We start from the raw sequence: 72,089 nt of genomic DNA, 5'->3' as shown, positions 1-72,089 counted from the left end.
AACATTACACATGAAATTCAAACTCTATACACTTTTTTTCAAACACATTGACAAAGTTTACCATGTATTATTAAGCCACAAAGGAAATTTCAACAAATTCTCAAAAGTGGAAATCATGGCAACCACCAAGGATAATGCAAAAAAAAACAAAACAGAAATTAATAACCTTAACAAAAAATGTTAGCACAGCCCTCCCACTGAAAAAATTATTAAATAACTGGAATTGTTAATCACATTCAAAATTATTCTTAGGTCAAGGGGGAAACAAAATGAAAATTACAAACTGTACAGAAGTATTGAAGAGTGTGAGAATGAGAACATGAAGCTACACCCACAGTGTTACATCAAAGCAGTATTTTAAAAAAGAGAGACCGAAAATTGTTGAACTAAGCTTTCAACTAGATTTTAACTCTCAGAAAATTAGGGCAGAAATAATTGAGGTTAAAAAAGAGATTAATGAGATTAGAAAATAAGAAAAGTTTAGCAATAAAACCAAAAGGTGATTTTTGGAAAGATCAACCATTTAAAAAACTTTGGGATGTATAAGTTCAAAAAAGAGATAAAATATAAATTAACAATGTTGTGAACAAAAGTAGAAATACAGGTAATGACTTTAAACTTTTATAAAAAATACTATATTACTTATCTAGATGAAAATAGACACTTTTAAGAAAACTAAAATTTTCAAAATTGGCTCCACAAAAAATAGAAAATATAGATTTAGAATAAATTGAAACGTCAGCTGAAGAACTATCTTAAAAATTGTACAAGATCCAGATGGATTTACAGATAAATTTCATAAACTTTCAAGAAACAGATAATTCCAATTTATACCAATTATTTCAAAACATACGGTAAGTGAAAGAAGCCAATCGGAAAAGGCTACAGACTGTGTGATTCCAACTAAATGACATTCTCGAAAAGGCAAAACTATGGAGACAGTAAAAATCAGTGGTTTCCAGGGGTTAAGGCATGGGGTAGGAATAAAGAGGCAGAACACAGAAGATTTTAAGGACAATAAAAATACTTTGTGTGATACCGTAATGATGGATACATGTCATTATACATTTGTCCAAACCCATGGAATATACAACACCGAGAAGGAACCCTAAGGTACACTATGGACTTTGGGTAATTATGATGTGTCAGTGTAGGTTCATCAATGATAACAAAGGTACAGTTCTGGTGGGGATGTTGATAACAGGGGAATCTATGCATACGTGGGCATGGGAGTATATAGGAAATCTCTGTACCTTCCTCTCAATTTTCCTATGAACCTTAAACTGATCTAAAAAAGTAATGTCAATAAAATTTAATTAATTTAAAAGTACATAATATGCTTCCTAGCTCATTCCTCAAAGATCACATAACACTAATATCAAAACCAGTAAAAGAGGGGCTTCCCTGGTGGCGCAGTGGTTGGGAGTCCGCCTGCCGATGCAGGGGACACGGGTTTGTGCCCCAGTACGGGAGGATCCCACATACCACGGAGCGGCTGGGCCCGTGAGCCATGGCTGCTGGGCCTGCGCGTCCGGAGCCTGTGCTCTGTCTGCAACGGGAGAGGCCACAGCAGTGAGAGGCCCGCGTACCGCAAAAAAGAAAAAAAAAAAAAAAAAAGAAAACAGTAAAAGATAGTATCAGAAAAGGCAACTACGGGTCATTTTCACTGACAAACATATAAATTTGTAGCTTAGCTTACTCAATACTGAAGTATATTAAAATAATAATGTATTATAAAATATATATAATAATTTTACATAAACTATATCTCACTATGCTCCGGGAACCTGAATGACTATAGAGTCATTTAGTGAGGGTCCACTTAAGATACAGAATAGAAACCGCAACAGTCATTTTTAGAGATATTTAATATAAAGAACTGTTAACCAGCCAGATATTGAAGAACTGAAAAGACAAAAAGGAATACTAAAATATGATGGGATAGGAAGCTGTAGGAATCACCTACCACCCTTAGGGCAAAGAGAACAGACACAAGGTTAGAATTATTATAATTTAGAAGCTGAGCTACTTCTCAGAGCTGGGGCCCAGATCTCTCAGGATGGGTGCTTGCCAGCTGGTGCTGGTATTGAAGTACAGTAAAACTAGTTCTAGGAACGTTGTCAGAACTACAAACTGGACCCAACTGTTGCTATTGAAACACGCTATCATTGCTGGGATGGAAAATAAATGCTGAGATGTCACTGAAAGGAGCAGGAAGCAAACAGGAGAAACTGTGTTCCTTCTCCCTCCTTCAGCCTTCTAGTCTGCCTCTAGCATCTCCTAATTAGGAGAGCTTAACAGGTAGTCGGCTAGCACAAGAGAAATGTGGTTTACAGAGTCCTGGGCCTGGCATCACAGACAGAGGACACAAGTGTGGGACTGAAAGTAAGGCAATAGTTTAATGCCAGCCTATGTACATCTGTACATACACTGAAGGTCCCACTGTATTTCCCATAGCCTGGATTTCCCCTTTATGTCCAAATCAAAGAGGTTTTATTTGTTTTATTGCTCTTTATCATTATACACTAAAACATTAAGGAATAAGAACAATAGCCTAATTGAGATAACTTTGATAGTTATAGTCTATATAAATATTTTTATAAAACTCAGAATTTGAACTGTAGTTTTCTTCACTTATACTGCATACCTTGATTTGATTACATTTATTTTAATTTCACCCTTCAATGGTTCAGTTATTCAAATAATTCATGCAAGGGTTTCTTACAAAACTCATTTTTAATAAGGTCTTTTTGTGTGTTTAAACCAGGCAAGTGGTTTAGTTCAAACTGTATTTACATTAACATACTCTTGAGGGGCTTTTTGAGAATTGTGTGACTTTTTTACCTAGTTGGTGTGTTTTTCCTTTTTCTCCTGTTTAGCTAGTTCCTTGGAATGTGGAGAAGTAACGTCCCTGGATAGAGAGGAAAGCAAAGAGTGACTGGAGATTCTGATTCACAGTGGAGTTAAGTCTGCTTATCCAGTGGCCTCTGAGCTTTCCTTCTGCACCTACAGGAACCTGCTTCTAACACTTGGCCAGACAAGGTAACTCTCTATCATTCAGTCACTCTCCGTTGTGCAATGCTCAATCTCATCCCACTTTCATCCTCCCCATTACTATTCCTCACTTTGCCTCCCTCTTTCTGTGCCCACTGAGATGGTGGCTATAAACTACAATTATCACTGTAGCATTAAAAAAAAAAAAGAATGCTGAACCAAAATATTTGTAGTCTTTCTTCAACTCTCATCTCCTTTGAATTATCTCCTTCCTCTGCTGCCATTTACAGCAAAGTTTATCTACAGAACTGTCTCCATAAACTTTTCAATCTTTCTCCTCATATTTATTGTTTGTCTTAGAATTTATATTATTATGAAATAGTTTGTATTTGAAAAGAATGCATGTTTCACTGAGGAAAACATACAAATGGCCAATAAACCCATGCAAAGATGCTCAACATCCTTAGCAAGCAGAGAAATGCAAATCAAAACCACGGTGAGATACCACTTCACATCTACGAGGATGGCCATAATCAAAACAACAGATAACAACAAGTGTCCGTGAGGATGTGGAGAGATCGAAATCCTGCTGGTGGGAATAGAAAACGCTGTAGCCACTTTTAAAAAATAGTCTAGCAGTTCCTCAGAATAAACGTAGAGTTACCAAATATTCTAGTAATTCTAGTCCTAGTTATAGACAAAACAGAAATGAAAGTATATGTCCACACAGTGATGTACAAAACTTGTACATCAATGTATATAGCAGCCAAATTAACAGCCAAAAAATGGAAACAATCAGACCTTTATCAAGTGATGAATGGAAGAAGGTGGCAGAGTAGAAGGACACGCTCTCACTCCCTCTTGCGAGAGCACCAGAATCACAACTAACTGCTGAACAATCATTGACAGGAAGACACTGGAACTCACCAAAAAAGATACCCCACATCCAAAGACAAAGGAAAAGCTGCAATAAGATGGCAGGAGGGGCACAATCACAATAAAATCATATCCCATAACTGCTGGGTGGGTGACTCACAAACTGGAGAACACTTATACCACAGAAGTCCACCCAGTGGAGTGAAGGTTCTGAGCCCCACGTCAGGCTTCCCAACATGGGGGTCCAATAACGGGAGGAGGAATTCCCAGAGAATCAGATTTTGAAGCCTAGTGGGATTTCATTGCAGGACTTCGGCAGGACTGGAGGAAACAGAGACTCCACTCTTGGAGGGCACACACAAAGTAGTGTGCGCATCAGGACCCAGGGGAAGGAGCAGTGACCCCATAGGAGACTGAACCAGACCTACCTGCTAGTGTTGGAGGTTCTCCTGCAGAGGCAGGGGGTGGCTCTGTCTCACCGTCAGGACAAGGACACTGGCAACAGAATTTCTGGGAAGTACTCCTTGGCGTGAGCCCTCCCAGAGTCTGACATTAGCCCCACCAAAGAGCCTGTATACTCCAGTGCTGGGTTGCCTCAGGCCAAACAACCAACAGGGAGAGAACTCAGCCTCACCCATCAGCAGACAAGCAGATTAAAGTTTTACTGAGCTTTGCCCACCAGAGCAACACCCAGCTCTACCCACCACCAGTCCTTCCCATCAGGAAGCTTTCAGACAGCAGAAGCAAGAAGAACTACAATCCTGCAGCCTGTGGAATGAAAACCACATTCACAGAAAGATATACAAAATGAAAAGGCAGAGGGCTATGTACCAGATGAAGGAACAAGATAAAACCCCAGAAAAACAATTAAATGAAGTGGAGATAGGCAACTTTTCAGAAAAAGAATTCAGAATAATGACAGTGAAGGTGATCCAGGACCTTGGAAAAAGAATGGAGGCAAAGATCAAGAAGATGCAAGGAGCTTCCCTGGTGGCGCAGTGGTTGAGAGTCCGCCTGCCGATGCAGGGGACATGGGTTCGTGCCCCGGTCTGGGAAGATCCCACGTGCCGTGGAGCGGCTGGGCCCGTGAGCCATGGCTGCTGTGCTCCGCAACGGGAGAGGCCACAACAGTGAGAGGCCAGTGCAACACACACACAAAAAAAACAAAGATGCAAGAAATCTTTAACAAAGATCTAGAAGAATTAAAGAACAAACAAACAGAGATGAGCAATACAATAACTGAAATGAAAAATACACTAGAAGGAATCAATAGCAGAATAACTGAGACAGAAGAATGGATAAGTGACCTGGAAAACAGAATAGGGGAATTCACTACCACGAAACAGAATAAAGAAAAAAGAATGAAAAGAAATGAAGGCAGCCTAAGAGACCTCTGGGACAACAGTAAACGCAACAACATTCGCATTATAGTGGTCCCAGAGGAGAAGAGAGAGAGAAAGGACCCGAGAAAATATTTGAAGAGATTATAGTCGAAAACTTCCCTAACATAGGAAAGGAAACAGCCACCCAAGTCCAGGAAGTGAAGGGAGTCCCAGGCAGGATAAACCCAAGGAGAAACATGCCAAGACACACAGTAATCAAATTGACAAAAATTAAAGAGAAAGAAAAATGATTAAAAGCAACAAGGGAAAAATGACAAATAACATACAAGAGAACTCCCATAAAGTTAATAGCTGATTTCTCAGCAGAAACTCTATTAGCCAGAAGGGAGTAGCATGATATATTTAAGGTGATGAAAGGCAAGAACCTACAACCAAGATTATTCTACCCAGCAAGGATCTCATTCAGATTCAACGGAGAAATCAAAAGCTTTTCAGACAAGCAGAAGCTAAGAATTCAGCACCACCAAACCAGCTCTACAACAAATGTTAAAGGAACTTCTCTAAGTGGGAAACACAAGAGAAGAAAAGGACCCTCAAAAACAAACCCAAAACAATTAAGAAAATGGTAATAGGAACATACATATCGATAATTACCTTAAATGTGAATGGATTAAATGCTCTACTCAAAAGACACAGGCTCGCTGAATGGACACTAAAACAAAACCCGTATATATGCTGTCTACAAGACACCCACTTCAGACCTAGGGACACACACAGACTGAAAGTGAGGGGATGGAAAAAGATATTCCATGCAAATGGAAATCAAAAGAAAGCTGGAGAAGCAATACTCATATCAGATAAAATAGACTTTAAAATAATGAATGTTACAAGAGACAAGGAAGGGCACTACATAATGATCAAAGGATCAATCCAAGAAGAAGATATAACAATTATAAATATATATGCACCCAACATAGGAGCACCGCAATACATAAGGCAAATGCTAACAGCCATAAAAGGGGAAATCGACAGTAACACAATAATAGTGGGGGACTTTAACACCTCACTTACACCAATGGACAGATCATCCAGACAGAAAATTAATAAGGAAACACAAGCTTTAAATGACACAACAGACCAGATAGATGTAACTGATATTTATAGGACATTCCACCTGAAAACAGCAGATTATACTTTCTTCTCAAGTGCACACGGAACATTCTCCAGGATAGATCACATCTTGGGTCACAAATCAAGCCTCAGTAAATTTAAGAAAACTGAAATCATATCAAGCATCTTTTCCAACCACAATGCTATGAGATTAGAAATCAATTACAGGGAAAAAACATAAAAAACACTAACACATGGAGGCTAAACAAAACGTTACTAAATAACCAAGAAAGGTTATTGAAGAAATCAATAAAATACCTAGAGACAAATGACAATGAAAACACAATGATCCAAAACCTATGGGATGCAGCAAAAACAGTTCTAAGAGGGAAGTTTATAGCAATACAATCCTACCTCAAGAAACAAGAAAAATCTCAAGTAAACAATCTAATCTTATACCTAAAGGAACTAGAGAAAGAAGAACAAAGAAAACCCGAAGTCAGTAGAAGGAAAGAAATCATGAAGATCAGAGCAGAAATAAATGAAATAGAAACAAAGAAAACAATAGCAAAGATCAATAAAACTGAAAGCTGGTTCTTGGAGAAGATAACCAAAATTGATAAACCTTCAGCCAGACTGATTAAGAAAAAGAGGGAGAGGACTCAAATCAATAACATTAGAAATGAAACAGAAGAAGTTATAATGGACACTGCAGAAATACAAAGCATCATAAGAGACTACCACAAGCAACTCTATGCCAATAAAATGGAAAACCTGGAAGAAATGGGCAAATTCTTAGAAAACTATAACCTTCCAAGACTGAACCAGGAAGAAATAGAAAACATGAACAAACCAATCACAAGTAATGAAATTGAAACTGTGATTAAAAATCTTCCAACAAACAGAAGTCCAGGACCAGATGGCTTCACAGGTGAATTCTATCAAACATTTAGAGAAGAGCTAACACCCATCCTTCTCAAACTCTTACAAAAAATTGCAGAGGAAGGAATACTCCCAAACTCATTCTATGAGGCCACCATCACCCTGATACCAAAACCAGACAAAGGTGCTACAAAGAAAGAAAATTACAGACCAACATCACTGATGAATATACCTGCAAATATCCTCAACAAAATAGTAGCAAACAGAATCCAACAACACATTAAAAGGATCATACACCATGATCAAGTGGGATTTATCCCAGGGGTGCAAGGATTCTTCAGTATATGCAAATCAATCAATATGATACACCATATTAACAAACTTAAGAATAAAAACCATATGATCATCTCAACAGATGCAGAAAAGCTTTCAACAAAATTCAGCACCCATTTATGATAAAAACTCTCCAGAAAGTAGGCATGGAGTGAACTTACCTCAACATAATAAAGCCCATATATGACAAATCCACAGCAAACATCATTCTCAATGGTGAAAAACTGAAAGCATTTCCTCTAAGATCAGGAACACGACAAGGATGTCCACTCTCACCGCTATTATTCAACACAGTTTTGGAAGTCCTAGCCACAGCAATCAGAGAAGAAAAAGAAATAAAAGGAATAAAAATTGGAAAAGAAGTAAAACTGTCACTGTTTGCAGATGACATGATTCTATATGTAGAGAATCCTAAAGATGCCACCAGAAAACTACTGGAGTTAATCAATGAATGTGGTAAAGTTGCAGGATACAAAATTAATGCACAGAAATCTGCATTCCTATACACTAATAATGAAAGATCAGAAAGAGAAATTAAGGAAACAATCGCATTCACCATTGCAAGAAAAAGAATAAAATACCGAGGAATAAACCTACCTAAGGAGGTAAAAGACCCGTACTCAGAAAACTATAAAACACTGATGAAAGAAATCAAAGATGACACAAAACGTTGAAGAGATATACCATGTTCTTGGATTGGAAGAATCAATATTGTGAAAATGACTATACTACCCAAAGCAATCTACAGATTCAGTGCAATCCCTATTACATTACCAATGGCATTTTTTACAGAACTAGAATGAAAATCTTAAAATTTATATGGAGACACAAAAGACCCCGAATAGCCAAAGCAATCTTGAGGGAAGAAAACGGAGCTGGACTGACTTCAGACTATACTACAAAGCTACAGTAATCAAGACAATATGGTACTGGCACAAAAACAGAAATATAGATCAATGGAACAAGGTAGAAAGCCCAGAGATAAACTCATGCACCTATGGTCAACTAATCTGTGACAAAGGAGACAAGGATATACAATGGAGAAAAGACAGTCTCTTCAATAAGTGGTGCTGGGAAAACTGGATAGCTACATGTAAAAGAATGAAAATAGAATGCTCCCTATCACCATACACAAAAATACACTCAAAATGGATTAAAGACGTAAATGTAAGAAAGACCAGACACTATAAAACTCTTAGAGAAAACATATGAAGAACACTCTTTGACATAAATCACAGCAAGATCTTTTTTGACCCACCCCCTAGAGTAATGGAAATAAACAAATAAATAAACAAATGGGACCTAATGAAACTTAAAAGCTTTTACATAGCAAAGGAACTCATAAACAAGACAAAAAGACAACCCTCAGAATGGGAGAAAATATTTGCAAATTAATCAACAAAGGATTAATCTCCAAAATATATAAACAGTTCATGCAGCTCAATATTAAAAAAACAAACAACTCAATCAAAAAAGGGCAGAAGCCCTAAATAGACATTTCTCCAAAGAAGACATACCGATGGCCAAAAGGCACATGAAAAGCTGTTCAACATCACTAACTATTAGAGAAATGCAAATCAAAACTACAATGAGGTATCACCTCACACCGGTCAGAATGGCCATCATCAAAAAATCTGCAAACAACAAATGCTGGAGAGGGTGTGGAGAAAAGGGAACCCTCTTGCACTATTGGTGGGAATGTAAATTGATACAGTCACTATGGAGAACAGTATGGAGGTTCCTTAAAAAACTAAAAATAGAATTACCATATGACCCAGCAATCCCACTACTGGGCACATACCCAGAGAAAACCATAATTCAAAAAGACACATGCACCCCAATGTTCACTGCAGCACTATTTACAATAGCCACATCATGGAAGCAACCTAAATGCCCATCGACAGACGAATGGATAAAGAAGATGTGGCACATATATACAATGGAATATTACTCAGCCATAAAAAAGGAACGAAATTGGCTCATTTGCAGAGATGTGGATGGACCTAGAGACTGTCATACAGAGTGAAGTAAGTCAGACAGAAAAAATCAAATATCGTATATTAACGCATATATATGGAATCTAGAAAAATGGTACAGATGAACTGGTTCGCAAGGCAGAAATAGAGACACAGATGTAGAGAACAAACGTATGGACACCGTGGGGGGAATGTGGGGGGGGGTGGTGGTGGGAAGAATTGGGAGATTGGGATTGACATGTATACACAAACATGTACAAAATAGGTAACTAATAAGAACCTACTGTATTAAGAAAATACATAAAATAAAATTCGAATAAAAAAAAGAATTAAGTACTGATACATATTACAACATGAATGAAACTTGAAAATATTATACTAAATGAAAAGAACCAGACACAAAGACCACATATTATATGGTTCTATTTATACGAAATGTCCCAAACAGGCAAACCTAGAGAGACAGAAAGTAAACTAGTGGTCGCATAGGGTTGGGGGCATTGGAAATAGGAATGGCTGCCAATGAGTATCAGGTTTCTTTTGGGGGTGCTAAAAATGCTCTAATATACATTGTGGTGATGGTTACACAATTGTGAATAAACTAAAAACCACTGAGTTGTACACTTTAAATGGATGGACTGCATGGTATGTGAATTATATCTCTATGAAGCAGTTTTTTAAAAAGGAATGGAAAAGAATGTATATATGGTCCAAAGATTACCTAGTTTAAGAATTCTACTATTTCTGCCACGTCCTCTGCCTGTCCCTTATTTGTCTTTTTCCACTGAAATGTAGCAGTTATTTATATAATCTATTTTGTTAATGAAAAGTGTTGCAAATTTCTTCTTCCAGGGTGCTGCTATTTTATACATTATTTAAGGTCTCTTTGGATGAACCTAAGGTCTCAATTTTATTGAGTCCAATTTACCAATCTTTTCATTTTGAGATTATGGTATATGTGATTTCTTAAGAAATTCTCTCCAGTCCTGTAAAGTATTCTTAGATATTCATTCTCTAAAAATTTTAAAGTTTTATTTTTCACATTTAAGTTCTAACTAAGCCTAGAATTGAATTTCATATATGGCATGAGATAGAGATTCAATTATCTATTTTGCATATATGTAATCAACATAAAAAAATAATTTCTCACTGATCTGCAATGCCACTCCTCCAAAATGGTTCATTTCCCTAAATGAATAGGTCAGTTTCTAAACTTTCTGTTCTGTTCCATTGATCTATATATACATCCATTTTTAATTATTATAATGTTATAAGCTCTGTGATTTTGTTTCTTCAGGTGTGTTTTGACTATTCTTGGCCCTTTATTCTTCCATAAACATTTTAGAACCAGCTTGTAAATTTGCACAAAAATTAGTGTTTGGGATTGTTATGGAATTGCACTGAAATACATTTTATACATATATAAAATTGAGACCTTCATGTTATTAGCTCCTCCTATCCGTAAACATGATCTATCTCTTCATTTAGTTAGGTCTACTCTATAATCTTCTAGTTAAGTTTTCTAGATTTTCTTCATTGAGGTCTTGTATATCTTTACTTGATATATTATTAGGCCCTTAATTTTTTTTATTGCTCTTGTAAATGGCATCTTTTTTCATATATTTTCTATTTTTCCTTGTGTATAGATATACAGTTGGGTTTATATGTTGTTTTTATATCCAATATTGTTGCTAAACCTTCTTGTTAATCTAATAATTCCTCTGTATTTTATTGGGGATTTTCTGCATGGTTAATTATATCATGTATAAATATTTACAAATATGTCTTCCTTTCATATTCCAATACTTTTTCTTTTCTTGTTCTCCTGAAAAGTCTGAGACCTTCAATACAAGACTGAAAAAGGAAAGAGAGGGAGACAGAGAGAAAGAGAGAAAATGCAAGTGGTGAGTATCTGTGTCTTGTTTTGATCTGAAAAGAAGTGTTTCCACTCTTCCTAAGAGTTTTTATCATTAATAAAAGATGGAGAGGTTTTTCTCCATCTACTGAGATAGTTGTACGATTTTTCTTCTTTAATTTTCAAGTGATATATTATGTTTAGTGCTAAATCAACCTTGCCATTTTGATCATGATTTTATACTTTTATGGAGATTTAAACAATAAGTATGTACCTAGTATACTAGTTGTCTTTCTACATTGTGTCTCATAAAACCTCAGAAAACTGAATCAAAGACCTCAATAAGGTAGAGTAATAAGCTAGCTTCTAAATGAGTACCAACTATTAACAACCCTCCATAATTTGCTTAAAAGGAAATCACAAGGAGTTCGGTTATTTTACAGAAATAATATAAATTTATAAATACACGATTTTTGACCAGAAAAATTTGACAAAGACCTTATATTTCTGCATCTGCTCAAGGTCCTTCAGAAGTACCTGCACCTCCCTTTTGCAGGCCATGAGAATCACTGCTCTGGTCACAGTCCACATCCTACCACCTATAATCTATAAATACGTATCTATTTACCTTCTGTTTACTAAAACGAAGTCTATGCATCTCAGATTTTGAATTATTTTGTTCTATATTTCCCAAGATTTTCTCTTTGGAAAATAATTTTATCTTCTTTCTTCAAATTACTACTTAAAATATCTCATTAAGTTTGTCTTCTCTAAAAACCCCATCTGATTCAATCCTTCTAGTCTTTTCATTGAACTATTTTATTCTTCAACTATTGATTTTTTCCAGTCCTCAGTAGTGTATTACCTTTTGATAATGACTATGTGAAATATATAAGGAGCACGATGTTTGACACATAAATTGCCTTGATATGTATTAATCATCTGTTTAAATTCTTCCATTAAATCCCTCCATGAAATCCAAGCTAGTTACATGCTGTTTACGACATCCACACTTCCCTCTACCAAGGAACATATTGTCTTACCTACAATTAATGTTCTGGGATATGTCCAGAGCTACTATTCCTCTCCCCCTTCCACCACTATAAATATGTCATACGCTGTTCTCTTAGGAGTCCCTGCTCTGCAGCCTACTTTTTCTTTTCTATTCATTATTACAGTCTCTATTAGTAAACTGGCCTCTTTCCTAGACTTGATCAGATCCCAGCTGGTTGGACTACAAGCACTTTGTAATCAGGGCCAAGACTTAAGATCAGATAAGGAAGCGTTATTTCTGTCCAAGAAACTTACATTTCAGGTTGCCAATAAATGAGGGATTTGCTGCCAAGTTTTTCTAGAGTAATGTTTTGAATCTTCTACCAAAGAGATACATAATAAAATTAGCATTTGAAAATACTGCACAGTAATCATTTCTATAGGAATTAAAATCAAAGCTCATAAACCAAACAATGAATAGGACCAAATAAGGCCCTTAATAAACATCGTAATAAAAACCCTGAAAGAGACAGAGTTCAAAAGTGTGAACTATTAGCTGAAATAAAAGCAACCCCAAAACCTGATTTTCAAACACTTAGTAAAACTACAGGGCATATGAATCTAGGTCATTTCCTGTGAATGTATACAACGAAAAATAAAGTTTAGAGTGAACAGTAGCATGGAGGCATGTGGAGCAGGAAACCTAATAAACTTTTAAAGAAAACACTTAAAAGAATACTCGTAATTTTTCACCTAAAGATTGACTTTCCTACCTTCCCTTATGATCTCCACTCCTACCTTTTCTCTCAAGAGCCATCAGCCTTTTTGAGGGCGTGCCTTTTGGGTGAATTTTTACCAAGTACCTCACTGACATATAGACATGTATAGGAGATATATATATAGTGGAGTCAGTTTTCTCTACTTAAACTTTACTGACTATGAATTATTCTTATCTACCTCACCACGAACTCAAATTGCATTTTGATGAAGTATGGGCCTCCAATGCTTCTGTTTCAGCAGCTTCCCATCCTGTGAGTGAGACGGGGTGGGATGCTTAGGAGGGACACTGGAGGGGCCAGCAGGACCCCTCATCATGAGGCCTTTGACCACAGGCCCTTCACTACCTGGGCCTCGGTGCCTTTGCCTGAAAATTAGAGACTTATCCAGATGATGCTAGAGTCCCAGACACCTCTACCTGCCACGGGGCAATGAGAAGAAATTGGTGCAAAAGAGGGATTTTTCAAAATATGGAGAGAAAATGAAATGAAACATCCATATCCTTTCACGCTAAGTAGTTCTCCATGTTAACCTCTACTTTTATACTCTTCACTCTCTGGGTCTTGTTGGTCCTGCCAATTTCTCTATTATGAGTCCCTCTGGCAGTTACAAGTATATCCCATAGAGTAGTCACATGATCCCAAACTCTGTATCCTCTTGCTATTACTAGGATACAAAACAACAGGAACACCAAAGTTACTATTTTCCATACTGGAGAGTCTGAAATCAGTTTACAAACTGTGTACATGTGAAAGAAATGTGAATTTCTTGTCATGAAGATTCATTTGGGGTAAAACATCAAAGAGCAATGTTATCATCAGGGTTTGGTCAGAGATGTGTAATTTATTATAGGGATGTGATGATATGCAATTATGGGAGCTGGTTCACAGTAAGGATGTGCTACATCTTGTACTGGAGTCTGAAGTCTGCAGTAAAGGCAGTAAGAAGAAAAAATAAGATGAATATAAAGTGGGGCAGCAAACTGGAATCTATGAGGCTGACTTGGAATCAACAAGGATAGCATGGAACCTGCTAAAACCTTTGATATCGATGATGGGAGTGCCGCACGGGAGAAACAGGGGCTCCCTCAATGTAGAGCTAAACATGCACCTGGTCAAAAAGCTTAAGGAGGATCTGGGGGGAGCCAGAGGCACCGCGATCGTGGGCCCAGCCACTGCCACACACTAACCAGCTGAGCCAGAAGGTAACTGACAGCACATGTGAACCACGAGAGGCCATCACGCCTTGTACTGATTGTCCTAACATTAAAAAATAAAGATGGCTCTCCTTTGCTTTTATTTCTCCAAATCTGATGCAAAATGTCTCTTACGGTCCAGGCTAGACCAGAACTGACAAGCAAGAAAATTCTGGGAAAGGTACTTCCAGTTTAGCTCAGTTGACGTAACGCAAATCCACCACAACCTGTCCCTTGTCCACGTAAACCTCTTTCAATTATACTTAACTTCAAAATAAAGCAAATAGCAACACGATGCAGAACATAATACAACTGTAGCTCATATAACTGAAAGACATACTGATTCTCTCTCCAATAGAGGATACAAAGTCTTTTATCTGTCTTTGGAGGAGAGCTATTCCTCTCCTATGCCACATCGCTCTTCCCCTTTGATATTCTGTAACATAAAACTGAGATATAAGTTAACTGTTATTAACACATCTTATGTTAGACGCAGGAGAAGGGAAAAAGGAGAAACTTTTTGATATTCATAACAAAAGGAGGAGGAAATGCATTTAATTATTATAGTTCTCGTTTCTGCAATTACCCATAGCTGGTACTTATAATTACTTTCTTCCACTCTCCATTCCATAACCTCTTTGCCCTTAGTAAGCACCTCGGCTAGTTGCAGTTCCTTGCCTCATGGAGTGACCCCAAACTTTCATTCCTGGAAGGTTCTGGGTCTTAGTAATAATACCTGTATTGGATTGTTGTAGTTTTCTATTGTCTTTAATCACAGAGCTTGAGAGTACTAAGAAGCATCCCGAGAGATCTCTTGCATCTCAAACATAATCCTGCTTACCTCCACGGTGTAGAGACAATCCAATATTTCCCTTGTTAACCAACACCAATTATTCCATCCAGTGCAGTGGTCCATTCTTTGCCTGTTAATGAATAACGCCATTGTCGTGTCTCCTGGTAGCAGCATTTCTCCCTCCAGAACTAGGACTGCTAAAGCAGTATGGTATCCTGTAGAAGGGAGAGGGGACCTGGTATCGTGTAGAAGGGAGAGGGACCAAGACCACTGAGGACTACATATGACTTAGGGATGGAAAGTAGCCCTGAGGTAGGGCAGTGAAGGTTTATCACTTACCCTGCCAGCTGATAGCAAATGCTTCTGATGGTCTTTACTAACAGCTGTAGATAGGCAAAAGCATTCACTTGATCAACAGCTGTAAACCAGGTGCCTGGAGATGTGTTGACTTGTTTCAGCAACAAAACCACATCTGAAAGAATACCTGCAATTGAAGTCACCACCTGATTAAGTTTACCGTAACCCATCACTGATCTTCATGATTGTCGTATGCATAGGCCAAACAGGCAAGTTGAATGGGGAATCACCACTGCTGAATCTTTCAAGTCTGTGATGATATTATTAAGCTTTAAAATCCAAGATGCAGTTTTTAAAAAAATTTTTTGGTAGGGAGAGGAAGTTGTAGTGGCTTCCAGTTGATTCTCTCTAACTTATTAGTTCTCGCTCCATAGCAGCAAATACTTGGGCACCCAATTCCTTGACTCTATAAGCACTTGGTCACAGTTGTCTACAGCTGATAATTTAAACCACTTGTTTGTTATTGAATGCCACTGACGATCAGAGTCTCATTTACCATTGGAAGCAGGGTCATTAATTCCTTTTTAAATCGAAACAGATCAATGAACTATTTTCAGACAACCTAGAAGCAACTGAGAGCAGAACTTCTGAGATTTGTAAGACAGCATCAAATAATCTTACGTATGTATAATTGGAGACCCACAAAGAGGGGAGGGAGAATGAGGCTGAAGAAATACTTGAAGAGATAATTACAAAAAAAAACTTTCCAAAATTGACAAAATAAGTCAACCTATAGAACCAAGAAACTCAGTGCAGGAACTTTAAGCAGGTTAAATACAAAGAAAGACACACCTAGACACATCATAGTCAAACTGCTGATAAAAACTGATAAAGGACAAATCTTAAGAGCAATGAGAGAAAAAAATACACATCACAAACAGAACAATTATATTGATGGTTGACGTCTCACCATAAAGAATAAAGGCTAGAGACACTGGGATGACATTTGTAAAGTACTTGGAAAAAACTGCTCAAACTAGAACTTGATATCTAGGGAAAATATCCTTCAGAAATGTAAGCAAAATAAAACATTTTCAGAAAGATAAAAGTTCTTGCATTACAAGAAAAGCTAGAATAAGTTTCTCAAGCTAAACGGAAATAAAAATCCAGATAAAATATCAAAACTTCAGAAATAAAGAGCATCAGAAAGAGTAAATACTTTTTATAAATAAAAAGCCATTTTATTTTAAAAAAGGATCTGTATTATATATAGAGTATCCCAAAATTCTTAGGGTAGTTTTAAGCTTTAATTAACTTCAAAAACATAAATGTTACAAGCTTATATAAAATTCATTTGTAGGTTTATTGATTTACATTTCAAAGCTTATTTTGTGAATTTTAATTTTTTCTGGGTGATAGTTTCTAGATAGTCAGATATAAGAGGCATCTAGTTTGGCCATATCAGCCAACTGATTACTCTCCATTAGACTTTTTCTTTAGGGACATGTAAAGAACAGACATTTTGTTTAGGTAACTCATAAGTATCATGTATATATCAAAACAATTTTCTTTGGATGATCCTGAGTCTAGGATTACAAATGGTCACTTCACCATTTTGGTCACTGAGCAGCAGTTGATGAAATTTTTACAAAATCCAAATTTGACTAAAACAATGTATAGCATAAGATGTTGGTTACATTGAAGTTGAATAAAAAATATATTAATATTTAAAAATTTTAAATAACCTTTGAAATGTGTTTTTTAAATAAATTTGTAGCACTTATGTTATTAAAGCTTAAGACTTCACTAAAACTGGGACTTCCCTGGTGGTGCAGTGGTTAAGAATCCACCTGCCAATGCAGGGGACACAGGTTCAAGCCCTGGTCCAGGAGGATCCCACATGCTGCGGAGCAACTAAATCCGTGCGCCACAACTACTGAGCCTGTGCTCTAGAGCCCGCGTGCTGCAACTACTGAAGCCTGCGTGCCTAGAGCCTGTGCTCCACAACAAGAGAAGCCACCACAATAAGAAGCCCGTGCACCACAACGAAGAGTAGTCCCCCACTCGCTGCAACTAGAGAAAGCTCACACGCAGCAATGAAGACCCAACGCAGCCAAAAAGTAAATAAATAAATTTATTTTAAAAAAAGACTTCACTAAAATTTACATGCTGATTTATTTAAAAAACAATAATAGCAATATATTGTGGAGTTCATAGTATATGAAGAAGTAAAATATAAAAAAGATCACAAAAGGTGAGAAGGAATGAAGAAGTACAGTGTTGTAAGATTCTCTCACAATCTGTGAAGTAGTATATTATTTAAAGATAGATTGTGATAATTTAAGTTTGCATATTGTAATCAATTTAGAGCCGCTACTATAAAATTGACACAGTGATATAGATTAAAAACTCAAATAACACGGAATATTAAAAAATATGTGATTTAATGAAAAGTAGTCAGAAATGGAAAAATGGAAGAACAAAGAACAAATGGGGTTTTAAAAAATTAAATACCAAGATGCATGTGTTCATAAACTCTTTGTTTTTCTCTTGTCACTTTGCCTTTGTCAGTTCATTTCACAGGCCCAGCCAATGAAGCTGAGGGTAGAGGAATCTTTTAGCTTGCCTAGCTAACCTGCACCCCTAGTTCAAGTTTCAGCTCAGGTGTAATTTCTTCCAGTAAGCATTCCTAGACCCCCAGAACTGTGGTCAACTCACCTTATCTGTGCTCCCCAAGCACCCTGACAAAGTGCATAATCTGTCACTTTTATGATGCATGGAAGTGAGCCCTTTCCAGATCCTTCTCACTTGCTAAGTCCTGCTAAGAACTTGGTGGTCCTTAGCAGAGACTTGCGTGTCAGTCCTAGCCCAGTGCTGGCACATAGGAGAGCCTCCATAAATGTTACTAAACAGGATGAAACTGAAGAAAGGCAACAGATATAAAGAAATAGGAAATAATAAAAGAAAAAGGTGTCACCATTTACAGAGGGTCCCATTCAGATAGAAACTGCCAGGAGATTTCCATCCTGAATGCAGAAATAATAAAAATTTAATCTGTAAAAACTAAATTGAGAATACAATAAAACCTGGCAGAAGAAAATATGTTACACTTTGTATTAAGCAGTCTTCAGATTCAATTCCAGAGAACCAGCCTTCAAAGAAAAATAAATTTTAAAATATCATAGGACTTCCCTGTGGTCCAGGGGTTAGGGCTCCATGCTTCCACTGCAGGGAGCATGGGTTCAATCCTTGGTCAGGGAACTAATATCCCGCATGCCACACTGCGCGGCCAAAATAAAATAAAATATCGCACAAAAATATTGCTCAGACCCAAGTGTGGTTTTTCAAGCAAACAATTTTGGAACATCTTTCAATACCATGTTTACCTTGAGAGATTCAAAAACACTGTTCTCTTCTCATCTGTTCTCCAGATTTTTTTCCCTACTCATTTCTTTGCCTTTCCTATCACCTTCATTTAAACACAATTAAATGTTCTGTCACAGACATTAGATTATAACTTCAGGTGCAAAACGAATAAAAAGCAGCTCTTTTAGAAAGAGAGAGAGAGTACATAACTGCTGGCTGCATGCAGCATAACAAAGGAGGCAAGAGAACAGGGCTGGAACTTTCTCCAATACCTCCCTTAACATGGAATTGGCCCTGCAGTCTCCAGAAGCCCCAGTCTCTGCACTTCATAAGCAAACCTAAATCTATTCTGCTTCTCCTAAGATGGGTACTGAACTCTGAGGCCAGAAAACCTGTTTTAGGATCCCTCCTGAGGCAGACACCAGGCCTCAAACTTGACACCAAGTAGAGAATCATGCATCTGACTCTGGTGTTCCTTGGAGGGCACTGAGTAATTTAATTTTCACTTTCCCCACTCTCTCCCTCCACCATCCCCTCTTGATTCTTACCTAAAATCCCTCCCCTAAATATTTACTCTCTACTGTTCAAAAGTCAGGATTCCTCTATTCCAGTGTTTCCTAAACATACCCTATCATGTGAGTCACCTGGTGTGCTCTGTAATACACAGATTGCCCCAGGACTCTGCCTTTGAGATCATGATTCAAAAGGTCTGGGAAGGGGCCCAGGCTACTTCATTGAATGCAAATGTCCCAAAGGAGGGATAACAGTTTACGCTTTTGTTTTATTCGTTTGATTTGTTTATACCTCGCCTCTTTCAGAGAAGCGTTAGAGATGCCCAGCTACAAGGTGAACTAACAGGCTTCACTGATTCACAGTGTGATGACGAGCATGCGGAGCTGTGTCGCTGCTTCCCTGGGTAACCACAGATCCACTGTACCCCTCAGTGCTCACCAGCTCAGCACCAGAAGGAAGAGCCCTAGGCTAGGAGTGGATCACACTCGCAGCCCTTTATCATCAGCTGTTTGAACTTTGCAACTTATTAAGACTCTTGGCTAACACATTTCTTCAACTATCAAAACTATAGTGTTGAATTTGATGATCTTGGAATGTGGCTGCCTACCTCACATGTAAAACAAGCCCATTCATGCCAAAGTCTTACGAGACTTCTAGAGAAAATTGGTAAGTAACTATACTACAGCCTTATTCAGCCTTCTCTGAGCAAATGCAAAAATGAAGCATTCCCTTTTGCCATTTATTATGAATGGGGTTGAATTGTATCCCACTCCCCAGAAAAGGTATGTTGAAGTCCTAACCCCCACCATCTCAGAATGTGACCTTACTTGTAAATAGAATTCTTGAAGATGTAATCAAGTTTAGGTGGGAGATCATACTGGATTAGGGTGAGCCCCAATCCAGTGACTGGTGTCCTTATAAAAAGAGGGAAATTTGGACACAGAGACACAGGGAAGACAGCCATGTGAAGACAGAGGCAGAGAATGATGATGCATCTACATGCCAAGGAATGCCAAGGGCTGCCAGCACCACCAGATGCTAGAAAGAGACAAGGAAGGATTCTCCCCTAGAGAGCATGGCCCTGTAGACCTCGATTTCAGACTTCCGGCCTCCAGAACTGTGAGAGAATAAATTTCTGTTGTTTGGAGCCACATAGTTCATGGTACCTCATTACAGCAACCCTAGGAAACTAATTCACCATGTACCTTATAAAATATAACCATAGAATTGTGATGATTAGGACTATATCTAACTTAGAGCTAATGCTCATCCACTTATCCACCTCTTCAAAAACAATTTTAAAAGGGAAAAAGTGGAGTTTAAAAAGTGTATCCAAGGGCTTCCCTGATGGTGCAGTGGTTAAGAATCCGCCTGCCAGTGCAGGGGACACGGGTTCAAGCCCTGGTCTGGAAAGATCCCACATGCCGCGGAGCAACTAAGCCCATGCACCACAACTACTGAGCCTGTGCTCTACAGCCCGCGAGCCACAACTACTGAGCCCACGTGCCACAACTACTGAAGCCCAGGCGCCTAGAGCCCATGCTCCCTCAACAAGAGAAGCCACCGCAATGAAGAGTAGCCCCCGCTCGCCACTACTAGACAAAGCCCGTGTGCAGCAGCAAAGGCCCAACACAGCCAAAAATAAATAAATTACATAAATAAATTTAAAAAAACCTTCTTCTGTATAAGGAAGACACAGGAGTTCCATTTCTAGATCTCTATATAAACTATTTAGAAATTAAATTTAAATGCCATTAAGGAATTATATGAAGAAAACTATTAAATTGTATATTAGGATATAAAGCTAAATAAATAAGGAAGTATACCTAATGCACGGATGAGAAGAGTTAATATTTCAAAGGCCTAAGTTCTACCCAAATTAATGCATAAATTTAAAGCAATTTAAAGCTGGAGGAGTGTGGTCATTGTTTGGAAACTTTATAAAGTGCTCCTAAAGTTTATCAGGAAGAAAAATTATACCAAAATATACACACACTGTCATACACATAATTAAAGGGTGGCAAGTGGCATCTTTCCTTACAGACTTTAAAATACTCAGTGAAAAAATACGATTTTTGGTGAATTTAAAGAAAAAAATTTGATTAAAGAAATTTAATCAGAAGTACAGAAAGGAATATATGTAAAAATATTTAGACATGATAAAGTGGGGAAGAGAATGAATAATAATAATAATCAATGATATTATAATAAGTGGTTAACCATTTGAAAAATCAAGTTAAGAGTTCCACTTCACACATTTCACGTAAATAAATTCCAGGGAGACGACAAATTTAAATGTTAGCTGAATGACTGGATAATAATGGGGTAAAGAAGGTCTTTGAAAGCATATATAAACTGTCATTTGCCAACAGGCAATTAAAACAATTTTTAAAATCCAAAGTAAACAAAGGTATAACAAACTGAGGAAGTACGTATTACAGACAACTGTATTGTCTCTGATGAATAAAACACTCTTACAAAATTAGGTAGGACAAGTTGACAACCCAATGGAAAAATGAGTCAAGAATATGAATAGGCAACTCAACAAAAGAAGAAACAAAAACAGCCAATAAGTATAGGAAAACAAAAAACATACATTCAACTTCATGAAAAATAAAATTGTAAATTATTACACCAGTGCAATACCACGGTGTTATACAGATCTCCTCAAATATGGATGTGGGGAGGGTAAATTGTTCCTACCTCTCTCGAAGGCAGTTTGGTAACATGCATCAAAAGCCTTAAAATGTGCAGATTTTGATTCAGTTAGGTTTACATGTAGGAATCTCAATTATATAACAAAATGTATATCTAAAATTGCTTGTCATTTATTATTTATAATAAAAAATAAAAACAAGCCAAATATCCAGAATTAGCAAATAGTTAAAGGACTTCCCTGGCAATCCAGTTGTTAAGACTCCGTGCTTCCACTGTAGGGGGCACGGGTTCAATCCCTGGTCAGGGTACTAAGATCCCACATGCCGCACAGCCACAAAACCTTAAAAAACGTTTTTAAATTTTAAAAATAAAAAAAAATTTTTTTGACATATAAAATTATTTATTATAAGTTTGAGTATACTCAGAAGATGTCTTTTTTTTAACACTTTTATTGGAGTATAATTGCTTTACAATGGTGTGTTAGTTTCTGCTTTATAACAAAGTGAATCAGCTATACATATATCCCCATATCTTCTCCCTCTTGTGTCTCCCACCCTTCTAGGTGGTCACAAAGCAAGGAGCTGATCTCCCTGTGCTGTGCAGCGGCTTCCCTCTAGCTATCTATTTTACATTTGGTAGTGTATATATGTCCATGACAGTCTCTCACTTTGTCACAGCTTACCCTTCCCCCTCCTCGTGTCCACAAGTCCATTTTCTATGTTTGTGTCTTTATTCTTGCCCTGTCCCTAGGTTCTTCAGAACCATTTTTTTTTTTAGATTCCATATATATGTGTTAGCATAGGGTATTTGTTTTTCTCTTTCTGACTTACTTCATTCTGTATGACACACTCTAGGTCCATCCACCTCACTACAAAGAACTCAGTTTCGTTTCTTTTTATGGCTGAGTAATATTCCATGGTATATATGTGCCACATCTTCTTTATCCATTCATCTGTCGATGGACACTTAGGTTGCTTCCATGTCCTGGCTATTGTAAACAGAGCTGCAATGAACATTGTGGTACATGACTCTTGTTGAATTATGGTTTTGTCACGCTATATGCCCAGTAGTGGGATTGCTGGGTTGTATGGTAGTTCTATTTATAGTTTTTTAAGGAACCTCCATACTGTTCTCCATAGTGGCTGTATCAATTTACATTCCCACCAACAGTGCAAGAGGGTTCCCTTTTCTCCACACCCTCTCCAGCATTTATTGTTTCTAGGTTTTTTGATGATGGCCATTCTGACTGGTGTGAGATGACATCTCATTGTAGTTTTGACTTGCATTTCTCTAATGATTGATGATGCTGAGCATTCTTTCATGTGTTTGTTGGCAATCTGTATATCTTCTTTGGAGAAATGTCTATTTAGGACTTCTGCCCATTTTTGGATTGGGTTGTTTGTTTTTTTGATATTGAGCTGCATGAGCTGCTTGTAAATTTTGGAGATTAATCCTTTGTCAGTTGCTTCATTTGCAAATATTTTCTCCCATTCTGAGGGTTGTCTTTTGGTCTTGTTTATGGTTTCTTTTGCTGTGAAAAAGCTTTTAAGTTTCATTAGGTCCCATTTGTTTATTTCTGTTTTTATCTCCATTTCTCTAGGAGGTGGGTCAAAAAGGATCTTGCTGTGATTTATGTCATAGAGTGCTCTGCCTATGTTTTCTTATAAAATTTGATACTGTCTGGCCTTATATTTAGGTCTTTAATCCATTTTGAGTTTATTTCTGTGTATGGTGTGAGGGAGTGTTCTAATTTCATACTTTTACATGTACCTGTCCAGTTTTCCCAGCACAACTTATTGAAGAGGCTGTCTTTTCTCCACTGTATATTCTTGCCTCCTTTATCAAAGATAAGGAGACCACATGTGCATGGGTTTATCTCTGGGCTTTCTATCCTGTTCCACTGATCTATATTTCTGTTTTTGTGCTAGTACCATACTGTCTTGATTACTGTAGCTTTGTATTATAGTCCGAAGACAGGGAGCCTGACTCCTCCAGCTCCATTTTTCTTTCTCAAGATTGCTTTGGCTATTCGGGGTCTTTTGCATTTCCATACAAATTGTGAACTTTTTTGTTCTAGTTCTGTGAAAAATGCCAGTGGTAGTTTGATAGGGATTGCACTGAATCTGTATATTGCTTTGGGTAGTAGAGTCATTTTCACAATGTTGATTCTTCCAGTCCAAGAACATGGTATATGTCTCCATCTATTTGTATCATCTTTAATTTCTTTCATCAGTCTTATAATTTTCTGCATACAGGTCTTTCGTCTCCTTAGGTAGGTTTATTCCTAGATATTTTATTCTCTTTGTTGCAACGGTAAATGGGAGTGTTTTCTTAATTTCACTTTCAGATTTTTCATCATTACTGTATAGGAATGCTAGAGATTTCTGTGCATTAATTTTGTATCCTGCTACTTTACCAAATTCATTGATTAGCTCTAGTAGTTTTCTGTTAGTATCTTTAGGATTCTCTATGTATAGTAGCATGTCATCTGCAAACAGTGACAGCTTTACTTCTTCTTGTCCAATTTGGATTCCTTTTATTTCTTTTTCTTCTCTGATTGCTGTGGCTGAAACTTCCAAAACTATGTTGAATAACAGTGGTGAGAGTGGACAACCTTGTCTTGTTCCCGATCGTAGTGGAAATGGTTTCAGTTTTTCACCATTGAGGACGATGTTGGCTGTGGGTTTGTCATATATGGCCTTTATTATGTTGAGGAAAGTTCCCTCTATTCCTACTTTCTGGAGGGTTTTTATCATAAATGGTGTTGAATTTTGTCAAAATCTTTCTCTGCATCGATTGAGATGATCATATGGTTTTTCTCCTTCAATTTGTTAATATGGTTTATCACATTGATTGATTTGGGTATACTGAAGAATCCTTGCATTCCTGGGATAAACCCCACTTGATCATGGTGTATGATCCTTTTAATGTGTTGTTGGATTCTGTTAGCTGGTATTTTGTTGAGGATTTTGGCATCTGTGTTCATCAGTGATATTGGCCTGTAGTTTTCTTTCTTTGTGACATCTTTGTCTGGTTTTGGTATCAGGGTGATGGTGGCCTCGTAGAATTAGTTTGGGAGTGCTCCTCCCTCTGCTATATTTTGGAAGAGTTTGAGAAAGACAGGTGTTAGCTCTTCTCTAAATGTTTCATAGAATTCGCCTGTGAAGCCATCTGGTCCTGGGCTTTTTTTTGTTGCAAGATTTTTAATCACAGTCTCAATTTCAGTGCTTGTGATTGGTCTGTTTATATTTTCTATTTCTTCCTGGTTCAGTCTCAGGAGGCTGTGCTTTTCTAAGAATTTGTCCATTTCTTCCAGGTTGTCCATTTTATTGGCATATAGTTGCCTGTAGTAATCTCTCAAGATCCTTTGTATTTCTGCAGTGTCAGTTGTTACTTCTCCTTTTTCATTTCTAATTCTATTGATTTGAGTCTTCTCCCTTTTTTTCTTGATGAGTCTGGCTAATCGTTTATCAATTTTATTTATCTTCTCAAAGAACCAGCTTTTAGTTTTATTGATCTTTGCTATTGTTTCCTTCATTTCTTTTTCATTTATTTCTGATCTGATCTTTATGATTTCTTCCTTCTGCTAACTTTGGGGGTTTTTTGTTCTTCTTTCTCTAACTGCTTTAGGTGTAAGGTTAGGTTGTTTATTTCAGATGTTTCCTGTTTCTTGAGGTAGGATTGTATTGCTATAAACTTCCCTCTTAGAACTGCTTTTGCTGCATCCATAGGTTTTGCATCATCCTGTTTTCATTGTCATTTGTTTCTAGGTATTTTTTGATTTCCCCTTTGATTTCTTCAGTGATCTCTTGGTTATTTAGTAGTGTATTGTTTAGCCTCCATATGTTTGTATTTTTTAGAGATTTTTTCCTGTAACTGATATATAGTCTCACAGAGTTGTGGTCAGAAAAGATACTTGATACGATTTCAATTTTCTTAAATTTACCAAGGCTTGATTTGTGACCCAAGATATGATCTATCCTGGAGAATGTTCCATGACCACTTGAAAAGAAAGTGTATTCTATTGTTTTTGGATGGCATGTCCTATAAATATCAATTAAGTCCATCTTGTTTAATTTAACACTTAAAGCTTGTGTTTCCTTATTTATTTTCATTTTGGATGATCTGTCCATTGGTGAAAGTGAGGTGTTATTAAAGTCCCCTACTATGATTGTGTTACTGTCGATTTCCCCTTTTATGGCTGTTAGCATTTGCCTTAAGTATTGAGGTGCTCCTATGTTGGGTGCATAAATATTTACAATTGTTATATCTTCTTCTTGGATCGATCCCTTGATCATTATGTAGTGTCCTTCTTTGTCTCTTGTAATAGTCTTTATTTTAAAGTCTATTTTTTCTGATATGAGAATTGCTACTCCAACTTTCTTTTGATTTCCATTTGCAAGGAATATATTTTTCCATCCCCTCACTTTCAGTCTGTATGTGTCCCTAGGTCTGAAGTGGGTCTCTTGTAGATAGCATATATACGGGTCTTGTTTTTGTATCCATTCAGCCAGTCTAGGTCTTTTGGTTGGAGCATTTAATCCATTTACATTTAAGGTAATTATCGATATGTATGTTCCTATTACCATTTTCTTAATTGTTTCAGGTTTGTTATTGTAGGTCTTTTCCTTCTCTTGTGTTTCCTGCCTAGAAAAGTTCCTTTAGCATTTGTTGTAAAGCTGGTTTGGTGGTGCTGAATTTTCTTAGCTTTTGCTTATCTGTAAAGGTTTTAATTTCTCTACTGAATCTGAATGAGACCCTTGCTGGGTAGAGTAAGCTTAGTTGTAGGTTTTTCTCTTTCATCACTTTAAATATGTCCTGCCACTCCCTTCTGGCTTGCAGAGTTTCTGCTGAGAGATCAGCTGTTAACCTTATGGGGATTCTCTTGTATGTTATTTGTTGTTTTCCCCTTGCTGCTTTTAATATTTTTTCTTTGTATTTAATTTTTGATAGCTTGATTAATATGTGTCTTGGCATGTTTCTCCTTGGATTTATCCTGTATGGGACTTTCTGTGCTTCCTGGACTTGACTGTTTCCTTTCCCATATTAGGGAAGTTTTCAACTATAATCTCTTCAAATATTTACTCAGTCCCTTTCTTTTTCTCTTCTTCTGGGACCCCTATAATTTGCATGTTGGTGTATTTAATGTTGTCCCAGAGGTCTCTGAGACTGTCCTCAATTCTTTTCCTTCTTTTTCTTTATTCTGCTCTGCAGTAGTTATTTCCACTATTTTATCTTCCACATCACTTATCCATTCTCTGCCTCAGTTATTCTGCTATTGATTCCTTCTAGAGAATTTTTAATTTCATTTATTGTGTTGTTCATCATTGTTTGTTTGCTCTTTAGTTCTTCTAGGTCCTTCTTAAATGTTCCTTGTGTTTTTTCCATTCTATTTCCAAGATTTTGGATCATCTTTAGTATCATTACTCTGAATTCTTTTTCACGTAGACTGCCTATTTCCTCTTCATTTGTTAGGTCTGGTGGGTTTTTGCCTTGCTCCTTCACTGCTGTGTATTTCTCTGTCTTCTCATTTTGCTTAACTTACTGTGTTTGGGGTCTCCTTTTTGCAGGCTGCAGGTTCGTAAGTCCCATTGTTTTTGGTGCCCCCAGTGGCTAAGGTTGGTTCAGTGGGTTGTGTAGACTTCCTGGTGGAGGGCACTGGTGCCTGTGTTCTGTTGGATGAGGCTGGATCTTGTCTTTCTGGTGGGCAGGACCGTGTCCAGTGGTGTGTTTTGGGGTATCTGTGAGATTATTATGATTTTAGCCAGCCTCTCTGCTAATGGGTAGGGTTGTGTTCCTGTCTTACTAGTTGTTTTGCATGGGGTGTCCAGCACTGGAGCTTGCTGGTTGTTTAGTGGAGCTGCGTCTTAACACTGAGATGGAGATCTCTGGGAGAGCTTTCGCCGTTTGATATTCCATGGGGCCGGGAGGTCTCTGGTGGAGCAGTGTCCTAAACTCGGCTCTCCCACCTCAGAGGCACAGGCCTGACACCCGACCAAAGCACCAAGACCCTGTCAGCCACACGGCTTTTGGGAAGTCTGAGGTATTCTGCCAGCGTTCAGTAGGTGTTCTGTAGGAGTTGTTCCATGTGTAGATGTATTTCTGATTTATTTGTGGGGAGGAAGGTGATCTCCACATCTTACTCCTCCGCCATCTTGAAGGTCTCCCCCCCAAAATTTAAAAATTTTTAGAAAAGAAAATGGTTAAGTAAATTACGATCCATCCACATGGTGGAATTATATTACCTCTAAAAATAAAATTTTCTAAGAAATTTAATAACTGGGGAAATATTTGCTATCTGACAAAAGATACCAAACAGTTTGAAAATGTGTAAAAGAGACTGGGAGGAAACACAACACAGAACCAAGACCAGTTGTCTCGATTGTGAGATTACAGTTTTCTTTTTTGCTTTTTTGTACTGCTTTGCCTTTTACAGATTTCCTAAAATGAACATATATTGCCTTTATAGTTGAGGCAAAAAGCATATCAGAAATTCCATTGGTCTCTCTTTCTTCCACTGTGATGACAGAGATCTAAGAAAGTTTTTTGCCTTTTCCCTGTTAAATCTTCTGTTAAACAATACTATGTATTTAAGATTCATTGGCCAGAAAGAGCTGAAAACCCTTGAGAATACAGACTGTCAAGAACCTCCAGAGCTCCCAGAAATCCAGGTGTGTTGGTATTTTATTTGTGCCAATTAATCCAATTAAGGTATGACCCTTCCCATAGCCTGACTTGCCATTTCCTGCTCAGAATATGGGGACTAGATGGAATCAGGTTAAACTGAACTTTGTAGATGAATTTGAAAGGTAAAAATGAAAGAAAAATAATAATAATAATAGCAGAAAGAAAAGGAGTCCAAGGAGAGGGGTACACAGAGCGGGAAGAGAGAAAGTTGAATCTAAGGGCCTGAGAAGGAGTCAGACCTACAGTGCCTTCCATGCCTGGTCCATGTGTTTAAAAGACTTCACTCTGAAGAGACACAATAAACTGCTCTGTGCCCCACCAGACCCAAATGTGCCTGTTAACCCCTTTCGTCAGAACAGGAATCTTTCAAGTGAATCAACACAACAGCTCACCTAACCCTTCCTTGGTCAATTACCAAGGTGAGGAGAGAAGCCAAGATTCTGATCTCCTGTCTTGTTTCCAGTTTAAAGCAGTGCCCCATTGGTTATCAAGGACTTCTATTGTGCTGAAGTGCAGGGAACTAATTGGAATCATTCTGGCTTTTGTGACTCATAAACTTAATGTTCTTTTAGCATCATTTTGGCTGAGAGGATTTCCTAACCACAGTTTAATAGCAAGAGCCATTTCAAATAACAATCTCGAAAGTCTTGCCAACCTCTCCAATTAGAATAAAATAAATTGGCTCTTAGAATTAGAGGCTCTGCCTTCACAAGCTATGGAATATCTCTTTGGTTTCTAATATCTTAACTATGAAGGAAAATGATAATTACTAATACTCCATTTTCATCTTGCTCCCAGTTATCAAAATATTCCTACTGGAACTGAAGTCACCTGCCTGGTTATGTACGTTACCTTGAATTGTCTCCTTGTGGTTTGGCTTGGTTTTCATTCATTTTCCTAATTAGCTATTTGAGCTTTTATTGGGTCCCTGGAAGAGACTATGAGGTTTAGTTTGTCATCTCTGGAGCAGTCAAGAAGATTTTCATGTTATCATTGTCAGTTAATATTTATTGAATTTTAGGCTCTGTTATAACAAAACACAGACAAGGCTCTCCCATATCTTTCTATTCTAAAGAACAACAGATAATCAGATTACTTTATAGTGCCTTTGTAATTTTTTTGTCCTTATCATTTACAAGGTGGAAACAGTCCCTAATCCTAAATCAATTCAATAGCAAAGATCTGAGTGGTGGGCCAGCAGGTTTGAGGTTTGATCCAAGGGGACCTTATCTGATTATGTCTTTATTGTTTTCTCCAAGTTTACTTCAGTCAACCTTTATTTCTGGTTTAGAGGTACATGAATGGAGTTCTTTTCTGAGACTTTAAAGACGAAATAATTAGCTAAGAAGAACCAAAACAAACAACAGTGATCCAATCATTTTATACACACACACACACACACAATGCAGTATAATATACACTTATTCATCACTAATCTCTCTTAAGTAGGATAGCTAATGTCCTTCCAACAATATTCCTTAGAAGCCACTTGCTGCCTTAGACTCTCCAGGAGTAGAACCTCTGTGCATGGAGGAACAAGGAACTAACAGTCATTTGAAAAGACAAGAAACTATGAAGGTAAATTCTGTCTCAGCTCAGTGTATGCACTTTTAGCTCTCAATGTGACTTTATGGTTCTTTGGGATTTGACCCAGAATGATTTCCCTCTTTCTCCACTGGATTTTTCCCACATGACAGTACTATGGCTTTCTGATTCCTACTTCTGTTTTTCCTTGTTTTCACTTAGTTCCAATTCTGTCTCAGTTTGTATAGTTGGCCATAGCTTGTTGTTAATTCTTCACTCAGTTCAACCTCCCAAGCTTTCACCATTTAGACATAAACTTCTCCCCACTCCCAGCACTTCCACATGCATGGATACTCTAATAGAGGCTGGAAACAGGGTCTCAGCCATGCTACTCACTTTCAACATTTTCCTTTTATATCAACATTTCTCATTCCTCTTCAACCTGAAGTTACTCACAGACTCTCTACATTGTGCAATTTCCAGATACAATTTTCAGATTACACGCACACGCACACGTGCGCATGCACACAATTTGTGTGTGTGTGTGTGTATAAAGCTTTGGCTTTACCTACTCAAAAATCAATAATTTTGTATTTCTGCTTCCTATTTCCCAGTCTCTTCCTTTTCTTTCACTTTACAGGTATAATTCTCAGAATCTCAAAATCTGTCTATTAAAGTGGTGAATTCTTTTCACCAAGAAAGGACCAATTACCTTTTCTCTGGACTGAAGTTTGTCTGTGATTCTGGAGACTACAGTTTTAATCTCTCCACTACACTCCTGCCAGGTCACAGAAGAAAAATTAAAGTCAACTCTGGAGGTGTGCAAGAAATGTCCCTTCATAAGCTTAATATTTTGTACAACTGCTGTCATTTAGAAGTAAGCACCTCACAGATACCTCAGTGTGCACACTGCCTTCCTCAGTTTTGGAAGAGCTGAAGTGTTCTACTCAGACATTTTATTAATATATACATGGGGTCACAGTGGTAAGGGTCACAAAACAGGACCATAACAGTTCTAAGCCAGCCCCTCAATACCTGGATATATTACCAGCGTTGTGGTCAAGGGCAATGAGCAGGCAGCATAATCTAGCACATAACGTCTGTGTTACATGTGGATTCATTAATACAACGTTTACTTTTGTTATATCTTAGCTGCTAATCCAAGACCAACCAGGAGGAGGCAGTACAGGCTAAACAACAGAAGCTTTCAATTTTTATTAAAGGGAAAGAGAAATAACCTGATGGAGATCCTTTATAGCATAAACCTCTGTCCATGTCGGGGAACAAAGGAACCTTCTCCAACACTGTCATCACCTACAGCACATATTCACTCTCCCTCACCTCTGCAGCTCTCTTTATTTTCTCCTTCTACCATCTCCTCCACTCCTCCTTAAACATTAAAATACACACAATATATAAACCAGAAAAACATCTAAATTAAAGTTTCCTAATCCTGCCTTAAACTCCCAAACTCCTTTCTCCAGCAAGTTGCCTTTTTAGATAGCATTTTTGAAGAGCTCACGATGCTTTTCTATGACAAGATATACTTACCATGAGTCCTCAAGGCCACTTGCTCATTGCTCAAATACAGAAACATTTCATGCATCTAAAAGAGACCTACGTCTTGCTGAATATGGAACGCTCTTCCCTAAGGACACTAAGAAGTGGCTGAAGGCTGCTCACTAAAAGCCAGAAGGAGGATTCTAATGAGACCTCGGCCTCTGGCATGCTGGGAATCCAATCACTCCACCAGCCACATGAGGGGACAGAGCAGGATCCCCTCTGTGTTCTGCAGGACACTGGAGAGAAAGAACAAGTTGCCATCTGGACATTTAGGCAAGTACAATCCTTCCACCCAGCAAAGTAGCACGACTTCATTAATCATTCAGCCACACTTCCAAGCATTCTCCTTTGGGTGATTCTCCTTTGGGGATCTCACAACAGTGAGAGGCCGCAAAAAAAAAAAAAAAAAAAAAAAGTATGAAGTTGCCAAATTTGGCCTCTATGCCTTCCATCTGCAATTCCTTCTTTCATGCCACCTTCATCCTTTTCCCCAGGTGTACAGGGTCTCCACACCAACCCTCACTGGCCAGGGCTCTCCTCAAAGAGCTCGCCTCCCCCTGCACTAAGACCTTCTTTGCCCCTTCCCTTCCTCTTCCTAAGCCCTCACCCACCCCTCCACCCCGTCTCCAACAGAAACTTATTTCTACTTAAATCTCTCGATGGGAACAGTTTCAGGGGTTCTGGATCTTTGGATACCTGAGCTCACTGCACTACTTAAAAGCACACTAGACTTATAAGGGATGCTTGAATATTTTTAACTGCTAGTTGGCACCTTGACCTCAATTTCTGTAATGATCTCCAAACCCGGTGAACAGGCTGAACCAAATAGGAGACTTTGAGAATGCCCTTTGCCTCTTAAGCTACAGGCCAAACTAGAGGCAAACTCTCCTCTTTCTTCAGACCCACCCCTGGGTCTTACTGTATCCATTTCCAGAAAAAAGTGAGCGAGCACATAGAAAAGAGCACCTTCTTTCTTAAAAAAGGGGAAAAAAAGTATTGTGAAGTATACTAAACACACGGGTAAGAAAAGACTAACATAATGAAATCCTATGTACCTAATATCCTGCTTTATCAAATATTAACATTAGTCCACATTTGCTTCAGAATTACCTTTTTTTTTTGCAGTACTGCTGTGGCCTCTCCCATTGCGGAGCAACAGGCTCCGGACGCGCAGGCTCAGCGGCCATGGCTCACGGGCGAAGCTGCTCCGCGGCATGTGGGATCTTCGCGGACCGGGGCACGAACCCGCGTCCCCTGCATCGGCAGGCGGCCTCTCAACCACTGCGCCACCAGGGAAGCCCAGAGAATTACCTTTTTTAGAAAATAAAATATTACACACAGAATTAAGCCTCCCCATTTATAACTCCCCATTCTTCTCCTTACTTTCCTCCAAACAAGTGCTCAGTCATGAATGGTTCTATATATTTGCTCCATATTTATAACCATAGACATTATTTATTATTGTTTTATAGTCAAATCTCTATATCAGTGGACGCACTGTATACATCATTCCACAAAGAGTATTTTCATTCAGTACCATGTTTTTAAAACGTGTCTACAACTACAGATGTACCTTTAGCTTATTCATCTTAATTGTGGCACAAAATTAATTCAGATGACTGAACCATAACTTATGTATTATTACTCTATTTGGTGAGCATTCACACTGAGTGTTATGAGGCACTTTCTATATGTTTCTCCTTTTGCACCTGTGCAAGAGATTCTCTGGTAGACACACAGAAATGGACTTGTGGAGTCAAAGAGTGTGTTCATCTATGATTTTAATAGATATTACCAAGTTGGCATCTGGAATGGTTATATTAATTCACACTCACACCAGCAGTTTACCACTGCTCTTTATCCTTTCCATGTATTATATCAATCTTTGCTGATGAGTGTAAAATGGTGCCTCACAGTATTTCTGAAAGCACGCTTCTTAAAAGAAAATGATTTTGACTGTCTCAGTACAACTATGTGACATACATAAACTCAGCTTGCATTTTCCAACCACATCTTACATATACGTGTAATAATATACTTTAAGCGAAAACACAGTAAACGATTGGAAACTGGGTGTGCTCTCAAAATCTAGGACGCATGTTTGTATACATATGTGTCATTTTGTAAAAACTGTCCACCTAGAGGAATAAGTAAACTGGTGTTTCCTCAACTCACAGTATGAGTTCATCCAAGCAGAAGACCTATGTAAAAATGACACCTGAAGAGTCTTCTAGAATTACCTTTCATGGTCTATAGACCCCTCATCGTAACATCAGATTAAGTCTGCTCCACTGGCACCTATGTTTCATTCATTAAGTCTAAATTCTGAGTTGAGGCTTGGTTTCCTACTTATTGAAGAAAAACTATGGCCAGTGTAAGGGGCAGGTGCTTTTCTTATCACATCTCAGTACCTTAAAAATAGTTCACATATATTGGGCATATAAAATGTGCCACACACCATGGCAAGTTATTTATCTGAATTATTTCCCTTAATCTTTATAACTACTATAAAAATTATACTATTATTGTCTCCATTTGAGAAATAAAGAAACTCAGAGTCTGAAAGATTAGGTAAAATCACAGAACTTGTGAATGACAAGGAGTCTGGGGTTAAATTCTTCCTGATTCAGAAATCCTAGATCTTCACAATGACACCAAGTGGCCTCATCCAGGATTCAGATGCCTGTATTACTGCTCTGAAAAAGTTCTTCTTAAAGTTCGAAATGAAAGTTTTTTTCCTCTATTTCTGTTCTGGTTCTAACCTCAAAGGCAAAGCAATTCTGCATGCATTTGAAGACAACTCTCATATCTCCCAGAAGCTTCTCTTTCCCAAGTTAGACACTCATATCTTTCAGCTCTTTCTGCCTTTATGTTCCCCACCTTTATTTTTTTATTTTAATTTTTATTGGAGTATAGTTGATTTACAGTGTTGTATTAGTTTCAGGTGTACAGCAAAGTGAATCAGTTATATATATACAAGTATCCACTCTTTTAGATTCTTTTCCCATATAGGCCATCACAGAGTATTGAGTATCGAGTTCCCTGTGCTATGTTCACCACCTTTATATTCTGGTTACTATCCTCCAGGTGAGCTTCACATATGGTCCACCCCACCTGAAAGTATGATGCTTAGAGCATATTGCAACAACATATGTCCAAGGTGTATCCAGTACAATGGGTTCACCAGCTACCTCATTCTGTATCTTATACTCTACTAAATGCTGCTCTAAATCATACTGACCTTTTTAGCAGCCCTATCACACTGTTGACTTGTTCTAAGCTCAGGCCAACAATAATTCCCAAGTGGTTCTTTTAAACATGTATTTCTGTTAAGCCATGTCTTTCTCAGCTTGCATTTTTACAGTTTTTATTCTATCCAAATGCAGAGTATTACATTTGTACCCACTAAGTTTTATTTGTTGCAGCCTGCTGAAGATATTTTAATTCTTGACTCTTTCAGTTTACTGGAATTCACTCTGACCTTATGTGCCCTGTGTGCTATCTTTGTCTTCATCAAATTCATTGATTAAAATCTACCAGGTGGTCTGGATAACAAGATTTCTGCTTTACTCACAGATACATTTCTTCAAACTCACACTGATCTCTTCAAAAAGTCCTCCAGAGTCATGGGTTAAGATCCTTTGACCACTGTAACTCCATCTAAATGCATTAGCATCAACCTCACATTTCTTCTCCTTGACAAGGATATGAAAATTTTTGTCAAATGTCTTCCTAAATTTCAGATAGACTATATCTATTTTTTCTATAACCTTGATAGACAGAAAGAAAGAAAAAGAGAAGGAAAGAAAGAATTGGAGCTATTCTATCTAAGATAATATATTCTCAATGATCCTCTATTAGATTTAGTTTACTGGGACCCTTTATAACTCTCCATCTGCCTTATAAACAATGAATTCTAGAATTTGGCTTGGTATCTAAAATAAACTTACTGGTTTATAGATCACGGAATTCACTTCTCTTTTTCTCTTTAACAGAAAATGAACTTCGCTTCTGGGAAAGATGTAGTAGGTTGTGGCAGGTCAATGTTCCTCCTGGCAACTAGGGGAAAAAAAACACATAAATTACAAAAATCATGTGTTTCAAGATATCAGAAAGCTGTGGAGTCGATGAGGGCTAGAAGAACTAAAATTTCAGAATCAAAGGAGTCTTTCCCAGGAGAGTTGAAAATCACCAGCCATTTTCATTCCTGGGGTCACTGAACAATTCTGAAATAGGCATGTGGCTTGAAGTTGGCCCTTGCAGAGGGACTCTACTGGGGAGGAAAGAAAGAAGTTGCGAATTTAGAGACGTCACAGCTGCTGACCTGTATTAGAAACTAGAGAAGCCCTAGGTGCAAAGTCAGTTTTGGCCATGGTTAGTTCCTGGGTTCTGGGGCAGCATGGGAGACTGGTGGGAGGGTAAGCTGGGAAGGCAGAGTAAAATCTTCCACAGTTTCACGGTTCTTAGGATAAAAAATACCACAAGGGGGTATTTTCTGACTTATATTGTTGCCCTTAAGACACTTACCAGATTTTGAAGCTAGGCAGGGCAAGAACCTCAAGAGCTATGTTCTAAACCTCTAGTGGTCAGAGTCGAATCCTCTAGTATAGCAGTGCCAGGGAGACAGAGACCACAAAGAACTTAGCCCAGCGATGAACCAGAGGTAAGCAAGATCTCAGAAAAACTCTAACCCAGTCCCAACACAGATCTTCCATGACTATATTGAAGTAACAGGCCCTTCAAACTGAAAAAAAGTGAGAACCTTCTTTAATAGAAAATAGCATCGTCTAGAGGATTCAAGGTTCTTTTATTCACATTGTCTGTCATAATATAAAAAGTTGCTATGTACATGAAGAGTGAGAAAAGTGTAACTGATCAGAAGAAAAAACATAAGAAGATAATTCAGATACTACACCACAATATATATCACATTTAAAAAAGACTAAAAAAAAACTTTTATGCAGCAGTCAACAAAATGTAAACGCAAGCTATGGAAAGAGAGTACTAGTAAACCATATTTCAGATAAGGAATTAATATTCAAAATATATGTAAACAGCTCATATAACTCAATAAGAAAAAAATCCAATTAAAAATGGTCAGAGGAACTTAACAGATATTTTTCCAAAAAAGACATACAAATGACCAACAGGCACATGAAAAGGCACTCAACATCACTAACCATCAGGGAAATGCAAATCAAAACCACAATGAGATGTTATCTCACACCTGTTAGAATGGCTGGCATTAAGCAGTGTCATCAACAGGTGTTGACAATAGTGTGAAGAAAAGAAAATTCTAATGTACTGAAGGGAATGTAAACTGACGCAGCCACTATGGAAAACAGTATGGAGGCTCCTCAAATTTTTCTAAATAGAACTACCATAAGATCTGGCAGTCCCATATCTGAGAATGTATCCAAAGGAAATGAAAACAGGATCTCGAAGACATATCTCTACTTCCATGTTCACTGCAGCATTAGTCACAATAGCCAAGATACAGAAACAATCTGTGTCTGTCGACAGATGAATGGATAAAGAAGATGTGGTATATACACTATGGAATATTATTCAGCCATGACAAAGAAGGAGATTCTGTGGTTTGTGACAACATAGATGTACCTTGAGGGCATTATGCTAAGTGAAGTTAGACAAAGAAGACAAATACTGTATAACATAACTTATCTGTGTAACCTGAAAAAGCCAAACTCATAGAAACAGATAGCAGAATGGTGGTTATCAGGAGCTGGCGGGGGTGGAGAGGTGGTAGATGGAAATGGGGAGATCAAAGGGTTAGTAAAAGGTTGCTAACTTCCACTTTTAAGATGAATAAGTTTTGAGGTTCTAATATACAGCATGGTGATTATTGTTAATACTCCTCCATTATATATTCAAAATTTGATAAGAGACTAGATTTTAAATGTTCTCACCACAAAAATAGAAGTTGTAATTATGTGACATGATGGAGGTGTTAGCCAACACTATAGTGGTCACCATTTTGGCAATATATAAGTGTATCAAATCAGCAAGTTGTACACCAACTTACACAATATTGTTTGTCAATTACATCTCAATAAAGCTGGAAAAGAAAGGAATGAATACTTTTCGAACGCATGTGAGCATTTACCAAAATAGATACTGGATCATAAAGTAAGTCTCAACAAATTTCAAAGAACTGATCATGCAAAATATATTTCTAATCACATGGGAATTAAACTGAATGAAAATGACGTAAGAGCAACAGTAGCAGGTGCCACGCAGCTACAGCAGTGCTTAGGAGAAAAATTTTATCTTTAAATGGATATTTTAGGAAAAAATATTGTAAATGATGGATCTAAGCTTCTAACTCAAGAATCTAGTTAAAGAATAGCAATATTAAATCTAAAGGAAGTAGAAGAAGCAAATAGTACAAATAAAAGCAAAAATCAATAAATCGAAAGTAGACATACAACAGAGAAAAAGACACACAACAAAGCCAAAAGTTGCGTCTTTGTAAAGATGAATGAAAGTAATTACCTAGCAAGATCAATTTAGGAAAAAGAGAGAGAATACATATTACCAATATTAGGAAGAATAGAAGAGACTTTAGTACGAATCTGAGACATTAAAAACATAATAAGGGAATATTAGGAGCAATCTCCTGCTAATAAATTTGACAACATAGATTAAATGGGCAAACTCTCTGAAAAACACTATTTACTAAAACTTACCCAAGAAGTAATAGGAAATCTATTAGTTCAATATCTATTTTAAAAAACTAAGTTATAATCAAAAACATTCCCACAAAGAAAACCCTAGGACCAGATGACTTCACTGACAAATTCTGTCATACATGTAAGGAAGAAATAACACCATTCTTACATACTCTTTCCAAAAACACTTCCCAACTCATTCCATGAAAACAGCTTAACCTGATACAAAATCTGACAAGAAAAGAAAATTACAAGCTAACAGCCCTGATGAATATCAATGAAAAATCCTCTGTAAATTATTAGCACAGTGAAGCCAGTGATGTATGAAATGGACAATACATCAGGACCAAGTGGGTCGCTCCACAACTGCAGCCCTCGCTTTACATGTTCCAGACTGTAGCTTACTTCACTCTTTTATGTCAGCCTTAGAGGCATAAAATATGCCTTCCTCAATATCACCTTTCTTGCTCTTTTAGTGCATTGAGATGGATAGATATAGAAAGATAGTTAGTGATATATATCCATATATTGTTCCATATAATATATTATAATATATAACTATATATAATATACAGATATATAATATGTTATATATAAATAATTATATATACATATGAAATACTTTATGCCAGGATTCCTCAAGGTCCTTCAGGCATCCTAGCATATATTAGGGCACATGATGTTGAATAAATGAATGTGTAGAAGGCAGAAAGGAAGACTTCTTCCCGACTTGAATCCTCAGCACAGGGGAAATGCCAGTTTCCCAAGTCGTAACATTGAATACGCGGATTCATAAGTCATGTGCCTTACATAGCTAATTTTAACAGAAATCTGACTTTTAGAGACATAGAATTGATAATTCACTAATGACTATATGCTAGTACTTGAAATGTGCCTGTTCATTAAATGCAGCTTTTGAAAACAAGACAAAACAAAACAAAATACCTGACAATATAAATGTTTAAACTAAAAGTCTACAGTCACTGCCATGATTTCAGAAGTGATAAAGTGAATGCGGTCAAAATTAATTTCTACTCACCCAGCATTAATCACTGATCAGTCTGGACAAGGGGAGAGATACTGGCCATGTCCCAGGCTGAGCTAATCCTTTCCCGCAGCACGTGCAATGACTGACCACTGTGCAATGTGACTGAGTGTATTACATCGCCATGTACCTGCCAGGGGTCATCAGACGAGTTCTCAGTCGGTGACCTGTAGCCAGGCCACCCCCAAGACCACACTTGCCCTGCCACATGGGAGAGAAGAAATTTCTCAGCCCAGCCCAAGCCCTTCCCTCCCCATGAAGCCCTCCTCAGCCGCCTCAGACCCCTGACCTCAGGTACGCTTGCTGTCTGCATTGTTCTTTTGATGTACAGATGTCCCCGTGTTGTTGTCTCACTGCTAAGCGCCTATATCGCTGCTCCCAAACCCTCCCGGCTAACCTCCTTTTCCTCAAAGAGGAATCTATTATGCAATTAAAGACAAAAACTGATGAAAGAGCACTAACCGACTACCATAAAGATGCTCAATACAAGTGACCAGAGGCAGAAAAAGATGAGAGAAGCTGGGAAAAGGTCCCAATCCAGGGGACATCCTCTCCCGTCCGTGCCACCCCACATATTTCAGACTCAGTACTTGTATGTACAGTACAGAAAGTAACTTCTAAGAATCCTACCCCAATATAAATTATGTCTCGCCCCTAACTCTTTTTCACAGAAATCTCATAATACTTATAGCAGCCTGTTATTGTATAATGAGTTGTGTGTTGAGACACACAAGGACTTAAAAACAGGGATATCTAAATTTCTTTCTTGTTTACACCTCAAAGTTCACAGTCGAGAAAAAGAGTCAAGGATTCAGGGCAGGAGCTCAAGTCAGGAATGAACAAAGTGCGTGTGGTTGGCACATTCCCTTTAGAGTATTTTAAGATCTTTGTTTCGAGTATGGAATATAAGGAACTTGACGTCTGAAATAAAGTTTCTTGAGGGCAGGAGAGCTTTTACACTACATGGCTTTCCTGAAATCACTTTATTTTTTCAAATCACTTCTTACTCCCGTAAAAAATTATACATTATGCATTATAACGTATAAATTATAATATGTACATATTTAACATACACATATTTAACATTTGCATACATGACATATACATTATATAGATGGGTAAATATACACACACTCATCTTAATATAACTTAAATATTTCAACTACTTGTATCTCAAGGTGTCTCTACAGGCTCAGAAGCCACTTGTGACTAAACGACCAAAGATGTTGGGGGAAGCACTTGGCCTGCGCTCAGACAGGAGCTCTCCCAGATTATTAGAAGCGCCTGACAACTCAGGGGCTGCCTCCACTGTTGTTCCCATGGAAACAGACATTGGCTCTCAGAAGCCCAGAGCATGAGAGCTTAAACTAATCATTGTGGGAAAAAAATTAAAAATAACAGCCTATTTTTTTCTCACAATGTGGACACCGTGATTAGACTAAAGGACCCCGACCCCTTTTCCTGGGGGTATGTTTCTGTAAAAATAAGGACAGAAATCCATCCTATGAAAACTTTTGCCTCACTTTTTCATTCCAAGCTACATCAATACTCTTTCCCCGCTAACACTTCAAAATTCAATAGGACCCCAATCCAATAGTTAAGTAGGAATTAGAAAATTAAACCTCACAGCTTGGATCTGTATCCGTTTATTTTGTATCACTTTACTATAAGCATTGAGAGCGGGAGAGAGAGAGAGAATACAAAATCAAGCTACGAACTGAGACCTCCTTGGAGTAAGAGTTTAACTGTATTTATTAGTTTCTTACTGTGTGGTTCTAAATAGAATACACTGGAGTTTATGGATAAAATATGATTTATAGGCAAGCCAACATCTGTACTGAATAAACTGCAAGGCTAGGCATTCATTTCCATTAATGCTACTTGTATAAGAAATAAAATCAGTCATGCTGACCATCTGGCTGACCCTAATTTCATAGACTAAACAAGAGAGAAATCATAAATGTGTCTCAATCAAAGGAACAGAATTCTCTGGGAAAAAGATACTACAAATCTAAGAGTGAGGTTGCAGCATTCTTCCTCAATGAACTGTGGAAAACAGACCAATTTCTGGTGTCTAAAGGGCAACAAGAGTAGACTGCACACAAAGTTTCTTGAATTTAGATAAGAACAAACCTCACAGGGACTTCCCTGGTGGTCCAGTGGTTAAGACTCTGCACTTCCAATGCACGGGGTGCAGGTCCGATCCCTGGTCGGGAGCTAAGATTCCACAGGCCATGCCGCGCGGACCAAAAAAATAAAAACAGAACAAACCTCATATACTTACTATGTTACTCACCTTATCTCTGGTTCACTCACACATCCCTTAACCCATCACCAACCCACCTTTCACCCCCACAAGCAGCAACAGTGACTATGGCCTCCATCTCTGTTCACCACTCAACCTCCTTCAGGCAGCTACTCAATTGGCAATTAAATATTTTGCAAAACGTTGCCTTGTTGGTTAATTTCATTTTGCTAAATATTATTTGCGTTCCTATGTATCACTAATGTATTTAATTGCCTGGTTTACATTATAGTACACGTTCTTTGCAATGTAGGAGAAATATTTAATTTCTATCCAACACTATTTAGCCTTGTTTCATAAAACATACAAACATACCCACTTGTGATTTTATCAAGTGTTAATTAAATAAGTTGAGGCTTTAAATACTTTAAAATTCTGGTCTATTTCTCTGTAGATAAGTTTAAGAATATTTTAGCCATATTTGAGGAAGTGGTTGGAACTTTCGTATGGGCTGGGAACATATTATTACTTAAAATACTGGGATATGAGCTCCTAGTATTAAAATATTTACCATGTAGACCATTTTTTTTAATGGCAAACATTCCAAAATGTTCACGTTGATAATGTATGGGGCTGTTCTTTGTGATTTTTCTATTTTACAACTCTTCCATATTAAATATGCATTTCCTTTAGAATTAGGAAAATAATTTTTTTTTTATGTACAGAACAAAAGCTCTTAAATAATTTTCACTTCTCATGTCGCTGGTAGTACAGTATTCTCCCCTGATCCACGGGAGACGTTCCAAGATCCCCAGTGGTTGCCTAAAACCATGGATAGTACTGAACCCTAAATATACTATATTTTTTACTACACATACATACCTATGATAGAGTTCAATTTATAAATTAGGCACAATAAGATTAACAATAACTAGTAATGAAATAGAACAATAATAATATACTGGAATATAAGTTAGGTGAATGTAGTCTTTCCCTCTCAAAAAATATCTTATTGTACAAATTTATGCCTTTTCCATCTTAACTAAGCACTTATGCACTGTGGCTATAACTTTTGCAGTTTGAGGTGCAACAGCAAAACTAGCACAAATTTCGTTTTCCTTCTTCACAATTTCACAGATAGAAGATTCTTTCTTACCATGGATCTTAGCAACCTCAGCATATGATTTTTTTCTCTTTCCTTATTATGTCGAGAACCTTTTCACTTAAAGAAAGCATTTTACGGGCTTCCCTGGTGGCACAGTGGTTAAGAATCCGCCTGCCAATGCAGGGGACCCAGGTTCAAGCCCTGGTCCAGGAGGATCCCACATGCCAAGGAGCAACTAAGCCCATGCGCCACAACTACTGAGCCTGCGCTCTAGAGCCTGCAAGCCACAACTACTGCAGCCTGTACGCCTGGAGCCCGTGCTCCGCAACAAGAGAAGCCACCGCAGTGAGAAGCCCGTGCACCGCGATGAAGGGCAGCCCCCGCGCGCCGCAATTAGAGAAAGCCCGTGCACAGCAACGAAGACCCAACGCAGCCAAAAATAATAAATAAGTAAAACAAATAAATTTATTTAAAAAAAGAAAAGAAAAGAAAGCATTGTATGGCTGCTCTTTGGCATATCTTAATTGCCAGCATCACTAGTGTTGTGCTTTGGGGCCATTATTAAGTAAAATACAGATCACTTGAAAACAAGCACTATGATACTGCGACAGACAGTCTGATAACCAAGAGGACTACCAAGTGACTAATGGCCCGGCTACGTTGGACAAAGAGATGATGCATGTCCTGAGCAGGATGAAGCTGGACAGCGTGAGATTTCATCATGAAATCTCATGCTCTGAACGGCGTGCACAATTTAAAACTTACAAATTATTTATTTCTAGAATTTTCCATTTAATATTTTCAGACCATGGTTGACCTCAGGTAGTTGAAACCACAAAAAGCAAAACCATGGATAAGGGGGGACTATTATACATATGATATTGTTATTCTGAAACGACTGTGTGTATGAGGGAAAGGAGCTGGAAATGTAAGTTTAACGTGTTTATGTTAAAAAAAAATCTAGCCCTGAGTTTAAATTTGGAGCATCAGTATAAACTCTAGTTTTGTTCACAAAAAGGCCTAGAACCAAGGACAGCCAGGGAGGTATGAGTACCCCTAGTACCTACATTGTGTTATCCAAACACTCTAATAAATCAAATAGAAAAAGATAAAAGACCCACAAACAGAAATGATTAAAAGATACAAACAGGAAATTAACCTAAGAGAAAAACTCACATAAACATGAAAAGATGCTCAACCTTAATAATAATCAGAGATGTACAAAAGAAATAATATTTCATACCCATCAGAAAGGCAAAAATTTAAGTCTGATGTTATGATATGATGGCAAAGATGCGGAGCAACAGCTTTCTCACACTGCTGGTTGGAGCCAAAGTTGTCTTAATCATTTTTTATTTTAAAAAAAAAAGGTTATCAAGACATAATTCACATATTATACAATTCACTCAAAGTGTTAAACTCAATAGTTTCTAGTACACTCACAGGTATATGCAACTATCACCACAGTCAATTTTTAGGACATTTTCATCACCTCAAAAAGAAACTACACAACCTTTAGCTATTGCTCTCCTATCCCTCCAACCCCCTCTTTCTGAAGCAACCACTAATCTACTTCTGTCTCTGTGCATTTCCCTTTTCTGGATGCTGTATATAACTGGAATCAAATTATATGTGGAATTTTGTGACTGGATTTTTCACTTAACATAATGCTTCCAAGTTCATCCCTGTTGTAGTATTTGTCAATACTTCAGTGACTTTTCATGGCTGAATAATATTCCATTTTATGGATATACCACATTTTGTTTACCTATTCATCCACTGATGGACATTTGGGTTTTCTCCATGGTTTATTTGAGGAATTGGCTATTAGAAAGAATGCTGCGATGAACAGTCACATACAAGTTTTGTGTAGACATGTTTTCATTTCTCTTATGTATATACCTATAAGTGGAATTGGTAGGTCATATGGTAATTCTATGTTTAATCATTTGAGAAAGTGCCATATACTATTTACAGAGAGGCTACACCATTTTACACTCCCACTAGCGATGTATAAGGGCTCCAATTTGTCCACATTCGTGCCAACACTTGTTATTATCTGACTTTTTGATTCTAGCCATCTCAACACATATGAAGTGGTTCCTCATTGTGTTATTAGTTTGGACTTCCCTGATGACTGATGATGTTGAGCATCTTTTCACGTATTTATTCGCCATTTGCGTATTTTCTTTGGAGAAATGTCTATTCAGATTCTTTGCCCATTTTTAAACTGGGTTATTTTTCTTCTTGTTATTGTTATAAAAGTTCTTTATATTTCTAGGTATAAGTCCCTTATCAGATATATGACATTCAAATATTTTCTCCCATTCTGTGGGTTGTCTTTTTACTTTCTTGATGGTGTCCTTTGAAGCACAAAAGTTTTTGATGCAGTTCAATTCATCTAATTTTTCTTTTGTTGCTCATGCTTTTGGTCATATCTAAGAATCCTTTGCTAAAACCAAGGTAACCCCTATGTTTTCTTCTAAGAGTCTTACAGTTTCAGCACTTACATTTAGGTCTTTGATCCAATTTGAATTAATTTCTGTATATGATGTGAGACAAGGGCTCAACTTCACTGTTTTGCATGTGGCTATCCAGTTGCCCCAGCACCATTTGTTGAAAAGACTATTCTCTCCCCATTAAGTCATCTTGGCACCTTTGTCCTAAATCAGATGACCATAGATGTATGGGTTTATGTCTGAACTCTCGGTTCCACTCGTTGATCTATAAGTCTATCCTTGTGCCAATACCAACTCTCTTCCAGTAATCTATATTTGTATCCGTAAGTCAGTACCACAGTGTCTTGATTACTGTCACTTTGTAGTAAGTTTTGAAATCAGGAGGTGTGAATCCTCCTACTTTGTTCTTTTTCAGAATTGCTTTAGCTATTTTGAGTCCCTTGCAATTTGTATGAATTTTGGACTCAGCTTGTCAATTACTACAAAATAGTCACCTAGGACTCTGATTGTGATTGTGCTGAATCTGTAGATCAGTCTGGAGAATATTACCATCTTACCAATGTTAAGTCCTCTGATCCATGAACATAAGATGTTTTTTCCATTTATTTAGATCCTCTTTATTTCAACAATGATTTATAGTTTCAGGGTATACATTGTGCACTTCTTTTGTTAAATTTATCCCTAAGTATGTTATTATTTTTGGTGCTATTGTGAATTGGAATTGTTTTCTTAATTTCATTTTCAGTTTGTTCACTGCAAGTGTATAAAAATACAATTGATTTTTTTATATTGATTCTCTATCCTATGACCTTGCTGAACTCACTTGTAGTTTTAATGACTCTCCTAGGATTTTCTACATGTAACATCATGCCATCTACACATTGGTGAAAAAACAGTTTCTGACGCACATACACCTATATCATAAGAACTCCACCACATGGGTCCCAGCATCTACCCATTATAGCACTGACCCAGGCTAAAACTCAGCATGCAGACTAACGCTTAAGAGTAAGGCTTAATGGTTGAAACTGCTGTTCTGGAAGGTGAAGCTAAGTGAGCAGTTGTTACATAGAGCTGCTCACTGCTGGGGCAATGCAATAGCAACTCATTTGAAATGAAGACATGTATTAGCAGCTTTTTTTCTCAGAAAGAGATCACAGTTTCCTATTATTGACACACAGGTTTCTTCTGCTCAGACCTCTTTCTGTAGGTTTAATGCTGACCAGCTTTTCTATTGATTAAATTAATATTGCCAGGCTCTTTATGCAGAGATTATTTTAAGGGATAAGCTATTATTGCAATTTGCCACTTTAGGCGATTGCCTTGAACTTCGGTCTCTCTCCTGTAGTGATGGTGGATAACTGGATTTCTGTATTCTAATTCAAAGGACCATTCTTTGATTTGCAGTTGAAGTCTCTGAGGGGCACCAATAAATAGCATCCTTCATCCCAAACAGGGATCTGAACAATTTGAAAAATAAAAATAAAAGACTACAGATGGAGGCTAAAACATCAACATTTATAAGGATACCGCTGGGCAGGAAGACATGTTCACTGAATCCCAGCATCAGGCACACATCTGCCTGGGTCCCAGGGAGTGGTGGACAAAAGGGCAGGCCCAGCGTCGTGGACAGGAAGAGCAGAGGGGAACGTCTGCCCTCCTGGGGCAGCCCCTCTCCCAAGAGGAATACAAGCTGAAAAGACTATACACAATTAATCTAATTACTAACTACGATTAATCTAATTTGCTAATCAGATGCTATTCCATGTATCACCAGAACAGAATGAAGGGGCAGAGTTAACCTAACTGAACTCCCTTTACAGGAAAACAAACAAACCGAAAAATCAACTTCAGAATCGGAGAAGCAGCATTTCCCTCTACCAGTTACTAACAGGAAGAATGAGAAAAATCCCCTGCTACAAAGCTACCTCTAAGAAAATAAACACACACAGCTTGAATTTTCTCTGCCTGTTTGCAAACATGATTCAATATATCTAACGAGACAGACCAAACATTAGGGTAGCAAGCATAAATATGTTTCCTGTCTTGTTAGTTGTCACTCGTTTTGACCCAAAATTGGGAGAGCTAATCTTACAGCTCTCTGGGGCCCTCTCTCCACACCTGCATAGAACCTCCCCCGCAGGGCTTTCTGTTTTTTCTCATGAGTTTTAAATGCTCAGTAATAAAAAGGAGGCATTCTCCTGACTGTATTCAGCAAAAATCTAAGAGCTATGGGTTTTGGCAATCTCTACACAGTCAAATGAGGCATTGAAGGGATTGCCATACATTTTCAAAAACACTCACAAGGGAGTGTCCTATCTGCAGTTGAATTGTGACAAGTAAATCCTTTTCTAAATGTCACAAGCCTAGACTTAATGGAGTGAAATATGTACAGAATGGGTAGGGAAAACAACCAATTCTACTGCCCTGGAACCGAAACTTTTCACTTCAACAACTGATGCAAACATTTGGAAACTTTGATATAAATAAATGCTTTGCAAAGATTATTTGGAAAGCTCAGATGCCTACAGATAAAATGTGGTTTGTCACGCAAAGTGCTATTTGGCAAACCTGCCGCTGGTTAACGCAACCCCAGCCAGAAGTTGTTGTCTGATTGAACGGTCAGTGATTCATCACCAAAACACAGACCAAAAATTGCCCAGCCATGTAATATTCTACATTTAACTCTTGAAAGAGCAAACTGAATATCATAGCTTTTAAAGAAGATGGAGGGAAGGGAAATAATGAAATTAGTTGTTTTCATGAACCTATGTGAGCTCGGGCAAACCCCTCATTTCCAAACAGAGCAAGTTGTTGCTGTTGTTTATGTTTTGTGACTGTGAGTGATCTTTCATAGAAGAAGATTCAGCAAAAGATCCAAGGGAGCAAGACCCATGCCTGCCTTGTCCACTTTGTATTTCCAAAACTAAGCACCAAGTGTGGTACAACATAGGTGCTCAATAAATATCTTTCCCTATCCATTTATTTTTTTAAATTAATTTATTTTATTATTTTTTGGCTGTGTTGGGTCTTCGTTGCTACACGTGGGCTTTCTCTAGTTGCGGCGAGCGGGAGCTACTCTTCGTTGCGGTGCACGAGCTTATCACTGCAGTGGCTTCTCTTGTTGCGGAGCACGGGCTCTAGGCACACGGGCTTCAGTAGTTGTGGCACGGGGGCTTCAATAGTTGTGGCTCGTGGGCTCTAGAGCACAGGTTGCAGTAGTTGTGGCACACGGGCTTAGTTGCTCCGCGGCATGCAGGATCTTCCCAGACCAGGGCTCGAACCCATGTCCCCTACACTGGCAGGCGGATTCTTAACCACTGCGCCACCAGGGAAGCCCTCCGTTTATTTTTAATTGAAAAACCCAGCATGATCTGTCCCCTGACACTCTCCCTGCACATCTCCTCCTCTGCCCACTCTGCTTCAGCCATATCTGCCAGCTTGCTGCTACTCAAACTCACCAAGTGCAACCCCACCTCAGGGTCATTGCACTTACTCTGCTTGCAGACACCCATGTAGCTCTTCCTCTCAATCCCTTCAGATCTCCTTTTCTCAGGGTAACATCCCTGAGCAGCCTATCTAAAAGATCAGCACCCTCTCACCCTCCAAACTACTCTGTAGCCCTTTATCCTGCCTCATCCTTAGTAGCACTTGTCATTTTCCAACATATTACATGGCTTATTTGTTTATTATCAACACCCCACACACACACTATAATGTGAGCTTCATGAGGGTGAGGACTCTGATTTGCTCACAGACAAAGTCTTTAGAAACTGTCTGGTACAAACAATAGTTGAATGAATTAGTGGATAAACCTTTCCGTATCACTATATTTCAAAGGCACTCTTTCAACCGCATGGAGCTGGACTGTATTTTTTAATCCAACCTAAGACGTTCTTCTGACTGATATCAAGTTTAATAACGAACATTTGTGATATTATTGATAAATTTGGATATTCTACCATTTTACATTTTTTAGCTATGCAATTAATTTATCTTTTTCTCCTTTTTTAACTTTTTGGATGTACTGAACGTTTTATTTTTCTTTTATTTTCTTATTATTTTCACTTATTTGGATATTTAAAGTCTCTGATTTATTTTATTTTCCTTTCTAAATTTTATTCACTCAAAGTTTTCCTTCAGATTATAAAAGCAGTATATGATTATTTTAGTAAATAATATAATACAATCCAAAGATGTGGTAGTAAGTAGAATTCTAAGATGACTTCCAGATTCCCAACCCATGGTGTATGTGCCCTGTGTAATCCCCTCCTCTTGAGTGTGGACAGGAGCTGTGAATATAATGGGATGATCACTCCTTTGATTAGGTTGCATTAAGTGAGAAAGGTAATGGGATAATCACTCCAGTGATTATGTGATGTTATATAAAAGTCCGTCTTAGCAAACTGGAAAAAATCATCTAGCTGGCTCAGAGAAGTAAGCTGCCATGTTGTGAGAGGACCACATGGCTGAAATTACCTAAGAGTAAACACTGGCAGACATCCAGCAAGAAAATGGTGACTTCAGTTGTACAACCACAAGCAACTAAATTCTGCCAACGAACTGGATGAGCTTGGAAGAAAACCCAAGCTCTGGATAAGAATGCAGCTGGCCGACACCTTGATCTTGGCCTTGTGAGACCCTAAGCAGAGAGCCCAGTTATACCATGCCCAGATTTCTGACCTATAGAATTGTGAGCTAATAGATGGGTCTTGTTTTCATTCACTAAGTCTGTGATAATTTGTTATGTAGCAATAATACAGATGTCCATAATGTTCTTGGTCTGAGTGACTGGAAGGATGGAGCTGTGAATAACCAAGATGGGGAAGACTGCAGGAGATGGCAGGGTGCACATCTTCTCACCTAACAGGAGAGATAAGGGGGAAACTCTGAGAGAGATGATATAGAATCCTCACAGAACTGGAAGAGACAGCTAGGAACAAATAAGCCTCTATTGTAGAATTCTATCCATAAAAGCTCTCCGATAGACACTTGTCTATCTTCTCCTTCACTGCTCACTCAAAGAGTTGATTCTAAACTGAATAATAAGTGTGTTTTCTTAAACAAATGGAAATGAACTTAAGTGAAAAACAAAATCAACATAAGAGTTTTTTCTTAATCCCTAAGCAAATATACTTCTCCATCCATAGAATTACTGTCCTCTTAAATGCCTTCAGAAAGTTGGGTTGTTTTTTTTTTTTTGTCTTTTAGAGAATGCATGTCGTGTGCTGTTGATGCTAACCACCGTAATACTGGCTAAAGGATAAATGCTTCCTGTTAGTGGTCTCGGCAAAACTAACTACAGGTCCCAACATCCTAACCTACACATAAATCCACACCCCTGTGACCTTCCCGAAATGACAGATCACTGCTCCTACCCCAAATATATGGGAAACATTCCCTACTATCGGTTCACAGGCATCAAAAGGCAGCTGCTAACTTCGATGCCCAAAGAAAGGTCTTGCCTTTGCCCTCGGCTCCTGGAACGCAAGCTCTAAGCCCTTGGAATGTCCTGTCCGGTAAGAGCACGTTTGTTTACCTGAGGACCTTGGACCAGGCCAGATATTCCAGCACTGAGATTTACAGTAGAGCCTTTGGGTCATGTGGCATCAGCTCAACATCCAAAGGAGCTGGAGACTGAGGTTAGCCAACCATGTCTACATAACCAAGCACCAATAAAAATCCTGGACACCAAGGCTCCATGTTACAGAGCAACATGTAACAATATACACACAGTTAACAATTCCACTATGTGCATACTGTTACTCATCATCCCAGTGGAGTGAATGCAGTCCCTGACTCTGCTGGGAGAGAACCACTGCAAGCTCCATGTTTTGAGGTCTCCTGTGTTCTGCCCCATGTGCCTCTTCCTGTGGGTGGCTTTAGTATGTTTCCTTTTGCTGTAATAAACTGTAGCCATGAATATAATAGCTTTCAGTGAGCTGTGTGAATCCTTCTAGCAAATTATCCAACCTGAGAGTGGTCCTGGAGACCCCCAAACTTACAGCGTATGTCAGAAGTGAGGAGAGTTTTGCGGGCTACTTCCCTAATTCTGCAGGTATGAAAATATAAACAGCAAGTTATAAGCAGAAAAATCTTTTAGTCTTTATAAGGAATGGTAGTAAATGGGCAGCATCACCTGGGAATACTCCCTTGCAGGGAGTTCAAACACAAAGACCTCTTGTTTTGGTTTGTTTTTAATTTAGACCTTATCATGTAAAGATATCAGGACTTGGCTAGTTTTGAATCGTTTACAAGACAAATTATTACAAAACTTTTTTTCCTAAAAACATTAAATACATACAATATAAGTAATAGTTGAATTGACTGTGATGTAAACAACACCTTCTGAAGCTAGATATCTGACTACAGTATATGAATTTTTAGAAGTCCATCAATTTGGGACACTGAGAAATACATTTTGATGAGCTTACTTCTTAACCTTAAGAAAATAACCTGAGATATAATTTTACAGTGCAAAGGACAATGTGATTGGCTCTTTCTACTATTTATTTCAATTTTCCCAGTATGATCTACATTCCTAGGCATCTTATACCAGAATATTGTGTGTGTTCTGAACGTTTTCAAGAAATAGAATAAAATGCTCCAAGAAAAGATACTTTCTGTTATTTTCTGACTCCAAAGATGACTCTAAAGTCGCTCAGTAACGATCATCTAAGATTCAAGCAGGGATGAGATGTTGTTATCAGTACCGACAAATAAAGGGCATTGCTGAGCAGAAATCACAAGCTGGGTATCACATTGAGCCCCTCAATACTGTCAATGTAGAGTTAGATCCAAAACTCACCTGAGGAAAGTCTTTGATGTTCCCTTTCATGTTTCAAAACAGTGAGAGGCCTAGAGCAAGAAAAAGTGCCTCAAATAACTCGGGAGAAGAGATGTGAGAAATGTGCAGAAAACAAACTATAAAGACAGGGGAAAAGGCAAAATCAATATCAACTTTGCAGTTACCTTCATTTATGTTGGTTCTTCACTAACAGCTAAAGATGAAGATGAAAATATTAAGTAATCCATAAATAGTCTGGAGGGGAAATTGTTAGTATAACTAAGGAACCAATACTGTGATCATAGTTATTCGTTTTTAAAACTGTGTTTCATGGAGCCAACTTCACTCCAGGTATGAAAACAGAATGTGTTTGTGAAAACAGAATGAATGTCAGTGAAAATCTCCTAAGTTAAACCACATCATTGCCCTTAATAATAATATAAACTATACTGGACTTATTAAGTGGCTTTTCTTTATGAACATGAGTTTAAATGTCACTGTGATATCTAGGCTTAAGAAAAATGAGAAGAAAACAGAAAACTAGTTAATGAGATCAAAGTAAATTGTCAAATTAAGGGATTCCAGCCGCAAACCCTTTTTGTGACTTTCTAATAGCATTTTTACCCACAATATCTAAGTAATTACCTCACTCAGTAAAGGCCCTGTCAAATGAAAATTTTAGTGAGTTCTCAAGATCTCAGGGAAAAAACCTTAAACCCATGGCAAGTTCACAGACCAACCCTTTAAAACTCAAAATATATGTTAAAAATAAGAATTCTAATAGATACTGTCCAAGGGAGGAAAAAGGTAAGGACAGATCACCTTAAGAAATGAAGTGGGAGTTGAGGAAGATGGCGGAAGAGTAAGACGCAGAGATCACCCGCCTCCCCACAGATACATCTACACGTGGAACAACTCCTACAGAACACCTACTGAACGCTGGCAGAAGACCTCAGACCTCCCAAAAGGCAAGAAACTCCCCACGTACCTGGGTAGGGCAAAAGAAAAAACAATAAATAGAGACAAAAGAATAGGGACGGGACCTGCACCAGTGGGAGGGAGCTGTGAAGGAGGAAAGGTTTCCACACACTAGGAGCCCCTTCGCGGGTGGAGACTGCCTGTGGCGGAGGGGGAAGCTTCGGAGCCGCGGAGGAGAGCGCAGCCACAGGGGTGCAGAGGTCAAAGTGGAGAGATTCCCGCACAGAGGATCGGTGCCGACTGGCACTCACCAGCCCGAGAGGCTTGTCTGCTCACCCGCCGGGGCAGGCGGGGCTGGGAGCTGAGGCTCGGGCTTCGGTCAGAACGCAGGGAGAGGACTGGGGTTGGCGGTGTGAACACTGCCTGCAGGGGGCTAGTGCAACACACGGTTAGCCGGGAGGGAACTGGAGAAAAGTTGGAGGAAAAAGTCTGGAGAAAAGTCTGGAGCTGCCGAAGAGGCAAGAGACTTTTTCTTGCCTCTTTGTTTCCTGGTGCGTGAGGAGAGGGGATTCAGAGCGCTGCTTAAAGGAGCTCCAGAGACGTGTACGAGCTGCGGCTATCAGCGCGGACCCCAGAGACGGGCATGAGACGCTTAGGCTGCTGTTGCTGCCACCAAGAAGCCTGTGTGCGAGCACAGGTCACTATCCACACCTCCCCTCCCGGAAGCCTGTGCAGCCCGCCACTGCCAGGGTCCCAGGATCCAGAGACAACTTCCCCGGGAGAACGCACGGCGCGCCTCAGGCTGCTGCAACGTCACGCCGGCCTCTGCCGCCGCAGGCTCGCCCCGCATCCACACCCCTCCCTCCCCCTGGCCTGAGTGAGCCAGAGCCCCCGAATCAGCGACTCCTTTAACCCCGTCCTGTCTGAGCGAAGAACAGACGCTGGGACACACAGAGGCGGGGCCAAATCCAAAGCTGAGCCCCGGGAGCTGTGCGAACAAAGAAGAGAAAAGGAAATCTCTCCCAGCAGACTCAGAAGCAGCAGATTAAAGCTCCACAATCAACTTGATGTACCTGCATCTGTGGAATACCTGAATAGACAACGAATCATCCCAAATTGAGGAGGTGGACTTTGGGAGCAAGATAGATTATTTTTTCCCCTTTTCCTCTTTTTGTGAGTGTGTATGCTTCTGTGTGAGATTTTGTCTGTATAGCTTTGCTTTCACCATTTGTCCTAGGTTTCTGTCCGTCCGTTTTTTGTTTGGTTTTTACTTTTTTTAAAAAAATTTTTCGTAATAATTATTTTTTATTTTAATAACTTTATCTTTATTTTATCCTCTTTCTTTCTTTCTACTTTTTCTCCCTTTTATTCTGAGCCGTGTGGATGAAAGGCTCTTGGTGCTGCAGCCAGGAATCAGTGCTGTGCCTCTGAGGTGGGAGAGCCAACTTCAGGACACTGGTCCACAAGAGACCTCCCAGCTCCATGTAGTATCAAACGGCAAAAATCTCCCAGAGATCTCCATCTCAACACCAGCACCCAGCTTCACTCAACAACCAGCAAGCCACAGTGCTGGACACCCTATGCCAAACAACTAGCAAAACAGGAACACAACCCCACGCATTAGCAGAGAGGCTGCCTAAAATCATAATAAGTCCACAGACACCCCAAAACACACCACCAGACGTGGACCTGCCCACCAGAAAGACAAGATACAGCCTCATCCACCAGAACACAGGCACTAGTCCCCTCCACCAGGAAGCCTACACAACCCACTGAACCAACTTTAGCCACTGGGGACAGACACCAAAAACCACGGGAACTATGAACCTATAGCCTGCAAAAAGGAGACCCCAAACACAGTAAGATAAGCAAAATGAGAAGACAGAAAAACACACAGTAGATGAAGGAGCAAAGTAAAAACCCACCAGACCTAACAAATGAAGGGGAAATAGGCAGTCTACCTGAAAAAGAATTCAGAGTAATGATACTAAAGATGATCCAAAATCTTGGAAATAGAATAGAGAAAATGCAAGAAACATTTAACAAGGACCTAGAAGAACTAAAGAGGAAACAAGCAATGATGAACAACACAATAAATGAAATGAAAAATACTCTAGATGGGATCAATAGCAGAATAACTGAGGCAGAAGAAAGGATAAGTGACCTGGAAGATAAAATAGTGGAAATAACTACTGCAGAGCAGAATAAAGAAAAAAGAATGAAAAGAACTGAGGACAGTCTCAGAGACCTCTGGGACAACATTAAACATAGCAACATTCGAATTATAGGGGTCCCAGAAGAAGAAGAGAAAAAGAAAGGGACTGAGAAAATATTTGAAGAGATTATAGTTGAAAACTTCCCTAATATGGGAAAGGAAATAGTTCATCAAGTCCAGCAAGCACAGAGAGTCACATACAGGATAAATCCAAGGAGAAACATGCCAAGATACATATTAATCAAACTGTCAAAAATTAAATACAAAGAAAGAATATTAAAAGCAGCAAGGGGAAAACAACAAATAACACACAAGGGAACTCCCATAAGGTTAACAGCTGATCTTTCAGCAGAAACTCTGCAAGCCAGAAGGGAGCGGCAGGACATATTTAAAGTGATGAAGGAGAAAAACCTACAACCAAGAAATGAAGTGACTACAGACAGAAAAAATCTGTACTAAAAATTAATGAAAGGAATTTCTAGTTTAAATGGCAATGCTTCCCAAATTTTGTACTAAAATATCAAGGAAGATACACTCCTGCTGGAAGTATAAATTGATACATATTTTCTGGAGGGCAACTTTGTAATATTCAACTTAATATTAAAACACACTAGCCACTGGTTCCAGATTTTCTGCTCCTAGGAATTTTTCTAAAGAAATAACTAGGGAGAGTCTCTAAAATATACAAATATAATATGTAAATATATACTCTTATATTTTATATAATATATTAAAATATACATGGCAAGTCATTATTTGAATGAAAAAATTAGAAACAAGTAAATGCCCCTCATAAAATGTTGATTAAATACAGCATAATATCCAAAGATCTAAGCCCTGTGGATTCTGATATCCCATGTTCAATACTGCCTGAAAAACAAGTAATCACTGAGAATTTCACTAAGAATGGTGAAATCAATTTGCTGTCTAGCTATACACATGGAAAGAAGTTTCAACCATTTTCCAAAAGGACAAAGAGTAGTACCACAGCAAACCACTCACCTGGACTCTAAGAAAATACCAGAAATGGGTCCATTCTTCTCATTTTAGAATAATTAGATAGAAAAATTAATTTTAAAATACCTCTTGAAAATACTAAAGACTTTTGCTTCCAGGAATGATGAACTACTGATATTAGACTAGGCTTCCTGCCATAAACATCTAGAAATCTAAACAAAATATATGTAACAGCTATTTTCAGACATTAGAAAACAATCAGCGCAGGACTGTGATCTCTGAGGGAAAGGAAAGAAGGTGAGCCCTATGATTGCTCAGCTTTCCAACTGAGACATTAATTAGACCCTGGAACAGGGAAAGGAAAGGCAAGCAGAGACCTACAGTCTCTCTGAGCAGAGGAAATAGAGATCAGAGTTCAAGGAGACTGGGGCAGCAGATATTTGTGGTGTAAAATCGTGAAGAGGAAGGAATTACACAGGGAAGGAGCTGCAGAACCCTACATAGAAGCTTCCTTGAGTCCTTGACTTCATAGTAAGCTATGATGCACAAGGGGAAGACCCCAGGAGGCTGGGCAAAGGACAGCTTCCAGGAAAACAACAAGCACTGGGAAGCTGAAAGCTAAACAACTCCCTAATGTAGTACAGGAGGTATTTAAGTTCTCACAATCTACAGTGAAAGATACTGTTGAACACCTGGAGCATTCACAGAGACTCCAGAAAGTCCACACCTTAGGAGTTAGGCTAAACTAGTCCCAGAGGGCTTCCCTGGTGGCGCAGTGGTTAAGAGTCTGCCTGCCAATGCAGGGGACACAGGTTCGTGCCCCAGTCTGGGAGGATCCCATGTGCCGCAGAGCGGCTGGGCCCGTGAGCCATGGCCACTGAGCCTGCGCGTCCAGAGCCTGTGCTCCGCAACGGGAGAGGCCACAACAGTGAGAGGCCCGCGTACTGCAAAAAAATAAATAAATAAAATAAAATAAATAAAACAGTCCCAGAGCAGAGGTTACTCTAAATCCACTCTGAAGAAACTTCAAAACAAATATCAAAAGTATGAAGATGATCTAGAAAGTAAATTAACCTCTTGACACAGAAAAATTCCAAAATCTTTAAAGGAAGGAAGGGAATGAGGGGGATGAGGGATATACAGAGCTTTGGCAATGCCCAGCATCCAAATGAAAATTATGAAAAAAAAAAAAGAAAAGAAAAGAAAATTTTGCCACATGAAAAACAGCACAAAAAGTACCCAAATCCAAGAGAAAAATCAGTCAATAGAAATGGACAAAGATAACACAGGCATGATTGCATCAGCAGACAGGGACTTTATTATAACAGTTATTATAAATACATATAAGATTTTAAAGTAAACATGAATGAAAGGAGGCTGATGCATGAATGTTCATAATAACTTTATTCATAATGGCTGCAACATGGAACAATCCAGAGTCTGTCGACAGGAAAACTGTCTTAGTTAGCTCAGGATGCCCTGACAAAATACTGTAGACTAGGTAGCTTAAACAATAGATATATATTTCTCAGAGTTCTGGAGACTGGGAAGTCCAAGATCAGAGTGACAGCATGGTCAGGTTCTTGGTGAGGGCTCTCTTCCTGGCTTATAGACAGCCACCTTCTTGCTGTGTCTTCACATGGTGGAGAGAGAAAGGGCCCTAGTCTAGTCCTCTTTTTATAAGCACACTAAGCCCCACCCTCATGACCTCATCTAAACCTAATCACCTCCCAAAGGCTTCACTTCCAAATGCCATCGCATTGGGAGTTAGGGTTTCAAAATATGAATCTGGGGGAACACAACCATTCAGTCCATAACAGGAATGGATAAACTATTATACTACATTCACATAATGGAATTCTACTCAGTGACAAAAAGGAACAAACTACTGAACAACAGAAATGAATGTTTTAAATGTTAGGCAGAGCAAAAGACGCTAGGAAGAAAAGTACATACCAGATTATTCTGTCTTTATGAAATTCTTGAAGAGCCAAAATCATATCACTTGGTGGCATGAAATAGATGTTGGGGTACTGACTACAAAAGGAGTACAGATAACTTTTTAGGGAAGTGGAGATGTTCCATTTCTTGATTGTGGTGGTAATATATAGACACCTACAACTAACAAAGCTAAGTGAAGTGTTCATGAATGTATTTTAATAAATGTAAATTATACCTCAATAAAGTTCATTTTTAAAATACTGCAATGAAAGTCAAGATCACCCTAGAAATGTTCATGGATAACAAATCTCTGAAAATAACTGCCAAAGAAAAGAAAAGAGGACTTCCCTGGTGGTGCAGTGGTTAAGAATCCACCTGCCAATGCAGAGGACACGGATTAGAGCCCTGGTCTGGGAAGATACGACATGCCACAGAGCAACTAAGCCCGTGTGCCACAACTGTGCTCTAGAGCCCGCGAGCCACAACTACTGAGCCCATGTGCCTAGAGCCTGTGCTCCGTGACAAAGAGAAGCCACCACAATGAGAAGCCCGCGCACCACTATGAAGAGTAGCCCCTCCTCGCCACAACTAGAGAAAAGCCCGTGCGCAGCAACCAAGACCGAATGCAGCCAAAAATAAATACATAAATAAATTTTTTTTTTAATTTTTAAAAAAAGAAAAGAGAAGAAAATTTTTAGTTTTGTCATACTTATTAGAATGCATGACTTCTATGCAACAGCAGCAGAAAACCAAGATAAGGGGAAAAAAATGAGAATAATAAAAGACAAATATGAGTAGAAAAAAGAGAGACACAAAGTAGGAAAAGTTTAAGGGAGATAAAAATCACAATATTAGGAGTTGAATGCAAATTGATTCAATGAGGCATAAGATTAAACTAATGGAAAAATCTAATCAAACAGATATAAAATAATTTGATAAATTTTTCAGAATATAGTACAAAGATCCAAAGTGACCAAAAAAAAAAAAAGATTGATGGAAAAGACAGTAGACGAGAGTAAAGAGACTGAATAGAGATTGAACTTACAAGTTGCAAGAATTCTTAGGAAGACACAACAACTAGAGAAGAAGCAAAAATCGAAAGCTGATTTGAAAAATATCTCTCAAAACTATCAAGGGAGCCTAGTGTAATGGGTTTACCTCAAACTATTCAAAATCACTGAAAAGAGCCACATAAAGAGATGTCCTGGAAAAAACACATATCATTATCATTAGGACAGATAAGTCATACACTTTAATAAACAAACTTTTAAAAAATGGGTTTACCCACAAAAGGAATAAAAATCAGACTCTCATCAAACTCTAAATGCCAAGAAGGCAATGAAATTATATTTTATTTATAGTTCAAGGACAAATATTATGTCCCCTAAATTCTGAAATCAGCTACATTGCAACTCATGCATGAATAAACAGAAAGATATTCTAAAATGTGTACTATGCAAAGACTTTGACTTCCAAGTAGGTTGTAATGGTTGTCCAAAGACCAGTGCTCCAACCTAGAATTAGAAAAGCCAGATGGAATATAAAATTATCTTTTCAAAAGCAGAACAGAGTTGCTGAGGCAACAAGAACTAAATGAACTAAAACTTCAGAAGGGAAGGAACAGAGAGGTGAGCTGCCTTCTGCAGTTGCTTTTACTCTGAGTGCACTGATGAATTTGAATATGGGCAAGTAGCTGAGGATCTAGGCAAAGCCCAGGGCAATACCTGGAGAGGGGCTGCTACAGGGAAGGAAACTGAAAGAGATTTTGGTGGAGACTTGGAAAGTTTCAAGCACATGGAAGGGTTTCTTTTTCCCCAAAACATACACCCCAATACTGAAGCAGTATGTGGCAGGAGACAAAAACATATCTGGAAAGCCTCCAAAGAGCAAAACAGAGCTCTGTTGTCAATCTCACAACACAAAGATTAGGATTCGACCCACAAAAAAGAGCGCCACCCCAAACAAAACATACAAAATTCTAGATGAAAATGTGAAGGTCAGGGCTTGAGCCGGAGGTAATCTGACCTTGACACAGGCATGATTCATTGCAGTTCCTTATTGAATTAAGGCAACTGACCACCACTCTGCCCACAGAGGGGAAAGTGAGCCTCCCCAGAAATCGGAAGTCTCTACATTTTCTTTAATAAACAGGGTCTGGCATTCATTCCAATATGCCTTCACATGTCAAAGAATAACAAGAGTAAAAGTGGTCAATAGAAATAGACCAACAGGTGATCCCAATTTTACAGTTAAATAGAACCGACTTTAAAATAACTACAATTAATATGTTCAAGAAAATAGAGGAAAATGGAGAAAAGAGTTGAAAAGATAGGTAATTTCATCAGTATATTTAAACCTACAAAAAAAGGATCAAATGGAAATTCTAGAACCTGAACCCTCAACTTCCAGTAAGACTTCTTTGCCAGCCGAAAGAGCCCTAGCTCTCTGGTTTGATATACCTCTACACATATTATCTGAAAAAAGGCATAGTTCCCTTGCCTCAGTTTCCCCAAACATTTAATCAGAATCATATCTAAATATACTCCAGGGATTCGATTACAAAGTCAGAATCAAGCCCAGGAAGAAGTCGCTCGCTCACACTCACACTCACACACACACACACACAGGCAATACACTGTAGGACTTTCCCTGTTTACACTGATTTTTTTTTAATGGAGAATATATGTGGAAATGGATTCAGGCCGTATTTAGACAAAGAGTGAAGCAAACATTGGGTAAAGCAGTATTTATTAATATAGATATTATAACTGGCACTCTGTATTCTTTGTAATAGCTTGAGCACCTGAAGTGGTTCTGTAATTATTTGCCTAGTTTGTTCACTAAAAATCTAAACTCACAGGTGGCTCTCACCAAATGAATTTGAGATTCCAAAACTTTGGTATGATATAGGAGGTATCCAAGGAAGAGTGAAGAGTGGAATGCTGCAAGTGTCTTTATAATAAGAGACCTGCCCACCCACTGGGTCATTACATCTCCTGAGAACTCCCAGGAGACACTCCCTTCACAAAGACCCCAAGAGATTCATGAGCAAAGGGAACGCAAGCACCTCTAAGAAGAAGGTGAGAGGACAGGGAGACCAGCGGAAAATGATGCAGTAGAACTTGGTTTCCTGATTTTAAAGAAAATTGAAAGATCTGAGGGTGACAAAGGCCACCCTGGGCACTTAAATGTCAGAGGCATGGTAGTAATATTATGCAAGACCGAAGGAATACCCTAGTGAAAATGGCTGAGACGTAGAGAATTAAAATAGATTATCAAAACTTAAGCAGGTTTTAATTCTAATTTCAGCTGCTATTCTAGAGGGCTCTCAGAAAAGGCCCAGAAAGGAAGAATATTTGTATCCAACAACATGAATGCCTGCTGTCAAGGATGCTTTTAATGATCAAGTAGACAGCCAGTCCCCTCCCCCTAGCTAACACATCTCCAGTTTATGGTGGCACATATGAAGCTACACGTGAGTTTATCAACATGGACTTCCCGCTACAAAAGCTGACCAATCTACCACCATGACTATTTGCTCAACTTTCCTGCTAAAAGAGTAAGTCTAGCCCTCAAAATAGTACTATACACATGGGCCAGCCAGCTGCCTAGTAGAAGGTTAACTATATCGGAAACTGTCCTTCCTGGTAAAGGTAGCAATTTGACCTCACTTATTATTTGGATTTGGATTTGTTTTTCCTCCTTACCATACTTCTACAAGTACTGCCATTACTGAACACCTTATATGCAGGTATCGTGTCCCAAACAACGTTGTTTCTGACCAAGGAACTCACTTTACAGTGAAGGAAAAAAGCAGTAAAACAACCACTGGTTCTACCATGTATCCTATTATCTGAAAGCAGCCGGACTTAACAGAACATTGTAATGAGCTATGGAAGCCTGAGTCCCTCCAGCTGAGAGACAATACTTTCCCAAGTTAGACTGCAGTCTTTAAGGCAACTGTGAATGTTCTGTTTCTTCTGTACCCAGAATATGGGTCCAGGAGCCAGTGGGTGGAAGAGGGTATGATACCTCTAAGAATTAAGCCTAAGAATATGCCTACAAAAATTTCACACATTCTCATCTCCTAACTGTCATCCATTAGGGTTGAAGTTTTGTTCACAAGGAAGGAGGTAACCATCCTGCTGAACTGCCATCAGGCTATTTGTGCTTCTCATGCCACTGGATGAAGAGATAAAATAAGGTGTTAAAGTCACTGGTAATTGACACTATAAAAAGCAAATAAGGATGCCCTTTCTCCATAAGGACAGAGGAGAATACGGTGGGAAACTTTCCTTCCCTGACATGTTCAACGCTCAGTTTTAAGTGGATGATTACTGAAGCCCTAAACAGACGAGATTAGCCAGGTTTCAGGGCTATCCTGAATGTGGGCAAATAACTGGACTGAGAAAGAGCCCAATTTACTGAACTATGGATAATGACAAAGGGAACAGTATCATTTTACTTACAGTTGTGTACAATTCTGCAGGCATCAGTCATATGTGGTTATTTAAATTTAAATTAGTTAGAATTAAATACCATTAAAATATTAGTTCCTTCCCTTCACTAGCCCCATTTCAAGTGCTCCCTGTGGCTAGCGGCTTCTGTCCTGAGCAGCGCAAGTACAGGACATTTCCACTGTTACAGAAATTTCTACTGGATGATGCTGATCTACAGTCATCTGACCAACTGAAGAAATAAGGACCATAACTTCTCACCACACTTCCTTGCTATGAATATTTTTTAACCGACTTCCTTTTTTACCCTCTCTTTATCCCTATATGGTATAGTGTTTATGAGTAGTAATTAACTTTTCCGTTCAGTCGTTTATAAAACACTGAGAAGGGATTATGACAAAACTAGAGGAGGACTGAGTACTGGGCAGAGACCTGGGACATGGTGAATGGTGTAGCAGGACCTTGCCTCACCGCAGAAACAGGAAAGGTGGGAGACTTGCCCTCTCACACAGCTTTCAGCTCTGTGATAGGCTGAGACTCAAGCTTAGCCCCTTATGCTCCCGTTTGGGACATTCATGTGAAGCAAAAGATGCCCCGAAGCAGAGACCTTTCAGAAATCATCTGGCAGTGGCAGCTGTGGAGTCCCGTATACAGGGTGGCAGCAGTACAGGTGACTGAGTACAGAGACTGAAGTGTCTGGCGGCATGTCCAGGGTACACAGAGCCCACAGCGGCAGCTGAGGCATTCGGAGAGCTACTCTTGGGCTGTGACCTGCCCGGTGACAGGGCTGCCAATGGCTTCTCCCTGTGTACCTTCCCTCCTTCCCATCAATGCTGGGAACATTTCCTTATCCTTCCAAAAAAAAAATTCCTTTTCTGCCTCATTTAACTACAGTCAGTTTCTATTTCTACATATAAGAACTCTCACTGAAACAAAAAAATGATTAATAATAGATTAAATATTTTCTAAAGACCAAAAGACAAAAATTTTAAGAGGGATGTTTATCTTTCAGAACACTGGAAAAGATAAAAGCAAGCAAAGCATACTATACAAAGTAGAAGACATAAATCCAGAGAAAAACAAGAAAGCATAAAAAGCAAAAATATAAAACAAGATGACAGGGGCCAGGCCAAGTATACAAGTTATGATAATAAATTTAAATTATTTCAACTCCCCATCAGAAAAGAAGATTTTGAAAATCTAGTCATAGGCTGTTTAAGCTTAAAGAAACACATTCAGCTGACAAGAAATGGTTTTTTTTGTTGTTGTTTTTTGCTTGCGGTACGCGGGCCTCTCACTGTTGTGGCCTCTCCCGTTGCGGAGCACAGGCTCCGGACGCGCAGGCTCAGCGGCCATGGCTCACGGGCCCAGCCGCTCCGCGCCATGTGGGATCCTCCCCGACCGGGGCACGAACCCGTGTCCCCTGCATTGTCAGGCGGACTCTCGAAGCCCAAGAAATGTTTTTTAAGGATAAGCAAAGCTTTATCAGATAAGTGAAATAAAAAAGAAAGTGTGGGGCTTCCCTGGTGGCACAGTGGTTGAGAGTCCGCCTACCGACGCAGGAGACGCGCGTTCGTGCCCCGGTCGGGGAGGATCCCACATGGCGCGGAGCGGCTGGGCCCGTGAGCCATGGCCGCTGAGCCTGCGCGTCCGGAGCCTGTGCTCTGCAACGGGAGAGGCCACAACAGTGAGAGGCCCGCGTACTGCAAGCAAAAAAAAAAAAAAAAAAAGAAAGTGTGTCCCTTTTTATTTCAAACAAAATTTAATAGAAGGCAAAAATGTGTCCATGGAAAAGAGAGTCATTTAATATTCATAAAAGGCAAAATCTACATAAAATTTGTAATAGCCCTGAACATTTATGCTTCATGTAAAAGCATCAAATTATATAAAACAAAAATAGAATTGCTGTGAGAGACTGTAAAACATCTCTTTCCACATTTTATAGATCTATTAGGGGGAAAAGACAAATGGAGAATGAAACTGGAATATGGAATAAATTTGATAGAAGGAGCACAGATGTGTCCATCCATTTCTCTTCAAATCCACTGAAATAACATGAAAAAATAAATTAAAAATAAATTTACAGCAGGGCTGAAAGACAAGTCATAATGTTAATCAGTGGACCAGAAATTTTGAGTAATCTTGGAAAATGGAACATCAATGATAGCAGAATAATGCAGAAAGGATGGAAAAAGAAACTTTGGTCCAAAACAACTAAGAAAAAATAAAAACAACTATGGACATAAAAGCAATTCTAAATACTTCAAGTTAAGTTAAAGTCAACACATACAAAAGAAGGAAAGGCTATGGGACAAACAGTAAGAAGTTTAAAGAACTACGGCATAAAATGCTGTATAGGCAGCCTCCTTCCTCTCTCCCTCTCAGTGAGCAGCAGATGAAAATGTTTTCTGCCCTAAGAAAAACCCCAAGAACTTTTTCTCCACTTCCCTGAAAGATCTGCCTGAGGCCATTTCCTAGCACTGTGGTTAGCAATCGTGCCTGTAAATTAGAATCAGCTGAGGAACTTTAAAAACTCCCAATGCCCAGGCCACTTCCCCAGCAAAATAAATCAAGATCTCTGGGGGCAGGACAAAGGCTTCAGAAGTTTCTAAAACTACCCAGCAGACTCCAATATGCAAAGAAGATTGAAAACCACAGGCTGAGTAGAAACGTTGAGGCTGAAAATAAAAAGCAAAGACCAAAATAATGCTAAGCTTCCACAGAGACAACAACAGAAGAAAAAAATTGAAAGGAAGTCGTCATCTCTGGCTTCACTCCCTAAGTAAGAGCAGTGAGCACCACTCTCTGAAGGGGGAGGCTTGGCCCCAGGACTCAGGGTTGGCTCAGTCAGTGAGCACTACCCCATCCCCACCATAACCCACAGTCCCCAAGTGATGACACCGAGAAGGTTATAGCCTCACACAACTTATCTGGCCCCCATCTCCCACTAAACCACCTGAGTACAGGTTTCTGTACTCAGAACCACCAACAGGCAAAAAAAGAGAGTCTCAAATAAAAATAACAGCCACCAGACAAGAATCACTGAACATCTGAGGAAAATCAACACCCAAGAAAGAGAAGATTCAAACTCAACAGATTGCCTAAAACACGAAGGAAAAGAAAGTTATAAGATAAGGATAGTTAATATTCTCAGAGAAATAAGAAAAGGCTTCTATGAAAATGTAACAAATAGGGATTCTTGAAATTAAAAATATCACAGTTTAAAATTCAACAGATAGGCTGAATAGCATAATAGAGAGATTAAAATCATATTGAACTAAAGAATTCTCCTATAAAGCATTTAGAAAAACAAACACAACCAAGAAGAGGTGGAAAACATGAGATAAGCCTTAAGTTGCATGGAAAATAGATCTGTAAGATCTTTAATAGCAAGGAGGAAATAAATACATACAGTTGACCCTTGAACGGCACGGGTTTGAACTGTGTGGGTCCCCTTATACAAGGACCCACTTATTTATTTTTCCCAATAAATTTGTACTAAAGTACACCATTCGCCATTGGCTGAATCTACAGATTTGGAACCTCAGACACAGAGGACCAACTGTAAAGTCATCCTTGGATTTTCAACTGCATGTAGGGTCAATGAACAGCCCCAGCATTGTTTAAGGGTCAACTGTATATATGATACACACACAGAATTTTAGGCACACGTGTGGGGTTATATATTATATTTACACACACACAGAATGATATATATGTGTGTGTGTGCTATATTATTATGTGTGTGTATACATACAGAAGAACTTCCAGAACTAAAAAAAGATCCAAGTCTTCAGAATGAAATGCTTACTAAGTACCAAACAGAAAGAAAGAACAAGACTTCTATCTATAAAAAATGTGCAGTTCAGAACTCCACAGATAAAAGAGAAGCTTTTAGTGAGCTTCCAGTGAGAAAAACTAGAAGCTTCCAGTGAGAAAAATCAGGCTACCTACAAAGGACTGAGAATTCTTGACTTTTCATCAGCAACACTAAAAGTGAAATGAAACAATACCTTCAAGTTCTGAAGAAATAATATCCTAATAGAGGGTGACATACAATAAACGTAAATGAGTAAAGTGTAAAGTATGTTAAAAGGTGATAAATAGTAGGGAAACAAGAAAAATAAAGCAGGATAAGGGAGATCTGGAAATGTAGGGAGATAAGGTTGGAGGAAAGGTTGCAATATCAGATGGAAGGTCATGGAAGGGCCAATGGAGAAGGAAGGATTTGGACAGACACTGAAGGAAGTGTGAGAGGATTCACCTAGCAGATGTACAAGAATTCCAAAGAATACACTTTTAAAAATGAACACTACAACAAAAATAACGGAGGAGAAATGTGATGGGTTTGAGGATTTTGGTGCTGATCAAGGCAAAGACAGGACCACAAGCCGGCAGTATTGCACAGCACAACAAGCTTTATTGGGTGGTGCTTGGACAGGATTGCAGAAGAGGGAAAGTCTCGCTGAGCAGGAAACCTTCCAAAGACAGCGGAGTGGGTGGGGCCACTTCTCAGAAGGGGAAGAGATCAAGGGAAATCACAAGAGAGAGGGGACTCCACATGGGGGCGGGCATATGTGATGAAGTGATGTCTCAGCAGCTAGTAGGGAATCTCTGGGTCAGAGGGTCCCAAAGGGCAGCAGTAATTTGGGGTCTTATATAGCTATGATGATCTGTCTTATCGATGGCTAGCAGATGTTGGGTGCAGTTTTGCAGGGTATGCAAAGTAGGCAAGCTGTAAGTGGTTGAAAATATGCTTATTTGAGCTACATTAAAAAGAACTTGAGTTTGGTACCAGCAGTCCAAACCTGTTGTAAAGAAGCAAACAATATAGGGGCCAATATACAAAATATTGTATATTGTACAATATACAAGAAAAAATATTCCTTTCAAAGTCTCACATGATGAAAATGAAGTATATTACACTATCCAATAATCTAGAAACAAAAGAAATGTTTTATACTCTTATATGACAAAAATGAACACATTGTCACAGAATAGAAAAACTATACCTCAAAATTAGCTTTCCTTCTTTTATATTTTATAAAATTTTATACCTATAAATGATTTTATAGGTATCCACATGTTAGTCTATATCACTCTACATTTGTTTATACGTCTCTATCCCCTACTGGATTGTAAGCCATAGCAACTACTTCTGCCTTATCTTAATACTCCAAGTATCCAGAACATGTTTCTAGCACATAATGTACACCCTACTAAGATTTTTAAATAGTGAATGAAGGAACATGAAGAATAGAATTATAATGTCTCCAAGTCCACACAGGAACCAAGAATAATCCTATTACAATCCATATTTCTTTTGAGACAGTATATTCATTTTTTTTAGCTCTAAAATATCACAACATCAATCTTTTCCCATATGTCAAATCTCTTAATCAGCAAACTATCAACTCAAAAACACTTTAAAAATATAAAGATTATTGAGAGATGTTCATTAATTCCATCACAGTTATTCTTGTGGATGGCTGAATCTCTAAATTATAAAAATGGAATAATCTAGTTTATCATTTAGAATGCCTTGGGCCATAATTAAAAGTACCTCACTGAAAATGGCTTCACATCAGGAGTTTATGATCCCATGTAAGCAAAAGTCTAAAGGTAGGCAGTTTGGCTAATTTGCCCCTCAATGATGTCTAAGCTCCAAGTTAACTTCTGTATAATTTTTTGGCTTTCTTTTAGGGTGTAAGATGGCAGCCATAGTTCCAAGCATCGTGTCCTATACAACAGCATTCAATGGCAGGAAGAGTGGAATTTCTCCACGGATCTGTCTCTTTGTCAGGGAGAAATATCTCTCCCAGAAGCCTCAAGCAGATGTTCCCTACTGTCTTGTTGGCTAGAACTTGGCACTGTTCCCACTTCAAACCAATCACCAGCAAAAGAAAATGGACTTTTTTGGTCAAAAAAAAAAAAAAAGTGGGGTAAAATTACTGGTTTCAGTTCCACTGAGATGAAATTAAGCACATTCTATCCCATGTCTCTCACAAATTACAAAAAAAATCCTTGGAGAGTATGCATAAAGGAAGCATCCTGGGACTCGACAAGTAAATAATACCAGGCCTATTGGGAAGGGAAATCAAATTCTGAAGAACAACCCAGGTGGCAGTGAATTTCCTGACTTTTTCCATTCTCCCAGCTCAGACTCCAGGGCAGCCCGAATCCAGGGACTTCACAGCAAGTGTAGACAGAAAAAGCTCCAAGAGAGACCCTCTCTTTCTAACCAGAAGACTAAGAAGAGGGGCCTGTATGGGATGGAGAATGTGGGAGAAGGGGGGAAATCCCAGGCAGGGATTCCCCAGGCAGGAAGTTGCATTCTCAGGATAGCCTGAGCATAGCAACAATGATATTTGAAAGAAAATACTTCCCTCTCTGCAGAAGAACTGGGATAAGAAGACCCTGTGGTCCTATGTTTTCTTGTGAAAGTTTTATAGTTTTACATTTTACATTTAGATCTATGATCCAGTTGAATTAATTTTGGTATAAAGTCAAGGTCAAGTTTCTTTTGTGTACGTGAGAATGACAAAAGTGTTCCAACACCATTTGATGAAAAGACCATCCTTTCTCCATTGAATTACTTTCACATTTTTGCCAAAAATCAAATCATATTTGTGTAGGTCTATTCCTGGGGTCTCTATTCTATTCCACTGATCTATGTGTCTATTCCTTCACAAATATCACATAGCCTAGATTACTACTGCTCTATAGTAAGTCTTCAAATCTGGTCATGAGATTCCTCTAACTTCATTCTTCTTTTTCAAAATTGTTTTAGCTATTCTAGTTCCATTGCACTTGTATATAACTTTAAAATCAGCTTGTCTATATCTACAAAAAATCTTGCTGGGATTTTGACTTACCAGTCATTGCATTAAATCTATAGATCAGATGGGGCAGCTGACATCTTTACTATATTGAGTCTTCCAATCCATGAACATAGTACATTTCTTATCCAAATACTATTTATTTAGCTCTTTGATTTCTTTCATCAGTGTTTTATCAGCTTCAACATACAGATTTTGTACATGTTTTTTCTTAGATTTATACCTATGTATTTCATTTTTTGGGGAGCCATGGTAAATTATATCATTTTAAAATTATGGTTCCTAATTGATTGTTGCTAGTGTATAGAAATACAATTGATTTTTGCTTGCTGACCATGTATCCTGCAGTTCTGATAAACTTAGTTCTAGGAGCCTTTTTGTAAATTTCTTGAGATTTTATAAGTAGACAATCATGTTATCTGCACACAGGGAAAGTTTTATTTCTTCCTTCCATCTGTATACCTTTTATTTCTTTTTATTACCCTATTGTACTGGCTAAGACATCTAATACTATAAATTACAGAAGTGGTGAGAGTGACATTTTTACTTTCTTCTTGATTTTACAGGGTAAGAATTCAGTCTTTCATCATTAAGAATAATGTTAGTTATAGGGTTTTTCTATATGCACTTTTATCAGATTGAGGAAGTTACTTCTATTACTAGTTTGCTGAAACTTTTTATCATAAATGGATGATGAATTTTGCCAATTTTTTTTTTGCATCTATTGATCATGCGGTTTTATTCTTTAAATCATTAATATGGGGACTTCTTTTGTGGTGCAGTGGTTAAGAATCCGCCTGCCAATGCAGGGGAAAATGGATTCAAGCCCTGGTCCGGGAAGATCCCACATGATGCCGAGCAACTGAGCCCGTGCGCCACAGCTACTGAGCCTGTGCTCTAGAGCCCACGAGCCACAACTACTGAGCCTGTGTGCCACAACTACTGAAGCCCACCTGCCTAGAGACTGTGCTCTGCAACAAGAGAAGCCACTGCAATGAGAAGCCCGTGCACAGCAACGAAGAGTAGCTCCCGCTCGCCACACCTAGAGAAAGCCCACATGCAACAACGAAGACCCAACGCAGCCAAAAATAAAATAAACTTCTAAAAAATAGAACTTCATTTTAAAAAAATCATTAATATGATGAGTTATGTAGTTTTTAAAATTTTTTTAATTTTTTTAATTTAATTTTTAAAATATTGAACCAACATTCCATGCCTGCGATAAACCTCCATTGATTGTACAGTATTATTTTTTTTAATGTTTCTAGATTCAATTTGCTAGTATTATGTTGAGAATAATTATATCTTTGTGCATGAGGGATACTGGCATGAAGTTTTTCCCTTCTTGTAATGTCTTTGGTTTTGGTATTAAGGTAATGAATGACTGGTAAAATGAGTTTTATGTGATTATTGAAATTGTTGGATTAAAATCTACCATCTTGCTAGTTGTTTTATATTTGTCCTATCTGTTCTTTAGTTTTTTTCTCCCCTTTTCAGCCTTCTCCTTTATTAATAGAGTATATTTTATTATTCCATGTTATCTCCATTATTTTTGAGTGGTTGTCCTAGGTTCTAAAACATACACTTTAATTAACAAAAATCTACCTTCAAATAATATTAATTTCTGCGTCAGGTAAAGACATTACAATACGATAGTCCTAATCCCTCTCTCCCATTATTTGTGCTATTGCTGTTGTACCCTCTGCTTTTATATATGCTATCAACACACAATACATTGTTACTATTTTTGCTTTAAACAGTTATGCTTCAGAACAGGATTTCTCAACCTCAGCAATGTTAATATTTGGGACTGGATAATTCTTTGTTGTAGGAGGCTATCCTGTGACTGTAGGATGTTTAACAGCATCCTTGACAGCTAACCAGTAGACATCAGTAGCACTACCCCAGTGTGCCAACCAAAAATGTCTCCAGACATTGCCAATGTCCCTGGGCAGAGGTATGGAAGGGGAAAGGGATTTCCCCCAGTTGAAAACCGTTGCTTTAGAGCAATTAAAAATTTTTTAAATAATAAACTTAATTTTGCCTTCATTACTTCTATTTTCAGTGTTCTTCATTTCTTTGCAAGTTGCAGTCTGCTTTCATATTCTTTCTGCATGAAGAATATATTTCAATATTTCTTATATACTCTACTGGAAATAAATTCTCTCTGTTTCTGGCTTGTCTGAGAAAGTCTTCGTTTTTTCTTCATTTTTTAAAAGGCATCTCACTGGGTACAGAATTATCTGTTAACAGATATTTTTCTTTCAACACTTTAAAAAATGTTCCTTCATCATCATCTGGCTTGCATAGTTTCTGACAAAAAGTTTACTGTAATTCTTTGTTCCTCTGTATGCAGTGTTCTTTTTTCTCTGGTTATCTTTAAGACTTTGTCTTTTGTTTTCAGCAGTTTCATTATGATATGCCTAGATGTGTATATTTGGGGAAAGGAGTGGTATTTGGGGGGTGGGGTGTATGTGTGTTCTCTGAGACTCTTGGATCTTGGTTTGGTCTCTGTCATTCATTTTGGAAAATCCTTAGCCATTATGTCTTCAAATGTTTTTTCTGGATTCTCTTTTCTCCTTTCTGGATTCTAATTACACATATGTTAGAATACTTGACATTGTCCAACAGCTCTTGGATGTAACAGGAAATTATGATGTTCAGTATATAATTTGTACACTCCCCCTACACACACAC

This window comes from Grampus griseus (genome assembly GCF_964374135.1).
Source record: "Grampus griseus genome assembly, chromosome: 21".
NCBI classification, from domain to species: Eukaryota; Metazoa; Chordata; class Mammalia; order Artiodactyla; family Delphinidae; genus Grampus; species Grampus griseus.
This window is presented reverse-complemented; position numbering follows the sequence as displayed.